We start from the raw sequence: 63,885 nt of genomic DNA on the forward strand, positions 1-63,885 counted from the left end.
ATAGTTGTGATGTCTTCATGATTATTCTACAATGTAAAAAATAGTAAAAATAAAGAAAAACCCTTGAATGTGTAGGTGTGTCCAAACTTTTGACTGGTACTGTATATATAGGGTTAGATGGTGGTGCAAGTTCCCTTTTTTTGTGAACAAATGTGCAATGCACTTTCCGAACTGGGAAAGGCATCAATATTCAACAAAGTGTCTAGTCTGCCGGAAAACCACACGAAACAAGAAGAAGAAGATCAGACCCCCTGGAACGGACCCAATCACACAGTCGGGATGGAACGCAACCAAGACTCATAAGATACGTCATAATAATGCGACTGACCATTTTGGACAACGTTGGCCTCAGTTTGCAGCGACGGACGAATACAACAATTCATGCTTTATTTAAATAGCTAGTTAAGATTGAATACTTTTGGAACGTCACGACTTAGGGTAATAACGTTTTGTACATATACGTGCTGTACTAGCATGCTGATTTTTACATTTTGTCATCCTGGCTAACGTTAACCAGCCAACTAGCGATAACGTTTGCTAACAGTTACTACCCAATAACGTAAACAAGCCAACTATCAATGTCTTTGGTGTTGCCAAACGTTAACTGTACACATTTAGTAGCTAGCTAGATGTGTTTACCACAAAATAATGGACTACCAACAACTTTTATGTATTTGCAGTAAGTATGGCGATGAAATCCGGAGAGGAGCGGTTGAAGGAGATGGAGGCGGAAATGGCTCTGTGAGTACAAGAGCTGAGACATGACACTTCGGTTACCTTCAATAAGATTGCATTGACGTGTGTGGTGACTATGCCAAAACAACCCCTACTAAATGGGCTTACTTCTCTATCAGGACAGGCAAACAATATCTCATGACAATCGTCATCTGTTGGTAACTCTTGTTGGTTCTGATCCAGGTTTGAGCAGGAGGTCCTGGGGGGTCCAGTGGGAATGACTGCAGGAGACCCTGCAGTGATGGAGGTGGTCCCTATGGGTGTTCCTATGGCTGTACCTATGATCCGACCCATCATCGGCACCAACACCTACCGACAGGTACTTAGATCCTGAGGAAAGAATGATTGAACATTTATATACGAAAGCTCAATAGTAGAATGAGCGAACTCAAACCTAAAAGCAAACAGAATGTGTTGTTAGCCGGATGTATCCAACTCCTTCAAATCCCCTTTTCTCTCAGGTCCAGCAAACCTTGGATGCAAGGGCTGCCACTTTCGTGGGACCTCCACCCCCTGCATTTGTAGGCCCAGGTGACATGGTTTGATTCACGTTTATTAACATAATAAAGTGCATTCGGAAATTGTTCAGACCCCTTCCCTTTTTCCACATTTTGTTACAGCCTTATTCTAAAATGGATTACATATTTTCCCCCCCTCATAAATCTACACACAATACCACATAATGACAAAGCGAAAACAGGTTTTTGAAATTTTAGCAAATGTATAAATAAAATAAAACAGATACCTTATTTACATAAGTATTCAGACCCTTTGCTATGAGACTCGGAATTGAGCTCAGGTGCATCCTGTTTCCATTGATGATCCTTGAGATGTTTCTACAACTGGATTGGAGTCCACCTGTGGTAAATTCAATTGATTGGACATGATTTGGAAAGGCACACACCTGTCTATATAAGGTCCCACAGTTGACAGTGCAAAAACCAAGCCATGAGGTCGAAGGAATTGTCCGTAGAGCTCAGAGAAAGGATTGTGTCAAGGCACAGATCTGGGGAAGGGTAGGAAAGAAATTCTGCAGCATTGAACATCCCCAAGAACACAGTGGCCTCCATCATTCTTAAATGGAAGAAGCTTGGAACCACCAAGACTCTTCCTAGAGCTGGCCTCCCGGCCAAACTGATTAAATGGGGGGAGAAGGGCTTTGGTCAGGGAGGTGACCAAGAACTCGATGGTCACTCTGACAGAGCTCCAGTTCCTCTGTGGAGATGGGAGAACCTTCCAGAAGGACAACCATCTCTGCAGCACTCCACCAATCAGGCCTTTATTGTAGAGTGGCCAGACGGAAGCCACTCCTCAATAAAAGGCACATGACAGCCAGCTTGGAGGTTCCAACAGGTCAACGACCCTAAGCACACAGCCAAGACAGCACAGGAGTGGCTTCGGGACAAATCTCTGAATGTCCTTGAGTGGCCCAGCCAGAGCCCGGACTTGAACCCGATGAAGCATCTCTGGAGAGACCTGAAAATAGCTGTGAAGCGTCGCTCCCCATCCAACCTGACAGAGCTTGAGAGGATCTGCAGAGAAGAATGGGAGAAACTCCCTAAATACAGGTGTGCCAGGCTTGTAGCGTCATACCCAAGAAGACTTGAGGCTGTAATCGCTGCCAAAGGTGCTTCAGCAAAGTACTGAGTAAAAGGTCTGAATTCTTATGTAAATGTGATATTTCCGTTTTTTAAATTAAATTTCAAAAAATTCTAAACCTGTTTTTGCTTTGTCATTATGGGGTATTGTGTGTTGATTAGATTGATGAGGACATTTTAGAATAAGGCAAATGTGGAAAAAGTCAAGGAGTCTGAATACTTTCTGAATGCCATTTAGCAGACGCATTTATCCAAAGCGACTTAGTCATGCGTGAATACATTTTTCATTATGGGTGGTCCCGGGAATCGAACCCTCTATCCTGGCATTGCAAGCACCATGCTCTACCAACTGAGCTACAGAGGACCACATATTGTTACATTAGTTGACATTTAAACAATGTATTTTACCCAATAACAATGTTGATCATTTCTGCTCTTCAGCTATAACCCCAGGTGTCAGACCACCGCCAATGATGAGACCAGCGTTTATGCCGCACATCCTGCAGAGACCAGGTAATCTATCTCTACTGTTGCTGACTTCACCTCAGTGCTAGCTAAACAGCGATTCAGTCTTCAAATGAAAAACAATGTGTTGGGAGGCTAATTGGAAATCTCTCTTTCAGGGGGTCCGAGGATGCCTATGATGCGTGGTCCCCCTCCACAGGGTATGATGGCTCCCCCACTGCCACGCCCCCCTCCTCCCCCGCCCATGATGATGGCACCCCCCATGCAAGGACCCCCTCAGCATCCTCAGCATCCCATGGACCCAATGGGACATATGAGCTCAGGAGGACCCCCGGTTAGTTGCTATAGTGCCTTTTTATCCCTCATAGAGGCCCCTAGGACAACTAATATCAATGGTCTGCCTAAAGGCCCACACAGACTGTACGATTTTAGACGTCTTATACCACGATTTGTCGGTCGCAGACAACATTTTCATGTTGTGGGAAAATCATTTTCTTGGCTCGTTCAGTGTGACATGGTGTAGGTCTGCTGATTGAGTACCACTACATGCGGTTGTAGGCTCAGACAAAGTTCTGCCAGTGTCAGAAATGTTGAGCCTTTATCGTGTAGTGTGGCTGGTGTTACGAGCCGATCCCGGTGACTTACCAATAGGAACACGGCCGGCACTGAGTATGCACACAACACTACGATTATTGTGAATAGTCCGATTTTAATATACAGTGAATGCCCATGAATGTGGATGCTACCATGATTACGGATAATCTTGAATGAATGATGAATAATGAAAAGTGAGAAAGAAAAATGCTAACCTCCCGTTATTGTAAAGGTGAGAGGTTAGCATGTCTTGGAGGTATGATATTTGTGCGTCTAACTTTCTCACTCATCATTATTCACGATTCATTCAGGATGATTCGTAATGATGGTATCATCCACATTAATGTAGAAGTACTTCGAAACATTCTATTCTTATTTACAATAAATTCCATTAATTTCTATTGGGCACAACATCATCTGAAACAACCAAAACAAAGAGCAAATGCATCCAACAAATTTAAGTCACAAGCTTGATGTAGTCATTGCGTGCTATGAACATGGGAACAAATACTTAACTTTTTACTTTAATACACAAGTGAATTTGTCCAAAAACTTTTGCTCCCCTAAAATGGGGGGGACTATGTACAAAAAGTGGTGTAATTTCTAAACAGTTCATGTATGAAAATACCCTCAAATTAAAGCTGACAGTGTGCACTTTAACCTCCATAGTAAAATCCAAACTTTGAGTATAGAGCCAAAAGAAGAAAAGATGCTTCACTGTCCCTCTAATAGTTTGATTTAAACATTTAAATGCTTTGCAAGAAGAATGATTTCCCTAATCTTGTTTGGGCTATATCTAAAAATGCTAAAAAGGCTACCTGATGGGATTTTGATAAATGCACAAAATCAGCAATCAAAATAAACGTTCTATCACAGTGGCCGTGTTATTTTTGGGAAGTGTGTTTGATTCTGAGTTCCGACATGTAACGTTTGTATGTAAAACTATTTCTAAGTTGCATACTTTCCGTTTTTTTCTGAACTCACTTCACTCATGCATAAGCACAGAGGGAGGCTTGCTCTGCTAGTGCTGGCTCATGTGCAGATCAAATACACAGCTGCAGTTGACATCGCATACATCAACAGACATAGCCTCGCAAGCCAATCATAGAATGTGTTAACAGAACTGAAGCAAATCGTACAATCTGGCCAGCAAGATATCAAGATTTTAATTAGGTAAGATCGCACAGTGTGACATGTAATAATCGTAAAAGACTGAATCCAACGTACAGTGTGGGAAGACCTTTAAGGAAATTCAGTGTTAACTGTGTCTTCAATTATGAATGTGAGCAGGCAGGCTTGGTCAATCTTGCTCAGTTCTGTTGTGCTTCATTATCTCCATTTTTCTATATGCTGTTACCATTTCTCACCATCTACAGGTGGGGTCGACCCATGGGACACCCATGGGACACTCCATGGTGTCAGCACCCTCCAGGCCTGTGACCCAGGCCCCTCCCAAGCTCACCCCCTCGATCATCTCCGCGGCCCCCACTGTCTACACAGCTCCCCCTGGGCCCAAGATACCAGACATCCATGCCCAGAGAAAGGCTCGCATGGTAAGCACACTCACTTCTACTCTTTAGTTTTCAATGCTTTTGCATTCAAATTTTTTTCAACGACTACTTAAAATGTGCATTTGACATACTTGCCAAATCTGCTGATGTTTGCTGGAAATTCACACTGAATCTTATCTATCATCATGTCTCTGATAGTTTTTTTTCCTCTCTGTTCTCCCTCTGACCTCATCAGGAGGAGCTGGCAGCGTCTGTAGCAGAGCAGCAGGCAGCAGTGATGGCTGCCGGACTGCTGGAGGCTAAGAAGGAGGCCAGCCTTGCCGCCTCAGATGACAACGTTATCGGACCCAGCATGCCAGAGCCCGAGCCCGTCCACACTGAGGTACAGAATTCTCTGCCTTGTTTATCAGCCCTGGCTCAAGTTAAAGGGTTTAAACTTTTCGGCATTCAAAATGCTTGTACAATTAAATTGGTGGATTGAAATAGACTTGACCCAAACCCTACAAAGGGCCAGTATTGCAGCAATCTCTAGAATATGTCTGACTCTAGAATCTTGTGTTTCTCTGCAGCCAGTGGATAGCACAGCAGAGGAGAAGAAGAAGGGTAAGCAAGAGAAGGCGAAGAAGTGTATCCGTACAGCCGCAGGCACCAGCTGGGAGGACCAGAGTCTACTGGAGTGGGATTCAGGTAAGATAGCTAATGACTTCAGATTACACTGAGACGATTAATTCCTAGTTACTAGCTGCTTTTTTTAGCAATGCTAGTATTTACACAGTAGATTTGCTAGGGAATTAGCGTGCAAAAAAACTGAATAGCCCGCCGGATGCCAGAAGTTCAATCAAATCCAATTGTCCATAGGGTTGGTCCTTATGCAGGGGGGAAATTGAGAAAAAACATCTAATAGAACATAAATTAACCCTAGGATGCATAGTAAACATGACGCCCCAAGAATGTATATGCCGGGTAAAAATGACCCGATAATGTAATATCTGTGTGTTATTTATATGGGTCTAAAATATTATAAATTTTTTGGAACATAATTATTTTGAGTGATGATTTGGACCTTTCAATAATTATTTTATTGTTTGAAATGTTTTTAGTCGCTCTTCAACAGTTTGATACACATTTCAAAAAATAATGTATGCACTCTGGATAAGAGCGTCTGCTAAATGACTAAAATGTAAATGTAACATTATGAAAATATTAGCATATTTTTCTTACAATCAATCTTACAATCAAAGTTTCACATTCAACCTTTTAGTGTGAAGAACAAATTAAAACCACCTTAAGCATGTTTTTATAATATTTCAAAAATTGTATTTGAAAATCCAAAGTTCATCATCAATATAAACGACAACATTAACAATTTGTGAATTTAGAAAACATAAACACTAAAAGGAACAAAGTGTGTGTGCGTGTCATGCTTACTTATGCCATCTTACTCCATGCATTTGTTACAAACCAAAAGCATGTGACTGTCCTCTTTGCAGACAGGTGTGTTGCACTGAGAACACCAGCAGCTGACTTTTCTATCCTTTGTGCTTGGGCAGAGCTGGCACCATCTTCCTCTTCTGGCCCTGGCTGCTCTGAGTGGTGGTGGCATGGCTCTCTTTCATCACCCCACATTTTTCCATTGCCTCAGTTCTTCTGTGGAGATGGGAGAACCTTCCAGAAGGACAACTGTCTCTGCAGCACTCCAACAATCAGGCCTTTATGGTAGAATGGCCAGACGGAAGCCACTCTTCAGTAAAACGCACATGACAGCCCGCTTGGAGTTTGCCAAAAGGCACCTAAAGGACTCTCAGACCATGAGAAACATGATTCTCTGGTCTGATGAAACCAAGATTGAACGCTTTGGCCGGAATGCCAAGCGTCACGTCTGGAGGAAACCTGCTCATCTACTGTGACGCAGTCGCTGGGGATGAACCTTCCTTTACAGTGTGCTAGGAAAAGGTCCCACACATGCCGGAAGGCTGCCAGGTGGTCTGTTGCTTCTCTGAACACTCTGGTCCTCTTGTCGTCAAGCCTCAGGTAGCGATGGATATCTTCCGACCAACATGGTGGCCTTATACATTGGATTCTGCAGTGGATCCAAAATAGTCCCAGCTTTTCTCCACGCCGGCGAGGAGGGTTAAACCAATAAAGGCCTTTAGTACCTCTTTGTTGACCTCTCTCCACTCTTTCCCTTTTGCTGTCGCTGTTCTCTGTCCTTCTAAATTTGTACACTTTAGGACCTCCTCAATGATGTTGAACTTTTAATGATGTTGAACCCCAGTTATCTTTTGGTGACACAACTGTTGACCCTGGCACAGGCCCTGGGCAGCTCCTCAGGATGTTATGGCTTCTGGTCCTGCCTTTAGTGGGGGATGTTCACTCCAGTAAGACCCCTTTTTACTCAGTCTATTTGACTGGTTTTCACTCTCCTCAGGGGAGGACTCCTCCCCATCTGTAGAATCATCTAGGACAGCTGGACTACCAGGTGCATCCACAACTCCAACTTGACCAACAGGCACATAGTCTGTGTCATCTGAATTGGATACCTCAGATTCTGAGTCAGAGGTACCAATGACTTCCTCATCCAGCATCTGTAAAACCATTTTGGTTGTATATCTGGCAACATTCTTATGAGCCTCCTTATGAAACTAATTTTACTCAATGAGTTAAAAAGGTTAAATTAAAACGGTGATTAATGAACATTTAAAAACAAGATATTTAATAAATACTTTATTAATTACATTGATTTTATTGTTGTAGCGAAAAGAAAGGTCAGTTTGACGAGTGCAATGCAGTGAATTCCATATGAAATACATACGGCTCATATTTGACCCACATGAAAACTTGGTAGTGATGCAAAAACTATTTTTACTTAAAAAATAAGAAATTAAACAACAAAACTAGGATGTTGGAACATTAAAGACACATTATTTAAGGAATTCCTGGAATATTAGATGACTTTTTTTTTTTTTTTGGGGGGGGGGGGTCTATTCAGCAAAAAAAACATTAGGCCAGGTCATTTTGACCCGGCATATGCATCCTAGGGTTAAAGACTTTCCAAACGTGGGTCTGTTGTAGACCCGCTTACCTCGTGAAAATAAGTCCTGCACATGCGCTATACCTGCAAAAAAAATAAGCTAGATCTTGTGGCGGACTTATTTTGACATGAGGTAAGCAGAGGAACTGACCTCTGAGGAACTGCAGGGTCTACAACAGACCCACTTTTGGAAATTCTGTTTAATTATGCGTTCCATTAACATCTAAAGGAATGTATAATTAAACAGAATTTCGAAAGGTGGGTCTGTTGTAGACCCATGCAGTTCCTCAGAGAGATCAGTTCCTCTGCTTACCTCATGTCAAAATAAAAGTCCCCCACAAGTTCTTGATTTTTTTTTTTTTGCAGGTATGGTACACGTGCAGGACTTATTTTTTCTCAAATTGCCCACTGCATAAGGACCATAAGGACAATAAACAGAGTAAGTTTCATTTAATTTTTTTAAATTGCAAGCAAATTCCCAGCAACACTAGTGTGTAAATACTAGCATTGCTAAAAGCAGCTACCTAGTTACCTGTATTGAGAATAGTATAATTTTTGTTTTCACTACAAACAGGCGACTGTCCCATTCCCTTTTTGTCCCTCCCTCTTTGCTCAGCCTCACACCTCATCTTCTGACTTTCCCTCCTCCATCCAGATGATTTCAGAATATTCTGTGGAGACCTTGGCAATGAGGTAAACGACGACATCCTGGCAAGGGCATTCAGCCGCTACCCCTCCTACCTGAAAGCCAAGGTGGTGCGGGACAAACGCACAGGCAAGACCAAGGGCTACGGCTTTGTCAGCTTCAAGGACCCCAATGACTATGTCCGTGCCATGAGGGAGATGAACGGTGAGCAATAGTGTGCGTGTGTAAAATGTACCAACAATTTTGTATCCAAGATGTCATTTTAAAATGGGGAGTAACTCCTGATCCGGATCTTTTAATTCTGAGTCTCCGTAGTCATGAGTAATATCTCGCTGGAACATGGACTTTTCTTTTTTCATGCAAAAACAGGATTAGCTGCATAATTAGCAAGAAAGCATAGTTAGAAAGCTAAGGAAGGTGACAAATGCACGGCCAAGGGCTACAGCTTTGTCAGCTTCAAGGACCCTAACGATTACATCCGCATCATGAGAGAGATGAATGGTGAGAAATTGTGTGTGTGGGGGGGAATGGCATAGTCTTCTCCTTTCCTAACACCTTTGTGGTGGCGCCAGTCCAATTCTCAACTGATCTTAGACTGTTTTTGTCCACAGGGAAGTATGTGGGCAGCAGACCCATCAAACTGAGAAAGAGCATGTGGAAGGACAGGAACATGGAAGTTGTACGCAAGAAACAGAAGGAGAAAAAGAAACTGGGACTGAGATAGACAGTGTTTCCCTTGTGTATGTATGTGCGAGTGTTGTTTTTTGACTGGGAGTGTGTGTGTGAGAATAACACTGATGGCAGAACACAGTTGCCATCGCCCAGTTGAAGGCCACTCATCCAGCTATGATCTATGGCGTCTCGGCTCATCTGACATGTTTTCAATTATCACGGAATAGGGATGTCATTTTACTCATGGAACATGGTTAAACTAGGCTACAAAACACTGTACATGGCACTGGCCCTGGTTGTAATGGTTAGACATTAACCTTTCCAAATGTACCGTGCCCTTCTGAAGTTTAGAATATACTGCTCTCCTGTTTTTTTTTATTTTAACATTTTAGTTTGTACAAAAAAATTCTGAACATCACTCAGATTTTCATAGTTGGTATGGCTCCCATGCATCTCAGATGTTTTTTGTCTGAAATGTGAGATTGGTGATCTCATTTATGTATATGCTATTGTGGAAACTACTTCCAATGGCAATTATGTATTTCCGGAGAGCCTCTGTTATTCATACAGCAAACATTTTTTAAATAAAATCTAAACGTTTGTACATTAAAGTGGATTATTTTGAAGAAGCAGAGAACAATGCAAATGTTTTAAATAAAAACCAAATGTCTTAACAAGCTTGACATATTTGCCAGGCAATCACCTTTCCTGTCTTCTCCAGCCCAGGCAATGATAGCATTTGCTGAGGTGAGGTGGGATAGTTCATAAATTGGTCACAAGATGGGGCTCCAAAACAATCTATTGATTATTTACTCAACCGACCATTGAAAGGTAAGGTTGATATACATACCTTGCTTTAAATTATAAAGGTATACAAAATAGAAGGTAAGGTCAGCTTTTAAAATAAAAACTAATATAGAATATTTTGGCCAACTACCATTTGGAGTATTCAATGTTACCATAGCCAGAGGGATAAGGCATTATCAATTGTGCCATACAATGGGGGAATATTGGATAATACTGTTGCGGATTCGATTTGAGGCTAGAAGTATAGTGGAACTTAAACATTTTGCCCTCACAGCGCACAATTTCTAGGAAATAACAATGTGTTAAAGCTGATTAGGATGTCTGTCTAGGAAATTAATTGGATGATAAACAAAGAATGATTGTATCAAGTCTCACCAATATAAATATAATGCGAGGAAAAAGACAGTGAGCTAGTTGAATAGATTTGATTGGAACTTGAAAGCATAAAGACAGGAGAGCCAGTCTGCTTCTTATGTCTTTGTCCGACCGGGGGCATCAACTGGACCTCAGCATTCACACAAAATAGGGGAGCTCTATCGCCTCTTTCTAAACGAGTATTTTTGGCTGCTCAATGAAGATACAAAAAAATGGTTGAGTTATCATTGTTGGCGTCGTTAAAATAATGTTATCTTATTTACGGTTAGCTAGAGCATTTCAGTCAATCTTTGCGTTTCCATAAAATACGCATATCCCTTTGAGTTTTGGTATCGGCGGATAGACACTGCTTATCCACATTTCAACCACACGTGTGTTGAAACGTCTCATCATTGCCTGAACTGAGGCAATGAATGCAGCCTACTAACAATGTAGAAAGGACGATTTTGCATGAACCGATAACTTATCTTCATATTTCTAACTAGCAAATTATGTCGTCGATAATATGGAGACAGTTGTCTACATTTTTACGAGGATCTCGCTGAAAATAAGTGTTTTTGCCAAGTCAACGAACTAGATTTCGCCACCCCCTCGTGGTCCCCGTCCCTCCACCCAGTCCTGACTTGGAGGGGCTAGTGACGAGTGGTTTGGTCCTTTTTCTTGTCAGATTCACATCAACTAGCAATGATGCTTCGACATTTTCTAAATGTGAGGTAAACTGTTGGCATAGCTTGCTAACGTTACATATCAATGTAAGAAAAGGAGGGCCACTTTAACGAATGCATCAATCAAACATTAATTTAAGTGAGACTCGAATTTGAAGACGGAGTCCCTCCGACCCTTTCCCCCGAACCTGGATATCGGAATGGTGGTAAGTCATCATTTTGTTTCATTTCAGGCTGCATATTTCTGTAGACATGAGGCTAGTGAAAAACATTGTTTATTTTTGGCCACAGAACGTGGTAGCACATTTTTCGTACCACGTCTGTCACAGATAGCTAGTCTGTGTGGCAAACTGAAGATGCTGTTCAGTCCGTTGTTGCCATTAGTTACAGGGACACTGCTGAACCCTATCACTGCTTCGCTCAAGTCATTTGACATGGTTATTGTCCTTATCTGACCGACTAATAATCTTATAGCTAATGTAATTCAGCCAGATCACATGTGGCTATACCATTTGTTAGCTCAATTTAGCTAGCTAACGAGTTATGTTATTTATTTCCTCTAGTTTGCTAGCTAGCTAACGTTAGCTAACTCCAATTAGCCACATCGCGCGCCCCTCCCTTGAAATGCAAGTATGAATGGCGGTGTCTGTCAGGCAGGGTGATTCGGTTTTACGGGGCATTCATCACTTGCCTTAATACGAATAGTTACGTGCTGTCCACAACGTGTCATCGTTTAACACAATCTAGCAAGTCTAGCTAATATTATTATGATTGCCTTGTTGCTAGATTGCCAGCTCTAAACAGTTTTGAAAACTGACGATCTTTTGTCTATTCCGACCCGGGCTTCCATTTCATTAATTGCGCGCATGCCACAGTGATAAACAGCGTGCAGCTCTTTGCCTACTAACGTCAGGCTCACAACAAAGGCACGGCATACTACAGTAATGTAGCGAATATGATTTTAAATGAGTTAGTACTAAAGAAACTGTTGTATGCGCAACACAATACAACTAATCTGTTTCCCATTGTCTGGGCTGCAACGTTTTCAGATATAAGATTGTTAATGTCCCTATCCTCCGCGTGTGTATACAATTACAGTCCAATGGGAAAACAATCGGTTCCAGGTAACTGTCAGGGTCAGCGTGATGAAGTATCACTTCAGACCGTTTCAACGCTGTGCTGTCGTCTCGCACTATAACATCACTTCACTGACTTCATGGTTTCCTAAGGTTAAAGCGCTTTAGACTCGCTTTAGTCATAACTGTGCTGTGCAACTTGAAATATTGTCTTTGAATGAATGGAGAGATTGGCCTGCCAACTCCATTTTGCTATCTTGTCTACTCCCCTGGAGTTATGCTTCGTTCACGTGCTAGTCTGAACTATGAAACTCGGAAATTTCCGAGTTCCTTGTTCTGACTAGCACGTGAACATGCCATTATTCTTACATACATCTGTGTTTGCAGTAGACATGGGTTTTGCATACCAGTGGAACATGTCGTTCTACCAGAGAATAGGGTGGTTTATGATCAGAGGACACAAATCCCCCTCAGTCCATGAGTCTCCTGCTCTCAAGACTGACAATGAGTAATCTGGGTTAGGTTCCAAGACTGGCTCTTAGCCACAGCACAGGGTATTTCTGTCATTAATGATCAGTCCCTCATTAATCTACCCAACTGCAGTGGACCCAGTATGTTACAGCTGAAACAGTCTGAACTGGTGCTTAGCTTCAGATTATGTCACCAAAGTTTATTCTTACATTTACGTTTTACATTTACGTCATTTAGCAGACGCTCTTATCCAGAGCGACTTACAAATTGGTGCATTCAACTTATGATAGCCAGTGGGACAACCACTTTTTTTTTTTCGTTTTTGTTTTTACTATACATTACATTTTCCTTGGAAAACTAGGAATAGCCAGGCCTATTTTATGTTTCTGTTTCTGTATTCTCTCATGCCTGGCCAAACAAGGTATGTATGTCATTACTGCTTTTTCCTTTATGGAACTAAATCTTATGGTCATCATTGTGGCTCTGTTGGATAGACTCACTGGCTTCAGATAGAAAGTTGGTTCCATGTTCTAGAGAAGCATTTCTGTGTTGTCAGTCCTGAGTCTAATGCTTCGCTCAAGGATATAGTTTAGCCTCCATCTCACAATCTCAAGACCCATTGGTTATGTTTACCTCCTTAGTCTGAACCCTTTCCAGTATCCTTGAATGTTGTCGTTCTGATTCCATGTCCAGCTGGTGTAGCTTATCTTGGCCTGCTCTCCCCAATAGTCACTTTGAGGATTAGCTCTGCCTCCAGTGTGAGCAGCAGTGGGCGATCAAGGTGTTTAATTACAAACCCAGCATCTTCATAACACTGTCTGGCAGGAGCTGTGTGTGTGTTTCAGAGATTGAATGAGACTAAGACTGAGGGCCAGAGACAGTGTGTGTATACCATACAGAGACGGAGCAACTGAGACAGAAAAAGACAGTGTGTGTGTCTTTCGGTTGGACTGTTTGTTTACAGCTGTTGGATGGACTCACTGGCTACATACCTAATTGATTTCGATTTAATTGTCTCATGTACGGTCACTTGCAATGTCCGGAAAGAGGAAAATCAATGATCAATGCAGACTGATGGTAATGTTGTGTTAAGAGCCTTTTACGCTTGGACATTACATTTGCTGAGCAAGAGTTATTCTGTTTCCTTCGCGTTGTTGGCACAGTGTGCAGCCAGTTGCAGTTCAATGTGTGTGTTTTTAATGTACGTATTTGGATTGTAGTAAGACTATTATAAAGATAAGGCTTCCGTTGCAGCACAATTTAACCTATTCCAGCCCCAACTGAACTCAAATGCCAATTGTTTTCAACACACTTGATTTAATGTAAACGCTCCCCTGGGATGCTCACTTGCCAACAGCAGAACAAAACGTTGGGCCTGTAGCTGCCAACAGCTGAATGATAGGGGGGGTCTTACTGTACAGAAAGGAACTCAATAATAATACGTCCTTTCTTTGTATTTATGCATCAAGTTCCATGTTAGAGTTGTGTTGCTCTGATGTGCTCTGGCTAATTTAATCCTATTGAAGCTTGTTCCCAGCTGTGGTCCCTTCTTGCACCCCTTGATGGCCTGAGGTGGTGGGGTGGTAGGGGAGTGCCTTAGTACACACTCACTCACCCACACAGACATACTCCCTCCCTCTCCTCGGCGCACCAGCGTTATTATAACAAGAAAACAACATGAGAGGAATGGTGATTTTGATGTTTGTCAAAATCAGCACTGCTGTTACATAACCTCACATTCTATTCCTCTATTCCCTTCCCCCTCCTCCTCTGCCACCTGGGCTGCACAAATTGCGTAAAGATGTCCTCAATGCACAAATGCAATCAGGTAGAGATAGAAAGAGACCCTAGACAGGAAGATGGAGAGAAAGGTAGAAAGGAAAGAGAGAGAGAGTTGGACAGCAGGGGCATGTCCACCAATAATCTTCTCCATCTCTCCCAGCTTCCTGTTTACTGTGAGCCCCTCCTCTCTCTACCCTCATATCTCTCACTCTTGCTCTCTCTCTCTCTTCCCTAGAGATAGACACCTGTGTGTGGATCTGCCAGTAATGGAGCACAAACACAGAATACACACACACAAATCAATGGCTGCTTACTGACTCTGTAACACTAGCTGTTCTGGCCACCTCCTCTGTCATTGGCCACTGGTTTGGTTCTTCACTGATAGACCATTATTTTATCACATACCGTATACTGAAAAAGGAAACAAACATGGCTGCATTAACAACAACATTCTGTCACAAAGCAAGCGGTTTATGTTTGAGGATGTGGAGAGACCCAGGGGGGGGAATGGTTTAGGCAGCGCACAGCTTGTTGTCAGGGGCAACGGTCAGACAGTCCTCCTGTGTGCTCAGTGCTTCTGCTCTCTGCTCTCTGCTCGTCTCTACTTCCCCCTGCATGTGGACTCACCGTGAGGACAGATATTTAGAAAAATCTAGTTTGACAACCTCTGAGCACTACTACGCCTATTGTTTGTCCTGTGTGATTATTCTGTGGGATATTATTCAAGCAGCTCGCCAAAATGTGCATTCTGCATGTAGCCTAGTGTAGGCTATATTACGGACTCATAACCCCAAACGACACGCAATGCAGATCAACACCTCAACAAGCTGTCTGCTAGTTTTATTGATTAAATTAAAAGGCTTTTTTCCTACAGTGAAAATGGTGAATTTAATTACCGCTAGGCTACAGCCTGGGGGCTGTTTAGCTGAGCATGTTAACATGTTGAGCATCTCTCAAGCTGCTCTCAAAGCAGGCCCTTTAGAGGTGCTGCATCTCATGTGAGCCATTACTATGTTATTACCAGGCACTAACTGTTGTACCTCATGCCATGTTAGGTTTAGAGAGGTGAGCTGAGGAGCTGTACGCTGAGCTAATGAGGCCTGACTGGGGACACCAGCCCTGTCCCTGACCCCTTTCCCAGGGCCTAAAGCCTGAACGGCTGGAGCTAGAGAGCTGGAGCTGGGTTCACAGTGCTGCTGCTGACAGCTTGGGGCCAAGGGGCGTCACAGAGTCCCGCCTCAGGCCGGAGAAGGGCTGGTCTGATCTGGGCGAGGGCACTGCCTCACACCCTGTCACCCCTCATCTCCTCTAACGTCCTCATAGAGGAGCAGCCAGCCAGCACCAGCCACGCCCAACACGCACACACACACACACACACTATACTCTTTAATGGGTGCTTAACATTAGATCTCTGTGCTAATACTGTGTAGGATCATATATGGTTTATTTACAGTACGTTAAGCTGTATACAAACCTACCACTTTCCTCCCTTCCCCTCTCACTACTCTGTCTGTTTTGGCCTGGAGGCAGGAATGTGTGCTATGCCAATATGTTTGCCTCATGGATCACCCTTCTATCTATGACTTACAGTACAGTCAGTGCCTACATACTGGTTTTGCATTATGATTCATATCCTGGTTGTCCAAGCCCTTATACAGCAGCTTGAAGAGAGACTAAACAGACAGTATACCTGCCTATGCAGTACACAGTACACAGTACCAAGTCACTATCCTGGAGTGTAGCCCTCTGTCCGTCCATATACTCAGCCGCTATACATGCTAGCTCTATAGTTTCAAATCTTTCATGTTGCCTTGACATCCTCCACTCACTGCTGAAGCATGTCTTTAGAACCCCTTCCCTCCCCTTTTACCATGGCTAGCGATCTTCCTTGTTCTTCCCCCACCAGACCTCGGCTCCACATATGGATGTGTTTTTTCTGTTAGTGTTTTCATTCAGCCATTTTTCCTTTCCCTCATTCCTTTATGGTTTTTCTCTCTCTCCGCTGCAGTCAGATGCTCTGGGTGCTAGCTGCCTGCCTCTATAGAAACATCTGTTCTGAAGCCATACCAACACAAACAGCCCCCTCGTCCACTGTCCCTCGTGTCTCGCTACACACACACACCACACACTTGTCCACAACAGTCACGTTTCTGACGAATTCACCCGCTTTCTTTTTCTTTCCTCCACTTCTTCTTTCTTCCCCCATCTCGCTCTCTCCCTCTCTTGTGTCTCTGTATCTCACGTGGCTGCAGCTGGGATGAGGGCAGTGTGTGGTGTTTAGTATGCTGCCGGTGGCTCTGTGTCTTTCCTGTCGCGTGGAAGAAAGAGGACGGAGCTCCCAGAGAGAGGCGCTTTTTGGGTAATGGGGGGGGGGGGGGGGGGGTGACGGGGACTGTAAGAGGACTGTCTGTTTCCCAGGGACCCTCTTCTGGAATGTCCATGATAGAGCCCACCTTGCTCCATTCTTACACAGCCCTGACCCTCCCCAGCCTTCCATGTCAGCAAGCCTTCCCTATGGCTTCCCATGCCAACTCGGAGAGGATTTGGGGGGCAGCAGTGTTTGCTGCATTAGCCTGAAGGAGTACAGGGAGGGAGGGACCGGAGTGGTAGATGGGTGAATGCGGTTCCTTTTTTGGGGTGTTGTTGGGGGTTGGGTGGGATCTATAGGGGGTGAGGGGACGGCGGGGCATGGCTGAATGGGAAGGCCTGTTTTGTTCTGTGAAAGGTCAGAGGGTAGTGGGGGGGCTAACGGAGCTCATGCATTAGAAACACACTCCCAGTAAAGTTGTATTGAGGCTGAGAGACAGAGGAAGCACCCCTCTGGTACACCTCTACAGTGCTAGTGATGGCATACTACATCAATAAACAAGGGGCCTAATGTTGCGTGAAACATGAAAAGTAATCATGTGCAGTCTATCGTTGTGTTGTGACTAGCTAGCTGTACCTCACTGAGTGTGTTTACATGGGCCGTCAACCTGCAGAATGACTTGGCCCCTGGCCTCTTGTGTCTAGATTCAGACTGATGCTTCAACCCAATCCCAGTCGCCAAGCTCCTGTCACCGTAGTAGCCCCTGGATTTGGAAGGATTTGAACAACAGCGTCATCCCCTCCCCCCATGTGTGCAGTGTGTCCGTCGTGACAGATCACCATTTGTAGCCACCACTGTACTTCGCCCACACTGGGCCCAGCCACGTCACACTGGCCCAGCCACGTCACACTGGCCCAGCCACGTCACACTGGCCCAGCCACGTCACACTGGCCCAGCCACGTCACACTGGCCCAGCCACGTCACACTGGCCCAGCCACGTCACACTGGCCCAGCCACGTCACACTGGCCCAGCCACGTCACACTGGCCCAGCCACGTCACACTGGCCCAGCCGCGACCACTTGCAGATGATGACAATAATGAAAAGAGCAGATTTGTGATGTCGTTCCTCCTCACCCCCGCCTCCCCCGAATTCTCCCAAGACCCGTCTCCCAACATTACCCACTTATTCAGTCCTCAGAGAAAGAGGGGCTGACACTTCTATTACACTGTGTCGCTACGAAAGAGAGGAGGAGGGAGAGAGTGAGCATGAAAGGACACTCTTTGAACCTATTCTTCCCCCTGGAGAAAGAGGGAAGGAAAGAAGGGTGGAAAAGCGTGGGGGATGCTCATTGCCCCCTTTCATACAGAAAGTGAGTGAAATGGAGGAGGAGTTGTGAGAGAAGCAGGGGATGGAGCATGGAGGAGTAGCAGGGGGAGTTCTAGGCCACAACAAGCAAAACTGTTGGAGCAACTGGGTTACGCAAACAGACATTCACCTTTTGAGCTGTAGTATTCTCTGTTGGCAAGCTTGTCCCTCAGTTAGAAACCAGAAGTAGTCAAGTCTTCCACTTATCTATGTTTGATGGAACGTGCAGCCAGGCTTCCTCTTATGGGTTTTCCCATTATCATCATCCCACTCAACCCAAGCCAGACCCAGCCAACCAACCCAAGCCAGACACAACCAACCCAAGCCAGACCCAACCAACCCAAGCCAGCATTGTGCTGTGACCTGACGAGGACAGACCCAAGACTCCAAGGTTGGAGTGGGGGGTTTACTGACCGTGGGAGACGAGGGAAAATAACAAATGGCTCTTCTGCTTGACTGACCCACTATCCTATTGTCTTCTTTTGGGGTCAAGATCCAGGACACCTGCTGAGCCTCAGAGAGGCAGAGACAAAACAATCATCGTAATCATATCTAGCCAGGGATTTAGTTATGAGAGATTTGTCAGGATTGATTTACGCAGAGTGGTTTTGAGCTTGTTGCTTTTTAGTCGTCATAAGTATATGGTGCATATGTGTGTTACATCTCTGTGTGTGTGAGACCCACTTTACTCAACACACCTACGGGAATGAGAGGGTTGCTGGCCACTGTCGCCACCTCCTTCTGTGCCAAGTTCAGGGTGCCCGCCATCTGTAGAGGAATGTGAGAAACACACTCATGTTGTTCACACACACCTTCCAGTTCCCCCCCACACAAAGTCAAGCACATTTGATCCTGCTTAAAGCCTCTCAATCACGCAAGGATAGTAGTAGTTGAATCAGGCTCTCAACATTCTTTTTCTTTCCCTGTGAGAGAGACACACACACACACACACACACATTCTCTAGCATGCACATCCACACACTCTCTTATCCTCCTCTGACATCCTGTCTACCTAAATCTTATCCATCCAGTCCTTTACACACAATCTCCCTCTCACGGCCTGACATGCAAAAACACGCTGCGTTACCATAGCGATGCTGCCCACATGACTGAAGATCTCGGCAACTGTTGGTAAGGCTCTGGCTGACTAGAAAGCATGGAGCCTCACTCCCACATCACAAACACCAACGTCTGCTCTGCACAGACCAACAGGCTGCCCACTGACTCTAGTCCACATTTTAAACACACTCAATGCCTGAGACTTAGTAAGCTTCATCGAACAGCCCCACTCATGTGTGATTCATAGGGTAGAGTAGGCCTAGCCGAACTCCCTACATTTACTCAGCCTAACCATGTGACTTGGGACTGTTGTAGGAGTTGAATGGCAGAGGCTATTGGAATTATCATTGGACAGATTCACTTGCAGAGAATTCCCTCCTCCACACACACACAAATCAATGGCAATGTTACCATAGCAGCAGAATACTCCCCATTCCAGAGAAAGCTTCCCTGATACTTTCCTAATGTGCCCCCCCTCACACACACAGCATACCCACTTAGGCCTACTCTAGAAGGAACAAAACGGTCACATTTAACCCATTTCCTCAGTGTGTTGACCCCTGTGTGTGACCCATGTCTGTCTGCTCCTCTCCCACATCCAACTAACTAGATGAGCCAACTCCCCTGAGACAGACAGACAGTGTGACAACACTTCACTCTGCTGTAATACTGGAAAGACCAAGCACAATGATGCTCTCCGTGCTGACAACCTCACAGTATTGGGGTTAGCCTGTTTAGAAATGATATGCAACTGACTGACTAATCGAAATACCAAGGGTTGTTGTCAACAAAGAGGAGTATTCAAAACCAGCATAGGCATTTGAGAGAAGTTTCTCTCTGTGGGTTATGGGTTAGATAGCACTATTATAGGGATGGTTCTGTGTGGGAATCAAGTGATCTTTTAATTTTGTCAGGGTGGCGAAGGCTTTCAGAGCAGTGGTGTTGATGCATTGCCTTGTTACATTATATTAGGGCTGGTTGGTTAAGGTTTGGCGCTTTATGATGGAGCGTGAACAGTCAGCCATGTCCTCTTGCTCCAGCTCTCAACACATGCCACGCGATGTTACAGCAAAGCTCAGTAACATTGTGGATCAAATTCTCAATGTTTTTTTTTTCACCCTCAAACAATTAGGCTAAACAAAAGTCTGACTTTCTCTCCAGAGTGATCTTTAGAGTGAACTCAACTTACCCCAATCCCTCAAGGAAGCAGTCTAGAGTGGTCTGTCTCTTGTCTACACACAATAAGCCTCTTGTATGAAGGGACGGAAATTAAATGTGCTTCCTTCGTTTTCTTTTTCTGTGTGAAGTGTCGTGACCCCAGTGGGTTGGGAAATGCACCATGTTTATACGCGCTATGAGCCGGACAGTCATGTCTGGTAAGTCTCCTTCTACCCAAACTGTCTGTATGCACCTGTTTATGTCTGTGGATACTTATTGTGCATGTCTATATGTGGTGTGGTGGCCTGTCTGCATGTGGTGTGGTGGCCTGTCTGCATGTGTGTAAATATACATACTTGTGCATGCAGTCAACAATTATTACAAGTATTGTCTATCTCTGTATGTGGTCAGCACGATAATGTCTGTGTGTGTGGCTATACCCAGTGTGGTGTGAGTTATCTGCTATTCTTGTACGGTAGATATTCTATCTATGTTATTTCTGTGGCCTGTACAGTATGCATGCTTGTTCAGTGTTTTTATTTTCCTGATTGTCTCCATGGTGGTCATGTCTCACTGTGGCACCGTTTTCCCACTGTTCTATGGCAATGTTCATTATGGCACATTGTTATGGACCAGAAACTACCCAGCAATGGATGACTTTGTACCAGTGTTGGGGAAGCTACTCTGAAAATATTGATTACTTCACACTGGAAGAGGTTAAACTACACTTAAAGTTACTTTTAAAAAGTAGTTCACTAGATCCAAACTACTTCGTGATAAATTATCATATCTAAATCTGAAATGTCATAGACTACAAATTGTGAAAACAGATCACTGAAGTAAGATGATAACAGAATGTGCATATTAAACACAAAAACTGTGTTTCAAGTGAGAATTAGGGAAGGCTGATGCCAAAAAAGAAAGGAAATTCTTGCCTATTTCACCCATATTTTCTATTTGCAAGAAAAGTAGTGTGTAGTTCCAGTAGTTAGCTACACCGCTACCTGGCAAAAAAGTAATTAACTATGTACTAAAACACTACCAAGATTGGAATTTAGTTCAACTACCACCAAGCTACTTCAAAATGTAGTTGTTACTTGTTGAACTACATGTAGTTCACTACTCCCCAACACCGTTTGGTACTGGGTAGACACTAGTTAGAGCTGGTGCTGAACAACTGCAGCCGCTCTTCCCAAACAACAGATCAGAATTCCGGTTTTCCCGGTCCCTAAAGGAGAGGAGAGGCTGGAATACCAGGCATGCATTATATGGACTGTTGCTGTTGGATCAGGGCACAATCATTCAAACTATGTGGGTGAGATCAGATGAAAGCGGCCCTTCTGAAAGAACCAGGGCTTATCATTTAAAGATGTCTAAACTGAGAGGGGGTTTATATAGCATGCTGGATCCTCTAGACTCAACAGAACACGTTTTCTAGGTCACCCTACTCTACAGTTCTTCTCTGTACCACCAAGACTCCCTCTTGGCCTTGTCGATGCATTAAACGTGACACCTTTTTATAGCCCCCTTCTGTGGTTTTACTCTGATGTGGAGGTTGTGTTGCGCTGTATAACTGCCAGTTGTCGCCGGATAGATTAGGAAGGAAACCAAGCGTTTATATAAAGGGAGGACCGACCGTCAGTCAGTCTCCTGCCCCTCTCACAGAACAGCTGAGAAGCCTGAGCTCTGGCAATGACCCAGGGTTCAGATCGCTGTGTGTGTTCACACCATGAAATATTCAACAGGCAAGTGTGTGTTTGTGCATGTGCGTTTGTCTGTGCACACACACGAAACCGCCAGGTATGCTAGGTCCGCCTGTCCCTCTGAGCAGAATGCACTGAGAGGGGACAGTGGTGGCGGTGATGGCTGGGCGGAGGTAACCATGGGAGACTGATGGTGACAGACCGGAAAGGGTTGGGAAGGGTCCTCAATATGTTCAAGAAGAGGAGGATGCAGAAGGTAGAGAACAGGAGAAGTGGAGAGAAAGAGGGCTGCTGTGGAATCAATGAGGGGGTGTGAGAGTGAATGACTTCAGGGGTTATTACCCTGCCTGAATGCCATTAGGTTTCTCATGTCTTTGGTTTTGGTCTGAAGAAGACCTCTCTGGGTTGTTGCTGTACAACAATACCTACTAGAGCCTAGTCCCTTAAGATTAACGGCTGGTATTGGCCCTGAAGGCTGTGTGTGGATACTGCTCTCTGCTCTGACCGCCTGCCTGTGTCTCTAACCATCTAGCTAACTGTTGTTTGGGAGCGGTGGCTTCCATGGCAGATCCAGTTTCAGGTGCCTGTTGTTCCATACCGGCTGCCCGTGAAACTCTAGCCTAGTGTAGAGTGAAGAGGGGTGTGGAGTTACTGGAAGAGCTACGACATGGCGTGGTCCGTCTCTACTGGCGCTGACTGTCATGCCAATGCTTTATCTGGCCTGGCGCAACAATTGGATGCTAATGACCTTTAGCATCCATTCATGTACCAGTCGGGTGGTGATGAACTAAGTCTTTAGAATGTTGGAGATGGAATGAATGCATGTTGCAGACAGTCAGTGCAGACTGGATACAGGCCAGGGTTCTTGTCTATAAATACCTTATCCCCTGCTTTGTAATGATGGACTCTCAGCTCGTTGAGTTTCTCTGCAGTTGCCACATTTTCAGAGGGACAGAGTCAAGGCTAAGGGGCTGGGCTATACTGAGTGCTGAACAGGCACATCTTGGTGTGTGATATGCTCAATGCTGGAGTGATGCAGAGCTGATGTATTCTGATGAAGCTGTGCCCACTTTTAGCTCAGGTGCTTTCAGCCTCTAAGGGTCCCGCTGAGCGCATGCGCACACACACACACCAGGTGGAGGCAGGCTGTTCCGGTGTACTGTTAAGTCAATTTACCACAGCAAGCCTATGCCAGGTTCTCGCTCGCTCGCTCACTCACTCACACAGGAACGGTGAGGGTGGCAGTTGTCCCTAAGCGATTGACCAGGACCAGTTTGGGTTTGTGTGAGTCCTGCTGGGTGAGGTCAGGCCCAGGAGGAGTAGTACTGATCCTAGGCCAGCACTCTGAGGAGTAATGTTTTTCCCTGGAGCTGCAGTACTCTATCCAGCTCTGCTACTCTGCTTCTGCTGAGGAATAACCTGTGAACAGACCAGCTGTCCCCAATCACAAGTGATTCACAACTGGCAAGGTTTTAAAAGCCCAGGTGGTTTCATTGCTGTATCCTTTAAAGGTGTTGAAGGAGCCCATGACAAGCCGAGTAGTGGAGAATCTGATCTTGAACCTGGCTGGCACCCTTCCAAACCGTGTCCAGTCTGATGTTATTGTCACAGTTGCTGTTGGCATGTGAGAGTGAGACATTGTAAGATAGGCCAACTCTCTGAGAAATAGGTTTATTCTCTCACTTGTTCAGGTAGAGGCCTATAGCTTTTGGAAATGGGGTTTTGATATTTGATCCCATTTGAGTATTTTAAGGAGAATCCGGAATCGCTCATCACTTTTAGCCTAATTCCCATCCTCCCCCCGTCTGGGCAAAACCATTTCTCACTGTCTGTGTTGTGAATGGAGATGGTTGTCACCAATTCATCTCATGTGGGAGACAACCCTGCCTCTTAGTCTATTTGGGACACATTTCCCTGACAACAGACAAATGACCTCCGTTAGCCTCTACCAAAGCCTTATGGGTGTAATATACACTGGTCGTGTGAAATATGACTTGTGTACTGGGTGTATACACACAAACACACACACACAAACATACACTGAGAGTGATTGATGTTAATTCCCTCTGGTGGTTGACAGCTCAGCTGTGCTGCTTCCTGTTTGTGTAGGAGTGGGCGTGTTGTGTGTGTTTGCTGTTTGTTTGCATTCATCAGCTGGATATTATGGAAAGGAGGAGGATATAGAGAGAGGGAAGAATGAAAAGAGCGAAAGAGGAGGGACAAATGTTTGTCTTTCATTCATTTGTGATGATGACGATTACATGGCTGTATGCTGGTTTAGAGATGAGTGAAGGTAGACCTAAAGTCAGAGGGAGAGGAGGGGTGTGTGTCTGGCTTGCCGTAGGTCCTGTGAAGGTGTGAACCATGTGATGGTTAGAGCTGTGTTTCCACCTGCTGTTGAGTCGTTGTGCATTCAGCTCCGCTGTTTGACGGCTGCTGCATCATGCAAATCCTGACAGGAAGGACTGGATACGCGCAGGGGGACAGGGATTTACTAACTAACAGCTTATGTAGGCTGCAGCATGTGAAGTAGAATCAAACAAGGCTACTACTACAGTTTGCTCTTTCCTCTGCAGTGGTGTTAGTTGTACTTTGTTTGTGTAAGTATTTTCTGCATGTTATGTACTGTAATCAGGAGTGACATCATGGGGTTGAGGAAGTAGCTTTTACAGAGTCAAATCACTGTCAAAAAGGAAGAGCCATGCTGTATAAAGATTTTGTAGATGGTGTAGCCTATAAACCATAATTTTGACTGTAGTAACAATCTAGATATCTCCTGGTTGACTCATGTCCTTCCTATTTCCCCTGGAGACACAGACACCATGTGTTCACCATGTAACTTGGCATGTTGACTGTCGTTTTTTTTTACTAACTATCTTTTTCCTCTCTTTCCTCATCTCCCTCCCTAAGGCTTGGAGCACCGATAATCTGGACACTTCCGGGGAGCCCGCTACCCGCTCCGTGGGCACCACTGCCAACTTGAAGGGGAAGATGAGCAAGAGGTGAGACTGCCACTAAGACTGGCACACTGCCCTCCGGGTCTTAATCATTTCACTGATGGTGGATTGCAACAGTTAAAGATAATTTAAAGAGGGTGGAAAGAGTACACTGCTGACCTGTACAAGGGAAATGTGACTGCAGTGCAGTTACAGGACGCAGAAGTGGTGTGAACTGTGAACCATTATACACTGATGGAACTTTGGTGCCAGACAAGGGATGCCAAGCATAGACTGAGAGGAAGGGTGTATATTAGATATACTGTAGTATTTCAGGTCCGCTATACTTTGTAGCTGTGCCCTGCAATGAAGGCCCTTGTATGGACATCACTGTCAGGTCTTAAACAACTTCTGTGGAGACACGGGACGGAGAGAAGTTTAAACATGAACACACACCCACAGAACTTCAGAACTCCCCTTACGGCCCATGCGGAACTGTGAAACAGGAAGTTCCCCAATTTCATTTTCCCTTGGCTGCAGTGTGGTTATTATGTGGTAGTTGACAATGGGAGGTGTGATGGTTGTTGATGTGATGTGAAGCTCAGAGGAGTGAAGTGAGTGTCACTGATCAAGTCTGGCCCCGGTCACCGTATTGCCACTAAATAACCGCAGGCTGGCATAAACCTAACCACACTGCTAACCCTAATGCTTAAATTAAGACCAAAAAGCTTTCATTCATTTTTACAATATAGGCTATTTTAATTTTGCAGCTGGCCCATCTAGCAGAAATTGCTCAGTTCTGCCTGCAGGGCAAGATGAATGACAATAAACATCAAGCTGCAAAAATCACCATGCCACGGTCGGTGTGTGCAGTTGGGAGTAGGGACATGCAAAGCAGTCATGCGACCGTTCTGCTCAGGGTGGTTTCTGTTCAAACAAGAACCACGGTCACTGTCAAGCTCTCATAGCTACAACTTTGTTTGTCCTGCAGTTTCACTCCTAACCTACACTACCAGTCAAAAGTTTGGACACACCTACTCATTCAAGGGTTTTTCTTAGTTTTTACTAATTTTTACATTATAGAATAATAGTGAAGACATCAAAACTATGAAATAACACATATGGAATCATGTAGAAACCAAAAAAGTGTTAAACAAATCAAAATATATTTTATATTTGAGGTTCTTCAAATAGCCACCCTTTGCCTTGATGACAGCTTTGCACACTCTTGGCATTCTCTCAACCAGCTTCATGAGGTAGTCACCTGGAATGCATTTCAATTAACAGGTGTGCCTTCTTAAAAGTTAATTTGTGGAATAACTTCTTAATGCATTTGAGCCAATCACTTGTGTTGTGACAAGGTGGGGGGGGGTGTGTATACAGAATATGGCTCTATTTGGCAAAAGACCAAGTCCATATTATGGCAAGAACAGCTGAAATAAGCAAAGAGAAAAGACAGTCCGTCATTACTTTAAGACATGAAAGTCAGTCAATAAGGAACATTTCAAGAACTTTGAAAGTTTCTTCAAGTGCAGTCGCAAAAACCATCAAGTGCTATGATGAATCTGGCTCTCATGAGGACCACCACAGGAATGGAAGACCCAGAGTTACCTCTGCTGCAGAGGATAAATTCATTAGAGTTAACAGCCTCAGAAATTGCAGCCAAAATAAATGCTTCACAGAGTTCAAGTCACAGACACATCTCAACATCAACTGTTCAGAGGGGACTGTGTGAATCAGGCCTTCATGGTCGAATTGCTGCAAAGAAACCACTACTAAAGGACACCAATAATAAGAAGAGACCTGCTTGGGCCAAGAAACACGAGCAATGGACATTAGACCGGTGGAAATCTGTCCTTTGGTCTGGAGTCCAAATTTGAGATTTTTGGTTCAAACCGCCTTGTCTTTGTGAGACGCGGTGTGGGTGAACGGATGATCCTGCATGTGTAGTTCCCACCGTAAAGCATGGAGGAGGAGGTGTAATGGTGTGGGGGTGCTTTGCTGGTGACACTGTCTGTGATTTATTTAGAATTCAAGGCACACTTAACCAGCATGGCTACCACAGCATTCTGCAGCGATACACCATCCCATCTGGTTTGGGCTTAGTGGGACTATCATTTGTTTTTCAACAGGACAATGACCCAACACACCTCCAGGCTGTGTAACGGCTATTTTACCAAGAAGGAGAGCGATTGAGTGCTGCATTAGATGACCTGGCCTCCACAATCGCCCGACCTCAACCCAATTGAGATGGTTTGGGATAAGTCGGACGGCAGAGGGAAGGAAAAGCAGCCAACAAGTGTTAAGCATATGTGGGAACTCCTTCAAGACTGTTGGAAAAGCATTCCAGGTGAAGCTGGTTGAGAGAATGCCAAGAGTGTGCAAAGCTGTCATCAAGGCAAAGGGTGGCTATTTGAAGAATCTCAAATATAAAATATATTTTGATTTGTTTAACACTTTTTTAATTAGTGTTATTTCATTGTTTTGATGTCTTCACTATTATTCTACAATGTAGAAAATAGTAAAAATAAAGAAAAACCCTTGAATGAGTAGGTGTGTCCAAACCTTTGACTGGTACTGTAAGTGTAGGCCTACCAATTCACCCAAACATACAGACTGTATACAGGGCTTCTACTACTTCACTAACATTAGAACAGTATTGGTCTGCTGCCGTTCAAGACAAATAGATTCTCTGTATTGTGACACACACTCTGTGACTGTATAATGCTGTTTTTTAATCTAATCTGAATGCTGTGTGTGTCTCTCTCAGGCTGTCTGTTGTGAAAGGCCACTTCCCTAAACTCGTTGACTGTGCCCACTTCCACTATGACAATGTGGAGTTTGGCTCCATCGAGGTAGGTTTCGTCACAAGACTGTGTGTGCGGGATAAAATGCCCAATTTAGAAATGTCAACTACAAAGATTTCCTGCTTGGCTGACTCTAAATGAAGTGTGTTTTAGCCATGTCTATTACTAACATCATAGGTCCTTATGGATGTTCGTGGCCTGCATTAGAACCCCAGCCTCATGCCTGTAATGTTACTGTGGTAATGATAACCCCAGCCTCATGCCTGTAATGTTACTGTGGTAATGATAACCCCAGCCTCATGCCTGTAATGTTACTGTGGTAATGATAACCCCAGCCTCATGCCTGTAATGTTACTGTGGTAATGATAACCCCAGCCTCATGCCTGTAACGTTAAATGTTACTGTAGTAATGATGACATGTGAACAGGACTGACAGACACTCCTAATGACCTCACAATACTGGTCTCACTGTGGGATTACTGTGGGTGTGTGTGTTACCGCATGTCTGTACTGTGTGTGTGTTCCTGTCAGAATGCTTCAGGGCTATGGGCTAGATGTGGAAGGGGGATGGTGTGGGCACAGCGGAGAGATGAGAGCAGCAACATCTCCAGGGTCTGAGGCTGGCTCTCTTTCTTTGTGCCTGACCTGCACACTCACACACAATCACAACTGGACTCACACAAATACAAACAAGCTCACTCAGATTTTCAGTCCATGGGCATCGGAGTGGAAGAGCAGCAGCACTCTCTCCTTCCCTCTCTCCTTTTTTTCTGACATTCCCACTGAGCACGTTCACTCATACCTCTCCAGATACTCCTCATTTCTATTAATTGTGACATAGTTCATTCACACTCTTATGTTCACAAACTTGTCGTTTACTTATACAAGCACACACCGTATACAAATTTGTCTCCAGCCCAAAACACACACACACACTGTTAAACATATGCTACTTCAACTGAAATCATATAACCTCATCCTATAACAAGAATTGGGTAACATTAATGCCATTTTAAACGCATAGTCATGATGATGAACTCTATACACCTGATGTAGTGAGTGACATCATCACCTCCTTGTCTCTCCCCACCCAGCACAGCTGTTAGTGCTCTCTTTCTCTGTGCTGGAGTGTGTGTGTTGAGCAGAGGGAGCACTGCTTATTAGCGTCTGAAGCCCCTGAAGAAAAGAGATCTGAAAGAGACTTTTCTCATCTCACTGTCCTTGCTCTCTGAGTCAGAAACGAGCCACACGCCAAAGCCTCTCTTTTCTTCTCTCTTTCTTGCATTTGCTTTCTCTGGCTCCTTTCTCCTTACCTCTACCTCTCTCTCTCAATTTCAATTTAAGGGCCTACCTTCCTCCACTGAGTCTCTCTCCTCTTTATCCCTATCTCCCTCTCTGTATCTCCCTCTCCCTCTCTGCATCTATCTCTCTATCCCTCCGCTGTTCTCTCTGTATATCTCTGAGGTGTTAGTCATAGTGGATGTGATGTGAAGGTCCGTCAGACAAACGCGCCGAAGTCCACAACACTGCCTGTCTCATTTCAGATTAAAGTATTTTCTCTCTTAATCCCCTGGAGCCTCAACCCTCCCTTCTTCCTCCTCCTCCTTCCCAAAAAAAAGAGAAAATACCATAAAATGCATGACTGTTTTCCTTTTGTGCTTGTTTGTAAATCCAGGTCACCATAACCACATGGGTGTGCTACGGCTCCATCAGAGGATTTATATGAGCAGCACATGACTCTGATGTCACTAGTATGGCATGGTCTCCTTCTTTTCACAGCTTTCTCTGCATTGTTAAGTCCATTAAAGTTTAATACTGTTTCATGGCTGAAATGTTGTTGGCCATTTTGAAAGATCTCCTCTGAGTTAGTTGGCTGCTTTATTAGAAGATGCAGAATTTGGGCAACTAGGAGGGAGGTTGTCTAAAAGGTACCAGGCAAGGATGGAGATTTCCCAGGATATAATGTATCCTGATCTTGTGTGTAGGTATGGGAGGGTGCTTTGCAAATCAAATCAAATGTTATTTGTTACATGTGCCGTATACAACCGATGTAGACCTTACAGTGAAATGCTTACTTACAAGCCCTTAACCAACAATGCAGTTTTTAAGAAATAATACAAAAATAAACGAATAAAAAATTAACAAAAAAATATACAATATAAATTAATACGAAAAAAAGTAACAAATAATTAAAGAGCAGCAGTAAAAATAACAATAGCGAGGCAATATACAGGTGGTACCGAGTCAATGTGCGGGGGCACCGGTTAGTCGATGTAATTGGGGTAATATGTACATGTAGGTAGAGTTATTAAAGTGACTATGCATAGATAATAAACATAGAGTAGCAGCAGTGTAAAAGAGGGGTGGTTGGCAATGCAAATAATCTGGGTAGCCATTTGATTAGATGTTCAGGAGTCTTATGGCTTGGGGGTAGAAGCTGTTTAGAAGCCTCTTGGACCTAGACTTGGCGCTCCGGTACCGCTTGCCGTGCGGTAGCAGAGAGAACAGTCTATGACTAGGGTGGTTGGAGTCATTTTTTAGGGCCTTCCTCTGACACCGCCTGGTATAGAGGTCCTGGATGGCAGGAAGCTTGGCCCCAGTAATGTACTGGGCCGTACGCACTACCCTCTGTAGTGCCTTGCGGTCGGAGGCCGAGCAGTTGCCATACCAGGCAGTGATGCAACCAGTCAGGATGCTCTCGGGTGCAGCTGTAGAACCTTTTGAGGATCTGATGACCCATGACAAATCTTTTCAGTCTCCTTAGGGGGAATAGGTTTTGATAGGTTTTGTCGTGCCCACTTCACGACTGTCTTGGTGTGCTTGGACCATGTTAGTTTGTTGGTGCTGTGGACGCCAAAGAACTTGAAGTTCTCAACCTGCTCCACTACAGCCCTGTCGATGAGAATGGGGGTGTGCTCGGTCCTCTTCTTTTTCCTGTAGTCCACAATCATCTCCTTTGTATTGATCACGTTGAGGGAGAGGTTGTTGTCCTGGCACCACACGGCCAGGTCTCTGACCTCCCTATAGGCTGTCTCGTCATTGTTGGTGATCAGGCCTACCACTGTTGTGTCATCGGCAAACTTAATGATGGTGTTGGAGTCGTGCCTGACAATGCACTCATGAGTGAACGCCAGGGTTGTGGGTTCGTTTCCCACGGGGGGGCAGTATGAAAAATTAAAATAAATAAATCATGTATGCACTCACTAACTGTAAGTCGCTCTGGATAAGAGCGTCTGCTAAATGACTTAAATGTAAATGTTACCTAACCTTACCACCTGGGGGCGGCCTGTCAGGTAGTCCAGGATCCAGTTGCAGAGGGAGGTGTTTAGTCCCAGGGTCCTTAGCTTAGTGATGAACTTTGAGGGCACTATGGTGTTGAATGCTGAGCTGTAGTCAATGAATAGCATTCTCACATCCTTTTGTCCAGGTGTGAAAGAGCAGTGTGGAGCGCAATAGAGATTGCATCATCTGTGGATCTGTTGGGGCGATATGCAAATTGGAGTAGGTCTAGGGTTTCTGGGATAATGGTGTTGATGTGAGCCATGACCAGCCTTTCAAAGCACTTCATGGCTACAGACGAGAGTGCTACGGGTCGGTAGTCATTTAGGCAGGTTACCTTAGTGTTCTTAGGCACAGGGACTATGGTGGTCTGCTTGAAACATGTTGGTATTACAGACTCAGACAGGGAGAGGTTGAACATGTCAGTGAAGACACTTGCCAGTTGGTCAGCGCATGCTCAGAGTACACGTCCTGGTAATCTGTTTGGCCCTGCGGCCTTGTGAATGTTGACCTGTTTAAAGGTCTTACTCACATCGGCTACAGAGAGCGTGATCACACAGTCGTCCGGACCAGCTGATGCTCTCATGCATGTTTCAGTGTTACTTGCCTCGAAGCGAGCATTGAAGTAATTTAGCTCGTCAGGTAGGCTCGTGTCACTGGGCAGTTCGCGCCTGTGCTTCCCTTTTGTAGTCTGTAATAGTTTGCAAGCCCTGCCACATCCGATGAGCGTCGGAGCCGGTGTAGTACGTGTCGATCTTAGTCCTGTATTGACGCTTTGCCTGTTTGATGGTTCGTCGTAGGGCATAGCAGGATTTCTTATAAGCTTCCGGTTTAGAGTCCCGCTCCTTGAAAGCGGCAGCTCTACCCTTTAACTCAGTGCGGATGTTGCCTGTAATCCATGGCTTCTGGTTGGGGTATGTACGTACAGTCACTGTGGGGACGACGTCATCGATGCACTTATTGATGAAGCCAGTGACTGATGTGGTGTACTCCTCAATGCCATTGGAAGAATCCCGGAACATATTCCAGTCAGTGCTAGCAAAATAGTCCAATAGCTTAGCTTCATCTGACCACTTTTTATTGACCGAGTCACTGGTGCTTCCTGCTTTAGTTTTTGCTTTTAAGCAGGAATCATGAGGATAGAATTATGGTCAGATTTTCCAAATGGAGGGCGAGGGAATGCTTTGTACGCGTCTCTGTGTGTGGAGTAAAGGTGGTCTAGAGTTTTTTTCCCCTCTGGTTGCACATTTAACATGCTGGTAGAAATGAGGTAAAACGGATTAAAGTTTCCCTACATTAAAGTCCCCGGCCACTAGGAGCGCCGCCTCTGGTTGAGCGTTTCCTGTTTGCTTATGGCCGTATATAGTACATTGAGTGCGGTCTTAGTGCCAGCATCGGTTTGTGGTGGTAAATAGACAGCTACGAAAAATACAGTAGATACTTTTCACTTATAATTCACTTTGGTAGATAGTGTGGTCTACAGCTTATCATTAGATACTCTACCTCAGGCGAGCAAAACCTTGAGACTTCCTTACATATCGTTCACCAGCTGTTGTTTACAAATATACATAGACTGCCAAATCCCTCTCATCTGTCTCATAAAATAAAAATTATTTGTCCATTTCAAGGTGAGTAATCGCTGTTCTGAATTCCAGAAGCTATTTTCAGTCATGAGACAGTAGCAGCAACATTATGTACAAAATAAGTTAAAAACAATGCGAAAAAACACACAAAATAACACGGTTGGTTAAGAGTCCATAACATGGCAGCCATCCCCTCCGGCGCCATTTCCTTGCAGTATCCTTGTATGTGTGTTTGCTTATTCTGTGTACAGTAGGCTATATGCATTGTATAGTTAAAATACACCTGTTCCACCTGTTTTTGTGACCCATGCTTGAGTATGTGTGTGTTTCTGTTCCTCAGTTACAGTTTGCGAACGAGCAGAGCGATGCCAGCTGGAACTCGGGCTCTGCCAAAGACCTGGTTTTCCTGGTGCAGGTGTCCTGCCAGGTGAGTGGGCACGGCCACATACCCTCGCCAAACATACACACACGCACATCTCCTAGCCAGGGCTATATTTAACCCAGACACATTCACACCAACACATACACAGGGTGGGAATACATTTCCCTTCCTCTCTCCTCCTGTCTGACTTATTTCCCACCTTCCTTGCTCTCCTCCTCACATGAATCTTTCTGTCCCCTCTTCTTTCCCACTCGCTGTCTCACGCTCTGTCTCTCTATCTCTCTCTCTGTCTATGATGTAGACTAAGACGTGGATGGTGCGGCGCTCCTATGAGGAGTTCCGTACTCTGGACGCTCACCTCCACCAGTGTATCTACGACCGGCGCTACTCCCAGCTGCTGCCCCTGCCACCCCTCAGCGAGCTCGGGGACAGGGTAGAGGTGAGTTGGGACTGTGGGAGAGCTCATTTGGTGGGGGGGTTATGTAGCATTCTGGCTGAATTGGCAGTAGAATGTTTTGCTGTACTGTATGGAGGTCGATGATACTGTGCGGAAGGTACCGATGTAGGTTAGCATGAAGACCTCTGGGAATGACATGAAATTACCTTCATCAATAATATGCCATTTAGCAGACGCTTTTATCCAAAGCGACTTACAGTCATGTGTGCATTCATTTTTACGTATGGGTGGTCCCGGGGATCGAACCCACTACCCTGGCTTCATAAGTGCCATGCTCTACTAAATAAGCTACAGAGGACCACGGTTATGGAGTCATCGTTGTCTGTGACCGGTCTGTCTCTGTACCCATTTGTTCTCTGATTCTAGCAGGTGTTCATATTTGGGTCACCTGTCTTCATCTACAGTTTCTGGGAGTAGATGTACGTAAATGTCTGGAAGCTCCTACAGTAGCTGTGTGTTAAGAGTCCTGTGTCAGTTGGTTTTGTTGTTGTTCGTCAGATCTTCACCCCGCTGCTGTCGGAGTACCTGAGCCGCCTCTCCATGATCGTGGACAACAAGCTCAACTGTGGGCCTGTGCTCACCTGGATGGAGGTGAGACTATTAAAGTATCTTTAGAAAACATAAGAGAGTGGACTGTGTGGTCCAGTGGTTACAGCCGCTGACCCTGGCTCACATATATGCCAGAGTCAGCATGGGTTCGAATCTGGCCCACTGCCTTTTGATTCACCCTCCCCCATCGTTCACACATCTCTTCAATAAAGCAACAACAACAAAAAGGAGTGGGGCTGCCCCTCCCCCCAAAGACGTTGAAAGAAAGAGTGTGAAGGTGATAATAAGCTGTAGGGTGAAACATAAGAAGTTGGTCAGAGAAAGAAGACAATTGTTGGGGAAGAGCAAAGTAGAATGAGAAAGACCGACCTAGAGAGACAGGCTTTGTCTTACTACCTGTGGATTAGCCCTAATACTATAATTAAGGGATATTGAGAACGTGGTGTAATTATTTGCCCATCTACAGTTGAAGTCGGAAGTTTACATACACTTAGGTTGGAGTCATTAAAACTCATTTTTCAACCACTCCACACATTTCTTGTTAACAAACTATAGTTTTGGCAAGTTGATTAGGACATCTACTTTGTGCATGACACAAGTAATTTTTCCAGCAATTGTTTACAGACAGATTATTTCACTTATAATTCACTATCACAATTCCAGTGGGTCAGATGTTTATATACACTAAGCTGACTGTGCTTTTAAACAGCTTGGAAAATTCCAGAAAAGTATGTCATGGCTTTAGAAGCTTCTGATAGGCTAATTGACATAATTTGAGTCAATTGGAGGTGTGCCTGTGGATGTATTTCAAGGCCTACCTTATAATAATAATAATATGCCATTTAGCAGACGCTTTTATCCAAAGCGACTTACAGTCATGCGTGCATAAATTTTTGTGTATGGGTGGTCCCGGGGATCGAACCCACTACCTTGGCGTTACAAGCGCCGTGCTCTACCAGCTGAGCTACAGAGGACCACATTCAAACTCAGTGCCTCTTTGCTTGAATTCAGGGGAAAATCAAAAGAAATCAGCCAAGATTTTTCATCTGTACAAACAATAGTACGCAAGTATAAACACCATGGGACCACGCAGCCGTCATACCGCTCAGGAAGGAGACGCATTCTGTCTCCTAGAGATGAACGTACCTTTGTGCGAAAAGTGCAAATCAATCCCAGAACAACAGCAAAGGACCTTGTGAAGATGCTGTAGTGAACAGGTACAAAAAGCATCTATATCCACAGTAAACAAGTCCTATATCGACATAACCTGAAAGGCTGCTCAGCAAGGAAGAAGCCACTGCTCCAAAACCACCATAAAAAAGCCACACTACGGTTTGCAACTGCACATGGGGACAAAGATCTTACTTTTTGGAGAAATGTAATCTGGTCTGATGAAACAAAAATAGAACTGTTCAGCCATAATGACCATCGTTATGTTTGGAGGAAAAAGGGGGTTTCTTGCAAGCCGAAGAACACCATCCCAACCGTGAAGCACGGGGGTGGCAGTATCATGCTGTGGGGGTGCTTTGCTGCAGGAGGGACTGGTGCACTTCACAAAATAGATGGCATCATGAGGAAGGAAAATTAAGTGGATATATTGAAGCAACATCTCAAGACATCAGTCAGGAAGTTAGAGCTTGGTCGCAAATGGGTCTTCCAAATGGACAATGACCCCAAGCATACTTACAAAGTTGTGGCAAAATGGCTTAAGGACTACAAAGTCAAGGTATTGGAGTGGCTATCACAAAGCCCTGACCTCAATCCTATAGAAAATGTGTGGGCAGAACTGAAAAGGCGTGTGCGAGCAAGGAGGCCTACAAACCTGACTCAGTTACACCAGCTCTGTCAAGAGGAATGGGCCACAATTCACCCAACTTATTGTGGGAAGCTTGTGGAAGGCTAACCGAAAGTTAAACAATTTTAAAGGCAATGCTACCAAATACTAATTGAGTGTATGTAAACTTCTGACCCACTGGGAATGTGATGAAATAAATAAAATCTGAAATAAATCATTCTCTCTACTATTATTCTGACATTTCACATTCTTAAAATAAAGTGGTGATCCTAACTGACCTAAGACAGGGAATTTTTACTAGGATTACATTTCAGGAATTGTGAAAAACTGAGTTTAAATGTATTTGGCTAAGGTGTATGTAAACTTCCGACTTCAACTGTATTCCTTAAACAACAGAGGTTTGGCGGCAGGTAGCTTAGTGGTTTAAGAGCGTTGTGCCAGTAACCAGAAGGTCGCTGGTTCTAATCCCCGAGCTGACTAGGTGAAAAATCTGTCTGTGCCCTTGAGCAAGGCACTTAACCCTAATTGCTCCTGTAAGTCGCTCTGGATAAGCGTGTCTGCTAAATGACTAAAAATTTAAATGTTATTGTTTGCTGTTCCTCCCAGATTGACAACCGTGGGAATCGGTTCCTCCTGAAAGAGGAAGCTTCGCTCAACGTTCCAGCCATCGCCGCTGCTCATGTCATCAAGCGCTACACGGCGCAGGCCAATGATGAGATCTCCATCGAGGTATGGAGCTGCTGCAGGGATACACAGAACCGAATGAGATTACATTAGTGGCCGTCATAGTTTCCAGATTTCAATGTCACCTCTCTGTCCTGGCCTTAGTCTCTCTGTTTCGCTGTCACCTTCCTTTTTCTTCTAGTTTTCCTCCTCTTCCTCCTCCTGTTCTCAGTCTATTCCTGTCCTCTCCTCCTCCTACTGCTCTACATACTGCTTCTCTCTCTGTTTCTGGGCCAGAGCACCCCGGAATGGGATGACCCAAACACTGAGGCACATTTTAGCTCTTCTGTCTGTCTCTCTCGCTCTGTCTGTCTGTCTCGCTCTTTCTGTCTGTCTGTGTGTCTCTCGCTCTGTCTGTCTGTCTCTCTCGCTCTGTCTGTCTGTCTCTCTCGCTCTGTCTGTCTGTCTCTCTCGCTCTGTCTGTCTGTCTCTCTCGCTCTGTCTGTCTGTCTCTCTCGCTCTGTCTGTCTGTCTCTCTCGCTCTGTCTGTCTGTCTCTCTCGCTCTTTCTGTCTCTCTCTCGCTCTCTGTCTCTCTCTCGCTCTGTCTGTCTCTCTCTCGCTCTGTCTCTCTCGCTCTGTCTCTCTCTCTCGCTCGGTCTGTCTCTCGCTCTGTCTGTCTGTCTGTCTGTCTGTCTCTCTCTCGCTCTGTCTGTCTCGCTCTTTCTGTCTGTCTCGCTCTTTCTGTCTGTCTCGCTCTTTCTGTCTGTCTCGCTCTTTCTGTCTGTCTCGCTCTTTCTGTCTGTCTCGCTCTTTCTGTCTGTCTTGCTCTTTCTGTCTGTCTTGCTCTTTCTGTCTGTCTTGCTCTTTCTGTCTGTCTCGCTCTTTCTGTCTGTCTCGCTCTTTCTGTCTGTCTCGCTCTTTCTGTCTGTCTCGCTCTTTCTGTCTCTCTCGCTCTTTCTGTCTCTCTCTCGCTCTCTGTCTCTCTCGCTCTGTCTCTCTCGCTCTGTCTGTCTCGCTCTTTCTGTCTCTGTGTCTCTCTCGCTCTTTCTGTCTCTGTGTCTCTCTCGCTCTTTCTGTCTCTGTCTCTCTCGCTCTTTCTGTCTGTCTCTCTCTCGCTCTTTCTGTCTGTCTCTCTCTCGCTCTGTCTCTCTCTCGCTCTGTCTGTCTCTCTCGCTCTGTCTGTCTCTCTCGCTCTGTCTGTCTCTCTCGCTCTGTCTGTCTGTCTCGCTCTGTCTGTCTGTCTCTCTCGCTCTGTCTGTCTGTCTCTCTCGCTCTGTCTGTATGTCTCTCTCGCTCTTTCTGTCTCTGTCTCTCTCGCTCTTTCTGTCTCTCTGTCTCTCTCGCTCTTTCTGTCTCTGTCTCTCTCGCTCTTTCTGTCTCTGTCTCTCTCGCTCTTTCTGTCTCTCTGTCTCTCTCGCTCTTTCTGTCTCTCTGTCTCTCTCGCTCTTTCGCTCTGTCTCTCTCGCTCTTTCGCTCTGTCTCTCTCGCTCTTTCGCTCTGTCTCTCTCGCTCTTTCGCTCTGTCTGTCTGTCTCTCGCTCTGTCTCTGTCTCTCTCGCTCTTTCTGTCTGTCTCTCTCGCTCTTTCTGTCTCTCTGTCTCTGTCTCTCTCGCTCTTTCTGTCTCTGTCTCGCTCGCTCGCTCGCTCTGTCTGTCTGTCTCTCGCTCTGTCTGCTCTCTCTCGCTCTGTCTGCTCTCTCTCGCTCTGTCTGTCTCTCTCTATCGCTCTTTCTGTCTGTCTGTCTCTCTCTCGCTCTCTCTGTCTCTCTCTCGCTCTCTCTCTCTCTCTCTCTCGCTCTTTCGCTCCGTCTCTCTCGCTCTTTCGCTCCGTCTCTCTCGCTCTTTCGCTCTGTCTGTCTGTCTCTCTCTCGCTCTGTCTCTCGCTCTCTCTGTCTCTCTCTCGCTCTGTCTGTCTGTCTCTCTCGCTCTTTCTGTCTCTCTGTCTCTCTCGCTCTTTCTGTCTCTCTCGCTCTTTCTGTCTGTCTCTCGCTCGCTCGCTCTGTCTGTCTGTCTCTCTCTCTCGCTCTGTCTGTCTGTCTCTCGCTCTGTCTGTCTGTCTCTCGCTCTTTCTGTCTCTGTCTGTCTGTCTCTCTCTCTCTCGCTCTGTCTGTCTCTCTCTCTCTCGCTCTGTCTCTCTCTCTCTCGCTCTGTCTGTCTGTCTCTTGCTCTGTCTGTGTCTCTCGCTCTTTCTGTCTCTGTCTGTCTCTCGCTCGCTCGCTCTGTCTCGCTCTCTCTCGCTCTGTCTGTCTGTCTGTCTCTCTTGCTCTGTCTGTCTCTCTCGCTCGCTCTGGCTCGCTCGCTCGCTCTGTCTCTCTCGCTCTGTCTGTCTGTCTCTCTCTCTCTCTCGCTCTGTCTGTCTGTCTCTCTCTCTCTCGCTCTGTCTCTCTCTCGCTCTTTCTCTCTCTCTCGCTCTTTCTCTCTCTCTCGCTCTGTCTCTCTCTCTTGCTCTGTCTCTCTCTCGCTCTCTCTCGCTCTCTCTCGCTCTCTCTCTCTCGCTCTGTCTCTCTCTCTCGCTCTGTCTCTCTCTCTCGCTCTGTCTGTCTCTCTCTCGCTCTGTCTGTCTCTCTCTCGCTCTGTCTGTCTGTCTCTCTTGCTCTGTCTGTCTGTCTCTCTCTTGCTCTGTCTGTCTGTCTCTCTCTCGCTCTGTCTGTCTGTCTCTCTCTCGCTCTGTCTGTCTGTCTCTCTCTCGCTCTGTCTGTCTGTCTGTCTCTCGCTCTGTCTGTCTGTCTGTCTCTCGCTCGCTCTGTCTGTCTGTCGCTCGCTCGCTCTGTCTGTCTCGCTCGCTCGCTCTGTCTCTCTCGCTCGCTCTGTCTCGCTCGCTCGCTCGCTCTGTCTCTCTCGCTCGCTCTGTCTCGCTCGCTCGCTCGCTCTCTCGGTCTGTCTGTCTCTCTCTCTCTCTGTCTGTCTCTTTCTCTCGCTCTTTGTCTGTCTGTCTCTCGCTCTTTCTGTCTGTCTCTCGCTCTTTCTGTCTGTCTGTCTCTCTCTCGCTCTCTCTGTCTCTCTCTCTCGCTCTGTCTCTCTCGCTCTCTCTCTCTCTCGCTCTTTGTCTGTCTCTCTCTCGCTCTGTCTGTCTGTCTCTCTCTCGCTCTGTCTGTCTGTCTCTCTCTCGCTCTGTCTGTCTCTCTCTCTCTCGCTCTGTCTGTCTCTCTCGCTCTGTCTGTCTCTCTCGCTCTGTCTGTCTCTCTCGCTCTGTCTGTCTCTCTCGCTCTGTCTGTCTCTCTCGCTCTGTCTGTCTCTCTCGCTCTGTCTGTCTCTCTCGCTCTGTCTGTCTCTCTCGCTCTGTCTGTCTCTCTCGCTCTGTCTGTCTCTCTCGCTCTGTCTGTCTCTCTCGCTCTGTCTGTCTCTCTCGCTCTGTCTGTCTCTCTCGCTCTGTCTGTCTCTCTCGCTCTGTCTGTCTCTCTCGCTGGCTCGCTCTGTCTCTCTCTCTCGCTCGCTCTGTCTCTCTCTCTCGCTCGCTCTGTCTCTCTCTCTCGCTCGCTCTGTCTCTCTCTCTCGCTCGCTCTGTCTCTCTCTCTCGCTCGCTCTGTCTCTCTCGCTCGCTCTGTCTCTCTCGCTCGCTCTGTCTCTCTCGCTCTGTCTGTCTGTCTCGCTCTGTCTGTCTGTCTCTCTCTCGCTCTGTCTGTCTGTCTCTCTCTCGCTCTGTCTGTCTGTCTCTCTCTCGCTCTGTCTGTCTGTCTGTCTCTCTCTCGCTCTGTCTGTCTGTCTGTCTCTCTCTCGCTCTGTCTGTCTGTCTGTCTGTCTCTCTCTCGCTCTGTCTGTCTGTCTGTCTCTCTCTCGCTCTGTCTGTCTGTCTGTCTCTCTCTCGCTCTGTCTGTCTGTCTCTCTCTCGCTCTGTCTGTCTGTCTCTCTCGCTCTGTCTGTCTGTCTCTCTCGCTCTGTCTGTCTGTCTCTCTCGCTCTGTCTGTCTGTCTGTCTCTCGCTCTGTCTGTCTGTCTCTCTCTCTCTCGGTCTGTCTGTCTCTCTCTCGCTCTGTCTCTCTCTCTGTCTCTGTCTGTCTCTCGCTCTGTCTGTCTCTCGCTCTGTCTCTCTCTCGCTCTGTCTCTGTCTCTCGCTCGCTCTGTCTCTCTCGCTCGCTCTGTCTCGCTCGCTCTGTCTGTCTGTCTCTCTCGCTCTGTCTGTCTGTCTCTCTCTCGCTCTGTCTGTCTGTCTCTCTCTCGCTCTGTCTGTCTGTCTGTCTCTCTCTCGCTCTGTCTGTCTGTCTGTCTCTCTCTCGCTCTGTCTGTCTGTCTCTCTCGCTCTGTCTGTCTGTCTCTCTCGCTCTGTCTGTCTGTCTGTCTCTCTCGCTCTGTCTGTCTGTCTCTCTCTCTCTCGGTCTGTCTGTCTCTCTCTCGCTCTGTCTGTCTCTCTCGCTCTGTCTCTCTCTCTCGCTCTGTCTCTGTCTCTGTCTGTCTCTCGCTCTGTCTCTCTCTCGCTCTGTCTCTGTCTCTCTCTCGCTCTGTCTCTCTCTCTCGCTCTGTCTCTCTCTCTCGCTCTGTCTCTCTCTCGCTCTGTCTCTCGCTCTGTCTCTCTCTCTCGCTCTGTCTCTCTCTCTCGCTCTCTCGCTCTCTGTCTGTCTGTGTCTCTCTCTCGCTCTGTCTGTCTGTCTCTCTCTCTCGCTCTGTCTGTCTCTCTCGCTCTTTGTCTGTCTCTCTCTCTGTCTGTCTCTCTCGCTCGCTCTTTCTGTCTCTCGCTCTTTCTGTCTCTCGCTCTTTCTGTCTGTCTGTCTCTCTCTCGCTCTTTCTGTGTCTGTCTCTCTCTCTCGCTCTTTCTGTGTCTCTCTCTCTCTCTCGCTCTTTCTGTGTCTCTCTCTCTCTCGCTCTTTCTGTGTCTCTCTCTCTCTCTCTCGCTCTTTCTGTGTCTCTCTCTCGCTCTTTCTGTGTCTGTCTCTCTCTCTCGCTCTTTCTGTGTCTGTCTCTCTCTCTCTCGCTCTTTCTGTGTCTCTCTCTCTCTCTCGCTCTTTCTGTGTCTGTCTCTCTCTCTCGCTCTTTCTGTGTCTCTCTCTCTCTCGCTCTTTCTGTGTCTCTCTCTCTCTCTCGCTCTTTCTGTGTCTCTCTCGCTCTTTCTGTGTCTGTCTCTCTCTCTCTCGCTCTTTCTGTGTCTGTCTCTCTCTTTCTGTCTGTCTCTCTCTCGCTCTTTCTGTCTCTCTCTCTCGCTCTTTCTGTCTCTCTCGCGCTCTTTCTGTCTCTCTCTCGCTCTTTCTGTCTCTCTCTCGCTCTTTCTGTCTCTCTCTCGCTCTTTCTGTCTCTCTCTCTCGCTCGCTCTTTCTGTCTCTCTCTCTCGCTCGCTCTTTCTGTCTCGCTCGCTCGCTCTTTCTGTCTCGCTCGCTCGCTCGCTCTGGCTGTCTGTCTCTCGCTCTTTCTGTCTGTCTCGCTCGCTCTTTCTGTCTGTCTCGCTCGCTCTTTCTGTCTGTCTCGCTCGCTCTGTCTGTCTGTCTGTCTCTCTCTCTCTGTGTGTGGGTCTCAGCTCCTCTCTGTCCTGTCCTCCAGTGAGGAACGGCAACGGTTTCTCCTCTGTTCTCCTTATCTGTTATCTGAAATAAGTTTATTGAGTGGAGTTCAGCTAAATCAGGCATGACCACAGTATGCCCTGATCCAGCTTGTTGTGTCTGGATAATGTTTAATTCTGGGGCCGGTGCTGTATTTTGACTGCCGAGGCTGTATTATGTGTGTTGATGTACTTTTTGCTCAGATGGAGGGAGGGGGGATGATGTGTGTGAGACTTTGTCTGAAGTCAGAAGTTGTTTAATGTCTTTATCTGATGTGTGTGTTTACCAAATGTTTGTGTATGTGTCTCTCCAGGTGGGAGATATCCTGTCTGTAATTGACATGCCACCCAAAGAGGACTCCAGCTGGTGGAGGGGGAAGCATGGCTTCCAGGTACACAACACAATCACTGGAGACTGGCTGTCTCCCTCATACACTCCCCTGTCTCCCCCATACACACCCCTGTCTCCCCCATACACTCCCCTGTCTCCCTCACACACTTTAAAGAGCAACAGTTCTCCAGATGATGGCTACATTCACTCTCACGTCTCCATTTTTCTCTACTTCCTTTTCCCTTCTTGTTTGTTTCCTCTATTTCTTTATATTTGTTCTCTTTCTTTCACCGTTCTCTATTTTGACTGAGGTTTCTTTTCTTTTAACTCATTCGCTATTGTTTTTTAACCTATGTCATATTCTAACAAATCATACATCTAATGTATTTAAGACAAGTGTAGGCGTGTGTGTGTGTGTGTGTGTACATGTGTGTCCATGCTTGTCATCCACAGTTACTCTGACTGTCTTTCCCCACTCTAGGTGGGCTTCTTCCCCAGTGAGTGTGTGGAGCTCATCAACGAGAAGCCTCAGTCCACCGCTAAAACAGGTAGCTTACACACACACACACACACACACTTTATGACACCACCATACTGAATCCCACTTATTGTACATTACCACATACACCTGCACTGTCACCAGATCAATGTTAGATATATTGAGTGACATTTGTTTGTGTTTCCAGATGGAGATCCAGCCAACTCCAATGCCAGCACACCAGGACCTCCCTCTCCTACGTCAGGTAAACAGACACAATCAATCACTAATACTGTATGAATATTGCATCGCCACAGAGCGTGTCGAAAGGTTTTGTAGGGGCTGGCTTGAAATGAGGTTGACAACATGCAGTACTAGCTGTCATGGTTACTATGTTTTCTTTCTGGTTTTGCAGCATATATTGCTTATTATATTTAATTGAAACGTATATTACAGCCACCTTTCCTCCCGTTCACTTGTATCTTCCTCTTGTAAGTCTTCTAAGTAAACATTATAAAATTATATCTCTCTAGAGGATTGTTTATTATAGGATACATGACCTCGTCTTGTTATCACCAGAAACACACAGCGAATCACGTGACATTACATAGTTTCACAATTACTCAGCCCATAGGTTATTTTGCTTGCCTAATGTGGTCACCACAACATCTTTGCTATCTTCATATTTGTATCTCTGTTTTGGGAGTGCAAAGTACAGAACAGCAATGTATTTAGCTAGTGTTCCAACCGCCTTCCTGTTGTATCTATTGCTTTTCTCTTTCTCTCTCTCAGTTCCTCAGCCTTGGTACCTAAGACTTGCTGGTAACAACAACTGAAATGGAATTACTCTCATTCATCTATTTGTCATCTAATCAGAGTTCCCCGTCCACCGTCCTTATCTTTCCTAACGCCTCATCTCTCCCCTTAATGCAAGGCCTGTATAACACACATTTCCCCTTAAGCCAAGCAGGACACGTAAAATAGCAATTTATACAACTAGCCAAGCCTATGGCTGTTCACATGCACCATGGCAGGACTGGTGAGGATGTTTTTAGAGAAGATTTAGTGTGCATCCATAAATCATAGGAACACAATGGAGCTTGCTGTATAAGTCGTTGTTTTAGAGGAAGACGATACAGGTTTATTATGACCAATGACTATCATCACTCTCTGGCGCTTTTGTGTATTTCCTTGCTCTTAATCCTAATCTTCACGATGCGTCCAAGTAATCTGCAGCTGCTTATTGTTCTAATGATGTTGGTGGTCGTGGCTCATTGGTCCAGAACACCACACAGCCTCCTACTAGTGTCTATGCTCCAGCTCCCACTAAACTCTCCTATTTTCTGATGTCTTTTCACCCGTTTATATTTGATGACGATGATGACATTTATGTAAAACAGCTGAAATGTGCATGCACACCCACACACACATTTGCACGCACACACACACACACATACATAGACACACACAGACACACCCCTCACAAAGATAAACCCCTCACCCACCACAATACATCTCTCTTTCCCACCGTAGTGTCATTACTCAGCAGCTCTCTGTCGCCCCCCTCTGACAGTTTCTAAGAAGCACGGCAAGCTGATAGGGTTCCTGCGCACCTTTATGAAGTCCAGGCCCACCAAGCAGAAGCTCAAACAGAGAGGCATTCTTAAGGAGAGGGTGTTCGGCTGCGACCTGGGGGAGCACCTCCTCAACTCAGGACTGGACGGTACATAAAACGCACACTTATCCTCACGTAACCTTTTGGGGTTGTAAAGTCTATCTTCTTTGGGCTTGTGATTTTTATAGTAACGTAAGAGTGAGTTGCTGGCTGCAGAGAGCGAGAGGTTTTGGCGTGTCATGTGAACTAGGAACAATATTAAAGTCAATCATGCCATTTTAGGATCACATTAGTGCTACGGAGTTGATGAAATGGGCCCATTGCCCTAGTTAGAGTTCTAGAGTTGTAATTGTAGAGTCTCAGGGAGTCGTCTCTGTGCGTCCTTGAGAGCCCTGGTCTGGTTCAGTGTACTACTGTAACGTGTCACATGGATCTTTTGTGTGCTTCTCCAGTTCCGCAGGTTCTGAAGAGCTGCTCAGAGTTCATAGAGAAACATGGTGTGGTGGACGGCATCTACAGGCACTCTGGAGTCTCCTCCAACATTCAGAAACTCCGGTACGATTCCTCATGCTAACCCTAACCCTGCATATCAGCCCTGAACCTGTAAAGACTTAGAAGTACTACATAGAACATTTACTGCATGCATAAAATACATAGAGGCAAATATGCAATACTTTTTATTTGACACTCTCTCCACCAGACATGAGTTTGACAGTGAGAACGTTCCAGAACTGACCAAGGATATGTATATGCAGGACATCCACTGTGTGGGGTCCCTGTGTAAGCTCTACTTTAGAGAGCTGCCCAACCCCCTGCTCACCTACCAGCTCTACGACAAGTTTGCAGTGAGTACATGGCCATAACCCAACACAACTCCAACTGAAAGGGCTACCCATTGTCAAAGGCTAAACTTGCCATCTGTTTGTCCCTGGTCTTCCTCCGTAGGACTGTATGGGAGAGATGACGGATGACGAGCGCATGGTGAAAGTACATGATGTCATCCAGCAGCTCCCACCACCGCACTACAGGTATACACATAACACAGCCATGGAGACAGCGACTACAGGTATACACATAACACAGCCATGGAGACAGCGACTACAGGTATACACATAACACAGCCATGGAGACAGCGACTACAGGTATACACATAACACAGCCATGGAGACAGCGACTACAGGTATACACATAACACAGCTATGGAGACAGCGACTACAGGTATACACATAACACAGCCATGGAGACAGCAACTACAGGTATACACATAACACAGCTATGGAGACAGAGACTACAGGTATACACATAACACAGCCGTGGAGACAGCGACTACAGGTATACACATAACACAGCCGTGGAGACAGCGACTACAGGTATACACATAGCACAGCCATGGAGACAGCGACTACAGGTATACACATAACACAGCCATGGAGACAGCGACTACAGGTATACACATAACACAGCCGTGGAGACAGCGACTACAGGTATACACATAGCACAGCCATGGAGACAGCGACTACAGGTATACACACAACACAGCCATGGAGACAGCGACTACAGATATACACATAACACAGCCATGGAGACAGCGACTACAGGTATACACATAACACAGCCATGGAGACCGAGACTACAGGTATGCACATAACACAGCCATGGAGACCGATACTACAGGTATGCACATAACACAGCCATGGAGACCGAGACTACAGGTATACACATAACACAGCCATGGAGACAGATCCCAGACTGTGGACTGATGTCTATCTCTGTCAGGACCTTGGAGTACCTCATTAGACACCTGGCTGGTCTGGCCACCTGCAGCGGAGAGACCAACATGCACATCAAGAACCTGGCCATCGTCTGGGCCCCCAACCTGCTCAGGTGTGTGTCTGTGTGTACCTACTGTACCTGTATGTGTGCATTGTGGAACGGTTCATATAGAAATACAGTGGGGGAAAAAGTATTTAGTCAGCCACCAATTGTGCAAGTTCTCCCACTTAAAAAGATGAGAGAGGCCTGTAATTCTCATCATAGGTACACGTCAACTATGACAGACAAATTGAGAATTTCTTTCTCCAGAAAATCACATTGTAGGATTTTTAATGAATTTATTTGCAAATTATGGTGGAAAATAAGTATTTGGTCACCTACAAACAAGCAAGATTTCTGGCTCTCACAGACCTGTAACTTCTTCAAGAGGCTCCTCTGTCCTCCACTCGTTACCTGTATTAATGGCACCTGTTTGAACTTGTTATCAGTATAAAAGACACCTGTCCACAACCTCAAACAGTCACACTCCAAACTCCACTATGGCCAAGACCAAAGAGCTGTCAAAGGACACCAGAAACAAAATTGTAGACCTGCACCAGGCTGGGAAGACTGAATCTGCAATAGGTAAGCAGCTTGGTTTGAAGAAATCAACTGTGGGAGCAATTATTAGGAAATGGAAGACATACAAGACCACTGATAATCTCCTTCGATCTGGGGCTCCACGCAAGATCTCACCCCGTGGGGTCAAAATGATCACAAGAACGGTGAGCAAAAATCCCAGAACCACACGGGGGGACCTAGTGAATGACCTACAGAGAGCTGGGACCAAAGTAACAAAGCCTACCATCAGTAACACACTACGCCGCCAGGGACTCAAATCCTGCAGTGCAAGATGTGTCCAGGCCCGTCTGAAGTTTGCTAGAGTGCATTTGGATGATCCAGAAGAGGATTGGGAGAATGTCATATGGTCAGATTTTTTGGTGAAAACTCAACTCGTCGTGTTTGGAGAACAAAGAATACTGAGTTGCATCCAAAGAACACCATACCTACTGTGAAGCATGGGGGTGGAAACATCATGCTTTGGGGCTGTTTTTCTGCAAAGGGAGCAGGACGACTGATCCGTGTAAAGGAAAGGATGAATGGGGCCATGTATCGTGAGATTTTGAGTGAAAACCTCCTTCCATCAGCAAGGGCATTGAAGATGAAACGTGGCTGGGTCTTTCAGCATGACAATGATCCCAAACACACCGCCCGGGCAACGAAGGAGTGGCTTCATAAGAAGCATTTCAAGATCCTGGAGTGGCCTAGCCAGTCTCCAGATCTCAACCCCATAGAATAACTTTGGAGGGAGTTGAAAGTCCGTGTTGCCCAGCGACAGCCCCAAAACATCACTGCTCTAGAGGAGATCTGCATGGAGGAATGGGCCAAAATACCAGCAACAGTGTGTGAAAACATTGTGAAGACTTACAGAAAACGTTTGACCTGTGTCATTGCCAACAAAGGGTATATAAAAGTATTGAGAAACTTTTGTTATTGACCAAATACTTATTTTCCACCATAATTTGCAACTAAATTCATTAAAAATCCTACAATGTGATTTTCTGGATTTTCTCTCCTCATTTTGTCTGTCATAGTTTACGTGTACCTATGATGAAAATTACAGGCCTCATCTTTTTAAGTGGAAGAACTTGCACAATTGGTGGCTGACTAAATACTTTTTTTTCCCCACTGTACATTGTTTAGAACAGATGTGCCTCTGACATTTACAGTGAGGAATCATGTCGGCTCTATTCATGGCATTTCTATCTGCAACACCGTCCTGGAGTTGACCCTGGTGTGGCTGTGTGTTGTCTCCATGGCAGGTCTATGGAGATCGAGTCGGTGGGTCTGAGTGGTGCTGACCCGTTTAAGGAGGTGCGGATCCAGTCTGTGGTGGTGGAGTTTCTCCTCAGTCACGTGGACGTGCTCTTCAGTGACTCTTTCACCTCTGTAGGACGCTTTACAGGCACAGGTATGAACATCACCATAATCCCAATGCTGCCGTCTCTAACGCTCACTGGACACAATCCTCCTAACTTGAGTTCCATCTGTGTGGAAAAACACACATTTCCCATTGAAATCAATACATGCTTTACATCAAAGTCGCCAATCGTCAGTAACGTGTGTATGGATTTCAAGTTAGGATTCGACTGAAAATGTATTTTCTCCTTCAGCTGCTCTCCTTCAGAGTGCTCCCTCTGTCCTCTCTCCCTCTGTATCAGCTTTTTTGGTATTGTGTTTTCAATGCCACACACAGAGCATTACCTCAGAGCCTCAAAGCCTCTTTTTTTATTACCTACAGTAGCTAGCTTTACCACTGCCAGCCAGGCTTCCTCTAACCTCTACAACTTAATGCTTTTAGTTGTTTGGTTAAACAGAACGCTTTGGTAAAAGCCCTGTAAATAATGGATGACACTTCTACCGCCATTACAACTGTCACCACCGCCCACTGTCCTCCGCTTTTTACCCCGCAAATGCTGTAAATCTATGAGAACGACTCTACTTTAATGATTTTATGATACTAATATTTCATTTCACACTTTGCTTGCCTCGCAGCACAGTAAGAAATGTGTCTTGAATAGTCTAAAATGTCAGTAATAAGTGATTTGTGCATTTAAAATATTTTTCCACTGTATCCATTTGCTAAGTAATTGATTGTCCAAAACGTTTTACAATATTTGCCAACATTTTGTTCTTTACTCTCAATAAACATCAGTATTAAATATGGAATAAAACTGAAAACTTGCCATAAAGTGAGCCCTCAGCCACACTGATACTGTAGCCATCCCACTGGGCATAGACGTCACGTCAACATCTGTTCCACGTTGTTTCAATGTAATTTCATTGAAATGACGTGGAAACAACGTTGATTCAACCAGTGTATGCCCAGTGGGATGGAAGCAGTAGATAGTGAGTGAGAGCTGTGTGTCTCCGTAGCGACGGGCAAGCTGGAGCGTAAGGTCTCTCGGCAGCACCAGAGAACCAGGCTGATGAGTCTGCAGGAGGCCAGGGGTGAGGAGGAGTTGGTGGGGGAGGCCAGGGGTGAGGAGGTCCCTAAGGCCCCCAGGCCCCCTACAGTGTCTGCTCCTCTTCAGGAAGTCACCGTAGAGAGGCGATGCTACTCCATGTTCTGACCAGCCGTGCCTTCTCTCTCTCTCAATGCTGGATCCTTACAAGCGCTCTATAGCGTTGATTGGTTTATTTTAGGCTTGGTCTATTTTTGGCTTCTGTGTGACCCATACGTTTGTCTGTCTGAGATCTCTGTATGATGTGTCTCATCATATTGGATTTTGTCCTTTGTTTTCCAGTAGATAGTAAGTATAGCCTAGTTTTGTGAATGCTGATATGATATGTTTGTATAAACCCAGTGTCTCTTCAGGGTTGAGTCACTGGTCAACTGTGAACTCTCACATGATTGTTATATTGACAGTTGAATAGGCAATAAACTTCCATCCTGGTTCAAATTCATCCCATCTTGAAGTAAACATGGTCGGTTACATTTTGTGTGTACTCCAATATTTGTTTTTGTCATTTTAAATAGTTATTAAAGTAACTTTTAGGTTGATTTGTGCTGTAATGCTCAAAATATTAAAGAATAACTAGTTTTGAAAAATGTGTCACAAATGCTGTGGATGTTTCTTTTAAGAGGATTACATTGAGGCAGAACAAGCAGGTAAAACAATGTTGAATTTATTATTCCCAGCTTCCATTATCTGTTTTGTCTTGTCAGCTAGCTAAATAATCAATAGGCCCTATAGCTCAAATGTTTAACCTCAGTATTGTCTACAGATCAGCAGTATCTGTGTGCTTCTCCAGCTGAAGAGTATCTGTCCGCATCCCAGCCAGGGCTCAGTTAGATGCTTGCTTTGTGTCTCAGACTCTTTTTTTTTTTTTTGGGTATCTCAGATTGTTCTGGCTATTCTCACAGAAACTTAATTGGGAGGATGAATGTTTGATATGGTTTTAACATTTGTATCACAAACCATTTGGGAGAAAATCATGATGAAAGTGGCTTTTTTAGGCCCTTTTTAGACCTAAGCCTCTTAAGACTCTGTGAACTGTGCATGATAAAAACAACATCTTGGTGTCATTATACTCCTTATAGTGTGCTCTAAAATATGGATTATGTCTAGATTATGACATAAAATAACATTTATTCAACATAAAAAAATATTAATGTGAAGATCTCGTACCATTTTGATTTTGTGCATTTTTAGACATTTGTTTTAAACAATATACTATACATGTACTTGAACTTTTAAACTCTGCTACTTTTGAAGTTATGATCAATTATGTGAGCACCACCAGTGAATGGGAAAATGGATTCAAAGGAACTCCTTCTGCTGGTGATTTGCTGAATGTGATTGCTTAATGACCTATGATGTCAATTTCTATGTATGAAATGGTCACGTCTTCAAAAGTAGCAGAGCACCCACTCTGGAAGTTTGACGTGTTGTTCCAAACAATATGTCAAAAAAATATGCTAAATCAAAAAGGGTACTTTTGAGATATTAATATGAATATTTTTATGTTGAGTACATTTGTGAAACATTGTATTGCAGTAAATTAATATGGGAAAAATATTTCCGGCCTTTCCTGGCGTGGAATCACCCTGCAGACACTGTTACAGTACTCTGTTAATTGCATTATGATAATACATATTTGTTAAGATGTCAATCCTGTCTGATGACATTTGAAACAAAGCTTTTGGCCACTGTCACCGAAGCCTCCTCACATTCCCACCCTATTACTAACTGTAGGGCCTCTTTCTGCCTGCAGGGCGGCACTCTCTGACCAGGCCCAGGTCCTTTGTGTCCACCAGGCTGCTCTCCCTAGAAGAGGCCCAGGCCAGGACACAGGCTCCTCTGCTCCTCCAGGGTGCGCCAGTCCATTTCCAGGGCCAGTTCCACACTGTGCTGGACCTACCTGTCGACAGGTGAGTGGGAGGCCAGGCTTATTCCAGACCATGAACGTTTCTGTAGTTTTACTATCACATGCACTTGATTTAGCGATCTCACCTACCTAAATCTCTCTCTCTTGCTCCCCTACAGGAGGAAGAGGGGGATGAAGGTACGGAAGGCAGCTGGAGGGAGCTGGAAGACTTTCTTTGCAATCGGGAAGCCCCCGGGGGCGGGGCGACGTAAACCAATGAGGATCAGCTCCCTGTTCCAGCCTGCCACCTCACACGCAGGTAGATATGATGTCTGCTTCAGACCACACCCACACACCAGGGGTATGTTCAGACAATTTACATGGATGGATGGAAAATAAATACCAACTCCACAGTTTAAGTCGCCCCTTTTGATCCCCTTCTCTCTTTGTATGACAGATCTCCCTTTCTCTCTCTCTCTGGCGGTCTCTCTCTCCCTCTCCTCTCTCTCTCCTTGGTCTCTCCTCCAGGTTGTCGTGTGGACAGTGTGACCCTGCGTTCAGCTAAGAGTGAGGAATCCTTATCGTCGCAGCACAGTGGAGCAGGTACAGCACAGTAGGCCATAACACACTCACTGATGCTAATACTGCTACTCATCTCAGCAGGTTAAGACCTCTCTGCCAGATCGATAGCAGAACCTCTCTCTTTTTGTCCATTAAGTATAGAGTATGAGATGTGTCTCTGTCAGGGGAGGCTATGGAAGACAATGGATGTGTCTGGAAGCAGTGCTGATAGTTTGAGTGATTTTGGGACAGTCTGAGTAGAATGGATCCTTTGGGAGCTGTGGGTTAGGTACTGAGCACTACAGAAACACTTATTTTAACCCCTGACAATTCCCTGTTTTTGTTTTTTTCTCACTTTCTCTCTCTTCCTACTTCTCACTCTCTCAGGACAGTCGAAGCGTCTGCGACGGCCCTGCTCCAGCAGTGACGGTCTGTCTTTGGCTGCCTCCATGGACCCCCAGCACCTGCCCCAGCGCCCCCCGTCCCGCCTGCCTTCCAGCCGCTCCTATGACAGCCTGCTGCCTGAGGACCGCCGGCTCAGGGACGATGGAGACGATGAGGAGGATGAAGACGAGGAAGGCATCTACATGCTGCCTGACTTCTCCAACCAGGACCCGGCTGCTTCCTGGATGGCAGAGGACGTCATCGACTTCAGCCCCACCTTCCTGGAGGACGGGCCAATCGGCTTGGGCAGCGCAGTCACCGTGGGCGGCAGGGAGTCCCCGCCCACTGCCACGCCCCCTCCCTACCGCTGCCTCAGCCACCAAGGACACTCCCACTCCAGCAGCCAGCGCTCAATCACAGAGGACCCCGACTCGGTGCTCAACCAATCAGATGCGGCCGTCAGGAGGAGTCTGATCATAGCCGCCACAGCCCCGCCCCTTCAGGTGTTCTGTCAACACAGACCGGCCAATACCAGCCCATCTGCCGGCCAATTAGGGGAGGGCACCAACCTGAGTCCTTCCCACAGTCAAGGCCAGGGCCAGCCCATTACACCTGCGACCTCTGCCCCCGCTGCTCAGCCCCCGCCAGAGAGAAGATCTTTCACCCGGAAGATGGTGAACGCCTTCTCACAAAAAGCCCCAAAGTCCCCTCCACTGGACATCTCAGACCCTGTATCCATCAGCGTCCCAGCTAAGGTACTTCCTCCCTCTCTGTGTCACTGCTGTCCCTGTATTTATGTATCTCAGAAGTGGAGTTTACGTGCCTATATACTCTTTATGATAAACCTGTATGATAAATTTGCCTCACCAAACTTGACTTTCTCCCTCGTAGGTGTTGGACATGATTGGCGGGCGAGCTGGCGAATTACAGTCCGGCATCCCGAGCAGCAGCCCCTCCCAGTCGCAGCCTCCTCAGATGATCTCCATGCTGCTGAGGTCATGTGACTTCCAGCTGACGGAGAGCTGCCAGCAGGAGATCCGCAGCAAGCTGGGCCCCGAGGCCAAGATCAGAGGACAGGGTGAGTAGACAGGAATGGACTCGGCCAACAAGTTTGATTGATTGCTTGAATGTAGTAGTTAATTTATATAATCGTAATCAAAAAATGGTTTGTTTTCAATGATGATTTGAGGTTTTACTGCAGACCATAGTCATTTACAGTGAGGGAAAAAAGTATTTGATCCCCTGCTGATTTTGTACGTTTTCCCACTGACAAAGACATGATCAGTCTATAATTTTAATGGTAGGTTTATTTGAACAGTGAGAGACAGAATAACAACAACAAAATCCAGAAAAACGCATGTCAAAAATGTTATAAATTGATTTGCATTTTAATGAGGGAAATAAGTATTTGACCCCTCTGCAAAACATGACTTAGTACTTGGTGGAAAAACCCTTGTTGGCAATCACAGAGGTCAGACGTTTCTTGTACTTGGCCACCAGGTTTGCACACATCTCAGGAGGGATTTTGTTCCACTCCTTTTTGCAGATCTTCTCCAAGTCATTAAGGTTTCGAGGCTGACGTTTGGCAACTCGAACCTTCAGCTCCCTCCACAGATTTTATATGGGATTAAGGTCTGGAGACTGGCTAGGCCACTCCAGGACCTTAATGTGCTTCTTCTTGAGCCAGTCCTTTGTTGCCTTGGCCGTGTGTTTTGGGTCATTGTCATGCTGGAATACCCATCCACAACCCATTTTCAATTCCCTGGCTGAGGGAAGGAGGTTCTCACCCAAGATTTGACGGTACATGGCCCCATCCATCGTCCCTTTGATGCGGTGAAGTTGTCCTGTCCCCTTAGCAGAAAAACACCCCCAAAGAATAATGTTTCCACCTCCATGTTTGATGGTGGGGATGGTGTTCTTGGGGTCATAGGCAGCATTCCTCCTCCTCCAAACACGGCGAGTTGAGTTGATGCCAAAGAGCTCCATTTTGGTCTCATCTGACCACAACACTTTCACCCAGTTCTCCTCTGAATCATTCAGATGTTCATTGGCAAACTTCAGACGGGCATGTATATGTGCTTTCTTGAGCAGGGGGACCTTGCGGGCGCTGCAGGATTTCAGTCCTTCACGGCGTAGTGTGTTACCAATTGTTTTCTTGGTGACTATGGTCCCAGCTGCCTTGAGATAATTGACAAGATCCTCCCGTGTAGTTCTGGGCTGATTCCTCACCGTTCTCATGATCATTGCAACTCCACGAGGTAAGATCTTGCATGGAGCCCCAGGCCAAGGGAGATTGACAGTTCTTTTGTGTTTCTTCCATTTGCGAATAATCGCACCAACTGTTGTCACCTTCTCACCAAGCTGCTTGGCGATGGTCTTGTAGCCCATTCCAGCCTTGTGTAGGTCTACAATCTTGTCCCTGATATCCTTGGAGAGCTCTTTGGTCTTGGCCATGGTGGAGAGTTTGGAATCTGATTGATTGATTGCTTCTGTGGACAGGTGTCTTTTATACAGGTAACAAGATGAGATTAGGAGCACTCCCTTTAAGAGTGTGCTCCTAATCTCAGCTCGTTACCTGTATAAAAGACACCTGGGAGCCAGAAATCTTTCTGATTGAGAGGGGGTCAAATACTTATTTCCCTCATTAAAATGCTAATCAATTTATAACATTTATTACATGCGTTTTTCTGGATTTTGTTGTTGTTATTCTGTCTCTCACTGTTCAAATAAACCTACCATTAAAATTATAGACTGATAATTTCTTTGTCAGTGGGCAAGCGTACAAAATCAGCAGGGGATCAAATACTTTTTTCCCTCACTGTAATTGAACCCTTCTCTCCCATCTACAGGTATAACAGGACCCACCGGTGCCCCCCTGCTTTCCCAGCCTCCCCCTCCCCCTCCTAAAAACCCAGCGCGCCTCATGGCCCTGGCCCTGGCTGAGAGTGCCAACAAGGCCCTGAGACAGGGCGCCTCACCCCCCTACCGCCCCCCTCAGTCCCGGTCCCAGGACGCAGCCGACACCCGCTGCCAGAGGTCCCTGTCTGCCGACGCAGGAGAGCTGCTGTCCTCTGACCCCAATCAGCTCTACTCCACAGTGCGCCCCCTGTCTGTGTGGATGACCGAGGGAGAGGGAAACACGACAGAGACGGCAGCAGATACAGGACACAGCCAGGGAGAGAGGACTCCAGGACAGGTGTGTGTGTGGGGGAGCGTGTGTGGAAGTGTGCACATGTCTGTAAGTGACACTGTATGGGTGACTTTGTGTTGTGGTCAATTCTATATGTTGTTTTGACTGTCTGTTGTGCTAGAGATGTTTTAGTTTTGGGCTCCATATGAAGAACAACAACAGTGCTGTCAGGTCATTTTCAGCAGAGCCTTCATTTCCTAACCATAACAAGCAAGATGTTTACAGTTGCCTGGGCAAATTAGATTCCTTCCTTTTTTAACTGTCGTTTTTATGAGGAGACTATGACAAAGCCCATGTTCTATTGTCAGAGCTGGTTAATCATGCATAGACAACAGTACTGTAAAGTATATCTGGCCGCACGTAGCTACAGCATGCATGACTAACCAGTACTGTAACTTACTGTATGGCGGTAAAAGAAATGTCAAGTAATATATACAGTGAGGGAAAAAAGTATTTGATCCCCTGCTGATTTTGTACGTTTGCCCACTGACAAAGAAATGATCAGTCTATAATTTTTATGGTAGGTTGATTTGAACAGTGAGAGACAGAATAACTACAAAAAAAATCCAGAAAAACGCATGTCAAAAATGTTATAAATTGATTTGCATTTTAATGAGGGAAATAAGTATTTGACCCCCTCTCAATCAGAAAGATTTCTGGCTCCCAGGTGTCTTTTATACAGGTAACGAGCTGAGATTAGGAGCACACTCTTAAAGGGAGTGCTCCTAATCTCAGTTTGTTACCTGTATAAAAAACACCTGTCCACAGAAGCAATCAATCAATCAGATTCCAAACTCTCCACCATGGCCAAGACCAAAGAGCTCTCCAAGGATGTCAGGGACAAGATTGTAGACCTACACAAGGCTGAAATGGGCTACAAGACCATCGCCAAGCAGCTTGGTGAGAAGGTGACAACAGTTGGTGCGATTATTCGCAAATGGAAGAAACACAAAAGAACTGTCAATCTCCCTCGGCCTGGGGCTCCATGCAAGATCTCACCTCGTGGAGTTGCAATGATCATGAGAACGGTGAGGAATCAGCCCAGAACTACACGGGAGGATCTTGTCAATGATCTCAAGGCAGCTGGGACCATAGTCACCAAGAAAACAATTGGTAACACACTACGCCGTGAAGGACTGAAATCATGCAGCGCCCGCAAGGTCCCCCTGCTCAAGAAAGCACATATACAGGCCCGTCTGAAGTTTGCCAATGAACATCTGAATGATTCAGAGGAGAACTGGGTGAAAGTGTTGTGGTCAGATGAGACCAAAATGGAGCTCTTTGGCATCAACTCAACTCGCCGTGTTTGGAGGAGGAGGAATGCTGCCTTTGACACCAAGAACACCATCCCCACCATCAAACATGGAGGTGGAAACATTATGCTTTGGGGGTGTTTTTCTGCTAAGGGGACAGGACAACTTCAATGCATCAAAGGGACGATGGACGGGGCCATGTACCGTCAAATCTTGGGTGAGATCCTCCTTCCCTCAGCCAGGGCATTGAAAATGGGTCATGGATGGGTATTCCAGCATGACAATGATCCAAAACACACGGCCAAGGCAACAAAGGAGTGGCTCAAGAATAAGCACATTAAGGTCCTGGAGTGGCCTAGTCAGTCTCCAGACCTTAATCCCATTGCAAATCTGTGGAGGGAGCTGAAGGTTCGAGTTGCCAAACGTCAGCCTCGAAACCTTAATGACTTGGAGAAGATCTGCAAAGAGAAGTGGGACAAAATCCCTCCTGAGATGTTTGCAAACCTGGTGGCCAACTACAAGAAACGTCTGACCTCTGTGATTGCCAACAAGGGTTTTGCCACCAAGTACTAAATCATGTTTTGCAGAGGGGTCAAATACTTATTTCCCTCATTAAAATGCAAATCAATTTATAAAAAATTTGACATGCGTTTTTCTGGATTTTTTTGTTGTTATTCTGTCTCTGACTGTTCAAATAAACCTACCATTAAAATTATAGACTGATCATTTATTTGTCAGTGGGCAAACGTACAAAATCAGCAGGGGTTCAAATACTTTTTTCCCTCACTGTGTATATATATATATATATATATATATATATATTTTGATTTTTTTATTGCAGGATACTCTGTCCTCTGAGACGTCTGACTCTGTGGCGTCCAACTCGGAGATGTCTGGTGGGAGCGCCTCTGGAGACGACCAGACCCCCAGCCCCATCTACAAGAACCAGAAGCAGTTTCCCCACACCCAGTCACCACCCACCAAACCAGGCCAGTCTGGGGAGAGACGCAGCCCCACTGAGTCCCAGTCTCAGAGGAAGCCCCCAGCCTACTCACGCCAGTTCTCCGCCCCTCACCTCCAACAGAAATCCATCTCAACCTCCACCCAATCCAAGCCGTCCTCGGCCCAACCCCAGCTCATGCACTCCAAGTCAGAGTCCCCTCTGGCTCAGGTCCGTGCCTTCCAGCCCACCCGCCCCAAAGTGCCCCCTAAGCCCCTGGATCTGGAGCGTCCCCAGAGAGCACCACTGGCCCATACTGAGATGCGTCGCTCCCTGGACTCAGGGCGCATCAGGCGGATCTTTGGTCAGCAGGGGAACCCTCCTCTGGCCAGAGCCTTCTCAGAGCGTCTGAGTGGAGCTCCAGACCACCTCGCCCGTTACCACGCAGTCAGGGCAGCCAGCCAACCATCCCCAGGTCAGCAGCCCCCACAGCAGGCCCAGATCCGGCCCGTGCCCATCTCCTCCACCTCAGAGGACCAGGGAAAGATGGAGAACTTTTACTACGAGATTGCCGGGCCTGAGAACCCACAGGGCCCCCCCAGCTACGCCCGCCACAGCTACCAGAACATGAGGCTGGACCTGGAGGGTAACTTCCGCCCGGCCCCCCACCCAGAGGCCAACCAAAGGCCCATCTCCCGGGGGCATCACCAACACCAACCCCAGCCTCTCCACCACAACCGGGGTGGGCCCAGAGGGGAGAGGGGGCCCCAGCTCTGGTCCAAAGAGGCCACGCGGGCTTGGGCAGCCGCCCACTCCCAGTCCCACTCATTCTCCCACGGCCACTCCCACTCTCACCACCACTCCCAGGACGGCTCCCATCACCCCTCTCACCACCGGCCCCAGCGCCAGACCACCTCCTCAGTCCGGCTGGCCCGTAGTGAGATGCACCCCCTCCCCTCCTCCTCCATGGTTCCCCTGGCGCTCCACCAGCACCAACGCAGCCTCCACCGCTCCAACAGGTCAGCCTCCACAGACCTCACCGTCTCCCAGCTACACCCCTATTTTGAAAATGGGAAGGTGTGCTATCGTAAGCCAGAGGAGGCTCCTCTGAGTCTGAGCCAGCCTTCTCAGGGCAAGTCTATCCAGGGCCAGCCATCCCAGCCCTCCCCTCCCCAGGCCCACAGACCGACCTCCAAGGACCAGTCTGAGCCCATCTACGTCAACTTCCCTTTCCCCAGCCCCTCTACTGGGGCCAAAAACACGAAGAGCTGGACAACCACTGACCTGGATGGAGACTCTCCGCAGGGGTCTGAACCTCTTGCCACGCCAACCGACCCCCCTCCCCCAGTGGACCAGAGACAGTCCTCCCCCCACCTGGCCCCTGACCAGGGAGGCTCCACCAGCGTCAGCCTCACCCCCTCCACTCCAGACAGCCCAGCTGCCCACAACGACTCGGCAGCAACAACCCCAGGGAGCATCCAGGAGAGCGACTTCCTCCCAGCGTCCACAGCATCTACATCTACATTGACAGGGGTCCACTACCACAGCCACTCAGACCCCCAGAGCTCCAGCTGCAGTACAGAGCCTATCCAGGGCCTGTCGGGGAAGGAGATCGCCTCCCTGCTGATAGAGAAGCTGGCTGAGGAGGAGAGGGCTGAGGGTCCCTCCACAGTCACCTCTTCCTCTGACTCCACCAGCTCCTCCCCTGCCATGGAGCACCCTCCCAACCCCTACCCCAGCCAGCAGCACAACCAGCCCCTGCCTGCCTACAATGTCTACACCCCGGGCCCCTCACGGAGCAGGGCTCCTCAGAGCGCCGGGGCAGGGGGCTTCCAACGCCAAGACCTGCTCCGGAGGTCCTCGTCCGGGGGCCAGTACAGGCAGGCCTTTGACGTCATGCCTTCAGGCGATCAGGTGCTCAAATACTACCGGACCCAAGACTTTACCCCTGGGCCCCAGGGAGAGCACCAGAGCTCTGCCGCTAACCCCTACCCACCTCGGCAGCACTACCAGGTGCCCCCCTACCCCATCCAGAGCCCCCAGGATCCCCACCCCTCCGGCTACCCCTGCCAGCCCCTCTCGGACCCCTCCACCTCGCCGTCTGCGGCCTTCTCCAACCTGACGCTGGGAGCCCCCAGGCCCTACCCCGGCCAGCCAGGAGGCCTCCAGTACAGCCAGTACCCATTCCAGCCTGGCCCGATGCTGGGCCAATACCCTAACCCTCCCCCCCGCCGAGATGTGGTCCACGAGCCGGTGCTGCGGCCGCAGGGCCTAAGGAACCAGAGAGGGCTGGCACGGCAGGGCAGCTTACCTGGACCATCACCCAACTGGACCATCCATACTGAGGGTCAGACACGCAGCTACTGCTGAGGAGGAGCACAAAGTAGACGTATTTTACGTACTGTACCCTATCAGACTGACTGTGTGAAAGAGCTAGGAAGACACCAGTGTAAAAGTCACATGGTCCACAGAGAAAGGGAACAGGACGATAGAAAGCCTTCCTGGAGACGTGAGACAACAGGTCATGTTTAGAAATGGGACCAAGGGCAAAGTCATTCTGGGATAGCTAGACATACAGTCCAGTTTCCTGTTTGAACATTCCCTGGGCCTATCACCATTTCACATGACCACTTCACATGATGGAACAATGATGGAAGGCGAAGAAGAGATCAGAGGTGAACCGAAAAGTGGCTTAGATTTGAAAACATTCCAGAGCAGACTGTTGTTGTGAGCGTTGAGAAAAAAAGGCGAATAGCTGCCAGGGTCTTTTCTGGATCAAAATGGGGCTTAGGTGGTGGGTGTGGCCAATGGTGCAATGGCCGAGCGAAAATTTTAGAGCCCCTTCTGTTGGCCGCAGTGACAAAATGTAGCGTTTTTTTCTGCAATTCTACACATTTTGCCCTTGCTTATGCTATCTGAGTGTCTCAAACATTATAACAAAATCAATGGGGGTCCCATGCCATGACAAAAACTCCTGAATGCATCATTTTTGGAATTTTAGATTCTCCCTGACTGTCTAGCTTTTATTTTGGTGATTGTTAGTTCTCTAAGATGATCTTATTTAAAAAATATATAGGTCCATTATCATTTCGACATACTTTAGATCTGTTTTTAGTCATTTAAGTTTACACTGAAAACTTTTTCCATCCCGAAAATTATTTACTATAAAATAATTATTATATAAAAATAAAATATATATCATAATATATAGTCTTTTTTTTTTTTTTTTTTTTTTCACATAAACTGCCCGGAAAAGCACTTAGGCAGACCGCCCAATACTTTTTTATGCAGAAAAACCCTGGCTGCTGTACTTTTTAAAGTGAGTATTAGGTATTCTGCACAGTGGCTGTGTTGTTAGACTGGCTGTGGGTTAGGTTTGATTGGGTTTGCCTTTGTTTCTTACAAGGTTGTAGTACTGAGAGAGGACTACACAGGGAAATAACCTCAGTCTTTCTCCTTTTTTAAAAGAAGAACCTCAAAAGCTGCTGATTTGGTTTAGTGGATTTCAGAAGCTTGATTTTACATGTTGTATTTATTTTGTTTTTAGTTTCGAGGAATGCATGTAATATAGATAATTTGTGTGAAATAATAAGTCTGTCGTTCCACCAATTCGGTGCCTTTTGAGATGTGTAACTTGGTGATTTATTGTTTGTTGATTTCACCTACTTTAGACATTCTGTCATAAAGAGCACATGTTCAACTTAATAAAAAAACACGTTTTCCCATCTCAAGAGGTTAAATAAGAAAATGTTACATTTATATTTTAGTCATTTAGCAGACGCTCTTATCCAGAGCGACTTACAGTTAGTGAGTGCATACATTTTCAAAATGACTATAGTAAGTGCCAAATAAAGTAACAGGTTTGACTGTAACAGGGTTGATAATTTAATCTTAAATAAACCATAAATCCCCTTGTGGCAGGGGAAATGTAAGCTTGTTGTGTGCAACAGGGAGGGGCAATTGAATGCATGCTTCACAAAATAATACAATTGTTATAATATGTCTAGCCTGGGTATCTATGGTTAACAGGGTTGATGTGTTCTGCTCGGCCAATCAGTTTTCCACCACAAAACACAAGATTTTCTTTCTAAAAGAACCAGCTCACCTGCTCTTACTCTGTTATTTTGATGTTCAATGTTTTTTATTATTTAAAAAGGAATAGTTTCACCATATTAAAACGAGTTCAGTTCAAATAACAGGGTTGACCTTAAAATTAGGGACAGGTTTATTTTTTTCCTTAAAATGAATGACTAATCACATTAAATGAATAAAAATCTTCAGAAATGATAAACAAAATAACCAGGGCTTTACAATGATGGTGAAAACTTGGAGACATTTTGGAAGTCACAGAAGGTGCACAGAGGGACATATCAAAATGCAGAATTTTGGAACTTTAGCAAGTCTTTATTCATATAAAATATATATATATTGAATTCTCCATGTGGTCTATGTGAAAGGGCACTTCATTGATTATAACGCTTTTAAAAATGCAGTATTTGTGCACAATTTTGTACTTAAAATATCAAAGGGACGCAAAAGGCACTTATTTCGTGGAACGACCCAAGTATAATTTGATTTGTTTAAATTGTTATCCCTGGACAGAATGTGAGTGTGTGAATGCATGTCTAAATGTGTCCATGTAACCAATGACGAGTGTCTCTCATGGTGAGCTAAAAAGCACATAATTCAGCAAATGAAAAACTGAAACAAAACATTGCCTTCTGTTTTAGGGAAACTGTTTTTACCAACAGTACTTTTGTCGTTTTAGGATTAGTGGTATAACACTAGTTTGTGCTGTCATTCTGAATGCTGGATGTGTGTGTCTATCTCTCTGTCTGACTGCAGAAAGTTTGGACTGTGTGTCTTATCTAATGTACTTATTCTTGAAGGATGTTTTTGTACATGTTAAAAAGTCTAACAGATGCTTTTATCCAAAGCAATGTAATGTGCTGATAATACAATACCACTCACACTGGTCCTCAGTTGTTTTTCTATATCCATGTTGGTTGAATACAATGTCCTTACCTCCATTTTGGGAGTTGTACTCACTGCTTGCCCCTATGCAACATATCCCTGACACATACAACACATTACTAAAGGTGTGATGTGATGACTCAGTGGAGGCAGAAACCACGTACTATATGTGTTAATATCATTCTATCATTCCATTTACAAACCACCATGTCTTAATTCATGTCTCCCCCATTCTTGCGTTGGGACTGCAATACTGGTATTGGACAGCAGGGGGAGACACCTCATCTTGGTAGATCATTAACTGTGCTGTAATGGTTTTTGCACAGACCTTTCCACTATATTGAACTGTGTGTGCGTGCGCGCACATGTATATGTGTATATCACTTAACTTACTGTCGCTATTGTGTCGGCTACAAAACTGTTTCAATCCTTTCCCAGTCGTTACTGTCTCACTAATGTCTTTGTGGATACTTTTCCATCACAGATAATGTCCCAGTGTAGTTGGTATTGTAGGAGAGCTAAACAAAGGACAAGGTTGTATTAGGCTAGTTTAGCTTAGCAGTGTTGTCCATTGAACATTGGGAACTAGACATCTTTTCAGGGGTGTTTCCTCAACTGTGTTGTAATGCTGTGATGCCACTGTAGTGAAGTGCAAGGGAAGGGAGAGCTGTTTTGTAACGGGGGTGAGAATGTGAAATATAGTGCCAGTATTCCTCACGTGGCACTTCTGAGATGTACTTTGGTTATTGTTCAACGTGCCTTTTTGATGAACAATCGTTTGGTTCCGTAAAGCATGTTAAGGCGTCCGGGTTGGTAACATTGTGAATGGTATCTTGCCAGGTGCGCTATAGCTCTTTTACTATGACGGTACAAGGCAGCATACAGGACCTATAGGTATGGTACTCTTGGTGTCCCTAAACTCCTTAGATTAGATTAAAGACAATTGCACATTTTCATTGAACTCCCTAATGACTCTGGCTTTTTGAAGGATCATTATTTGTGTGAACGCATGTGTGTTCTCTGTTACTGTATGTGTGTGGGCGTGTGCGAGTATGGTCCTGTTGTGTGAGCAAGCATGCATCCCTCCCGCTTCTCTTTATATCTATGCAGTGACCAAGTACATTGAAGTCCATAAAAGTTGGAAAGACTTAAAATGGCTATACTACCTATGTGTGTATTGTATTACAGGTGTGTGTGTGTGGATGTAACCTGAATTTTCAGTCCAATACTATCCCTTTCAGCCTTATAGCACTTGGCAAAAGGCAGTTAATCTTATTTTGTAATATTTTCCAAGGTGTGAATTAAAAACCTGATGGTTGCATCAAAGATTAAACAAATTGTCCTTGTTTTTTCCTGAACTGCAGATTTTGTCATTGAATAGAATACAAAAATAAATAAGAATTAAATGTATAAACATACAATGGACATTTGAAGATTAAGACATTTTAAAGTTGCCGTTTCATCAGTGATTTTAAATGAATATATTCTTCACCATTATGCAGCCTGAAGCTAAACTAGTTCTGCATTCTGGCTGTAACC

General features: G+C 45.8%; 2 protein-coding genes across 2 annotated transcripts; both read left to right on the plus strand.

Moving 5' to 3' along the window:
• The first annotated feature begins 311 nt into the window (after window positions 1-311).
• Window positions 312-9,935, plus strand: LOC311140336 (RNA-binding protein 42-like). Its single transcript, XM_084175356.1, has 11 exons — window positions 312-438; window positions 681-741; window positions 919-1,054; window positions 1,197-1,266; window positions 2,775-2,846; window positions 2,957-3,132; window positions 4,769-4,945; window positions 5,139-5,285; window positions 5,473-5,590; window positions 8,590-8,784; window positions 9,192-9,935. The coding sequence occupies exons 2-11, from the start codon at window positions 686-688 to the stop codon at window positions 9,302-9,304; spliced, it is 1,260 nt and encodes a 419-aa protein (XP_084031482.1). The 5' UTR covers window positions 312-438; window positions 681-685; the 3' UTR covers window positions 9,305-9,935.
• A 1,017-nt stretch (window positions 9,936-10,952) lies between these two features.
• On the plus strand, window positions 10,953-59,742 carry LOC311140331 (uncharacterized protein; the record flags this gene model as incomplete). Its single annotated transcript, XM_084175350.1, has 23 exons — window positions 10,953-11,305; window positions 24,934-25,025; window positions 27,730-27,814; window positions 32,969-33,055; window positions 33,312-33,449; window positions 33,966-34,058; window positions 36,418-36,540; window positions 42,251-42,328; window positions 42,749-42,815; window positions 42,954-43,010; window positions 44,319-44,468; window positions 44,813-44,915; window positions 45,061-45,205; window positions 45,306-45,388; window positions 46,137-46,244; window positions 47,996-48,144; window positions 50,952-51,108; window positions 51,224-51,363; window positions 51,573-51,647; window positions 51,993-52,744; window positions 52,881-53,067; window positions 54,839-55,239; window positions 57,274-59,742. Exons 1-23 carry the CDS (start codon window positions 11,300-11,302, stop codon window positions 59,740-59,742), a joined length of 5,745 nt encoding a protein of 1,914 aa, XP_084031476.1. The 5' UTR covers window positions 10,953-11,299.
• Window positions 59,743-63,885: the final 4,143 nt, after the last annotated feature.

This window comes from Coregonus lavaretus (genome assembly GCF_964263955.1).
Source record: "Coregonus lavaretus genome assembly, chromosome: 13".
Lineage (NCBI taxonomy): Eukaryota > Metazoa > Chordata > Actinopteri > Salmoniformes > Salmonidae > Coregonus > Coregonus lavaretus.

Excerpts from the sequence above, each read along its gene's own strand:
- LOC311140336 (XM_084175356.1), top strand. The coding sequence starts at position 686 with ATGGCGATGAAATCCGGAGAGGAGCGGTTGAAGGAGATGGAGGCGGAA. Across the intron at positions 2,847-2,956 it reads GCACATCCTGCAGAGACCAG|GGGGTCCGAGGATGCCTATG; the intron begins GTAATCTATCTC and ends TCTCTCTTTCAG. Across the intron at positions 3,133-4,768 it reads TGAGCTCAGGAGGACCCCCG|GTGGGGTCGACCCATGGGAC; the intron begins GTTAGTTGCTAT and ends CACCATCTACAG.